This window comes from Chenopodium album, chromosome 7, assembly GCF_948465745.1.
Source record: "Chenopodium album chromosome 7, dcCheAlbu1.1, whole genome shotgun sequence".
In the NCBI taxonomy this organism is placed as follows: domain Eukaryota; kingdom Viridiplantae; phylum Streptophyta; class Magnoliopsida; order Caryophyllales; family Amaranthaceae; genus Chenopodium; species Chenopodium album.
The window spans coordinates 63237693-63309781 of NC_137840.1; the positions used below are offsets into that span (position 1 = coordinate 63237693).

At 35.1% G+C, this 72089-nt stretch overlaps 3 protein-coding genes across 3 annotated transcripts; 2 read left to right on the forward strand and 1 right to left on the reverse strand.

Moving 5' to 3' along the window:
• Positions 1–3490: 3490 nt before the first annotated feature.
• Positions 3491–4216, forward strand: LOC145640456 (uncharacterized). The gene is made up of 2 exons (XM_081691734.1): positions 3491–3547; positions 3662–4216. The coding sequence occupies exons 1-2, from the start codon at positions 3491–3493 to the stop codon at positions 4214–4216; spliced, it is 612 nt and encodes a 203-aa protein (XP_081547860.1).
• A 21718-nt stretch (positions 4217–25934) lies between these two features.
• Positions 25935–27930, forward strand: LOC145640458 (uncharacterized). The gene is made up of 2 exons (XM_081691735.1): positions 25935–27510; positions 27824–27930. Exons 1-2 carry the CDS (start codon positions 25935–25937, stop codon positions 27928–27930), a joined length of 1683 nt encoding a protein of 560 aa, XP_081547861.1.
• A 10583-nt stretch (positions 27931–38513) lies between these two features.
• LOC145638061 (RNA-binding protein 2-like) lies at positions 38514–46370 on the reverse strand. The gene is made up of 6 exons (XM_081689028.1): positions 46035–46370; positions 40853–40989; positions 40461–40734; positions 40304–40365; positions 39542–39623; positions 38514–38972 (listed from the first exon to the last, which is right to left on the reverse strand). Exons 1-6 carry the CDS (start codon positions 46111–46113, stop codon positions 38869–38871), a joined length of 738 nt encoding a protein of 245 aa, XP_081545154.1. The 5' UTR covers positions 46114–46370; the 3' UTR covers positions 38514–38868.
• Positions 46371–72089: the final 25719 nt, after the last annotated feature.

A 72089-nucleotide genomic window follows, 5' to 3' on the forward strand; every position in this document is an offset into this window, starting at 1 on the left:
CCAATTCCAACAACAATTCATGAATTAAATTCCCCAAAAATTTTCTTCTGGTTTAAAGTTCCCAATGTCTCAACACGTTAGAAACCAAGAGCCCAACAACTCTCGGGGGAGATGGAACGAGGGTAGTAACAAAACTCCTCCTCAAAGAAATGCCAATGATGATGAAAATGACAATGATGACGTTTATTGTAAAGATCCGCAAGATAGCAACACCACCTCGTCAAATGCAAAGTGGGGTGCACAAGAAGATGACACACTTGTCTCGGCTTGGATAGAATGTGCGATTGAAGATCCGGAGACAACAACTGGTTAGAGTTTGGCTATGATATGGAAATCCATATATGAGCTGTATAAACAAGCTATGGAAGATAATCCTTCCACTATCCGCCCTAGAACCTTGAGAGCTATGAAAAGTAATTTGGGTAGAATAAACAAAGATGTGAACCTATGGGTAGGGTGCTATGATGCGGCACAACGTAAAGATGCAATTGGTACCAACACTTACAATGTCATGAATGAAGCTAAAGAAATGTATAGTGCATCATGTAACGGAGCCCAGTTTACTTTAATCAGTATATGGGAAGTGTTGAGAAAATATGTTAAATGGAGGCTAACAAACAAGCAAGTGCCAAATACCATTGAAAATGATAGCTCCGAAAGATCAGAATCAGATACTCTAACGGAAGTAGGTAGGTGTGGACGTCCAGATAGGATGAAAAAGGCGAAAAAAAAAAGTAAATCTGTAGCTAGTTCTGGAATTAATAGCTTAGATTCATTTACTCATCAAGCCCTATCATAGATAAATGTGATGAAGGAACAATACAAAAGTGTTGATGAGAAGCGAGCTAATGTAGCGCAACAAATGTTGGATTATCAAAAGGAGCAAGATGTCATCAAGAGACAAAGGAAAGAGGAGGAAGAGAGGTTCAAGTTATTTAGTGTTCTACTTGCAAAACCAAACCTCTCTAAAGATGACCAACAACTGTTTTGGAAATTAAAAGAGGAGCTTAGCCACTTTTTAGGCTAGTTATTTATGTTGTTAGTTTGATATTATTTTAAGTTAGTTTCAGTTTCTTCAATGTTTTCCTTAATTTATGTTGTTGTTCATTTGGTATGCTTTTACAATTATTTTATGAGCATATAAAAAACTTGTTTTAATTAATGTAGTTCAAATATAATTGAAGTCATTGACTTGTCAATGAAAAACACTCTTTAATCTCATCTTCTAGAGATGTGTGCACAAACATTGGTTTACAATTGGATGAAAATCTACAAACCTTATCAGAAATCTCATCTTCAAGAGTTGCGTGCCTATATAATAATTCGTAATTGGATAGAAATCTGGATATATCATTAGAAATCTCATCATCCAGAGTTGTGTTCCAATACATGCATTGTTCTGTAATTGGATGGAAATTTGCAAACCTTACCAAAAATCTCATCTTCTACAGTTTTGTGCCCATACATTATATCACCCATAATTGTTTTTAAATCATTTACAAAATTCTATATAAGGCATTTTCACATTGTAGTTCAACACACAAACAAAAATACCCTTTCTCACAAAACAATCTCACATTAAACACTACTTTTACCATATATACTTGTAGACACCTGATTGTGTCTCCCTAAAAACCAAACCCAGTGATGAATATCTTTCGATTGTCAAACGAGGTGAAATGTGAAAAGTCTTGTGATGCGGTCATTTAATACTTCTTTATGTTTTCGAAAATATTTCTTTTTGTACTCTATTTATGGAAAATGTCCAATCCAATTTAGTTTGGTCCATGATAAGGTTCCAATAATAGTTTAGTCAGATTAGGCTCAAAAAGAGATTTCTAACGATATATTATAAGCCCAATTTCAATGAATAATGAGGAAGTTATGACCAAAATACTAAGTTAGGCCCAAAATGGTTTTATACGCCCAATGATAAAGTGGAGGGCCATTAATTATCATTCCTAAATTCATTAGGAATAACTTTAATTTTCTATAATAATCTAGAAGGTAATCTTGAGTTCTAGTTGAATTAAGATTAATAATTATATCTTTTTGAAAAAATGAAGAATTTTATATAGAATAAAACAAGTGTTTTATTTAGAATAAAACAAGTGTTTTAAAAAGATTATATTTGATTTCAAAAGATAAGTACATACTTTATTTGATCTAATTTAATTAGATTAAGGATTCCGTACTGATTTTAGATAACGCGTTCTCCACCGCAAAACGACAGGACCCATCGCGTCGCAATGGACCCTGTTGTGCCGCGACGGACCCTATCACGCCGCGATGGGAGCAGTTTTACTCTGAATCGTATTCGATCTTTTTATGATCATTTCGTTACTATTTTCTCTATAAATAGGGTCTTTATTCCCCGTTTTCAAAATCATCAACAATCATCTTTCTATTCTCTTCTCTCCCTTGAGCAATAGCTTGTTCTTTCTCCCTCTTTCTTGCCCAGCCTTTTTACAAACACAATACCGCATTCACGAGTTCTAGACAAACCTAGCTAAGTTTGAAGTTGCCTTCTCCCTCGACGTGAAAGGTTGCTAATTTCTGAGGGTCTGGTTCCAAATCCCTATTTCAATTATTAAAATTGATTGTTTGATTTAATATTTTCCTTGAAGTTACTAACGTGTGTATTGTTTTGATAGAAAGAGATACGAGGCAACAAAGTAAATTGTTTTATTGCCACATTTTATAGAAATCATGCTTATATTATTTTAATTCCTAATATCATGTTAGGATATTATTATGATTCCTAGTATCATGTTTAGGTTGTTTCCTATTTTCTTCTATCATAGTATCATGTTAGGGTTAAAGCTTTGATCTTTAATGTTTAGTGACATGCTAGGATTTGTTATTAATCTTGTTAGTATCATGCCTAGGATCTTGTTAATAATATTATTGTGCTTTGATGAGATTGACAATTGTTTTGATGATGATATTGTTATGTTATGTTTCTTGATATATTGTTGTTATTGCTTTATCACGCCCTCTCTTGCAGGTTTAAAGGGAATTTGTACTTGAAATCACGCTTAATAAGATAATTAATAATTTTGTTTAGGCTAATATGATTTTAATTCAAGTGCTCGCCAATAATAAATTTGTTTGTGCATTAATATTCAGCTAACATAGATTAAACAGGTTTTAGGGTTAATCTAATGATTGTATGTTAGTTAGAAAGCGCACATGAATATGAGAAGAACAAAGTAAAAGCCTATTTAGGGGAGGTTCAATCTTTTTATGTTGGATTTGTACCTTCATCCCCTAATATCCAGTCATGGTTTTTAACCACTATGGAGTTAGAGATCTCATGGATCGTGAAGAGGTGTAACCTTCACCATGTGAACGGTTTACAAGTTCCTAAAACTTGTTGGTGACTCTTTTTCTCTAGCTTCCTTTGCTTTGGATGCCACCGTGCTTAAGTGTATGATCACAGTGGGGCTCAAGGGTGGGATGCTTGAAATATTTTCTACAATACCCAAAAATGAATTCTAATTCAAATTCATCTAGTTCATCAAGTTCTGACATTTTCGATTATATGGTAAACGACTATGTTGAGTGGCACGAATCAATTACTCAGAGACGTAAGGAAGAGGAATTAATTGAGGAAGCGATCAATTAAGTTGTTGTCCCCCTTGTCACCTCTACTTTTCAGGTCCTATTCACTCTCGGTCCTGAGAACCAAAGGTGGTACGTACCAAGAGATTGTGAAGATTCTGATACACAGTTATATAAAGACTACTTTAGTCCCAAACCACTTTATAATGACGATATGTTTCGTCGAAGATTTCAAATGTGTAAACACGTTTTCACGCACATTGTTGAGGAGCTAAGCAAAAGTAATGAATACTTTCGACAAAGGCCTGATGCCACTGGAAGATTTGGTGCTTCCGCTTTCCAAAAATGCACTGCGATAATGAGGATGTTGGCTTATGGTACAGCAGCCGATGCAGTTGATGAATACCTCAAAATCGCGGCAAGTACAGCAAGAGATTGTCTCCAATACTTTGTTGAAGAGGCTATCTCTAAATTTGGACAAGAGTACCTGAGGAGGGCAACACCCGCAGATGTAGAGCGACTTCTTCATGAAAGTAATGTTGTGGATTCCCCGGTATGTTGGGGAACATTGACTGCATGCATTAGGAGTGGAAAAATTGTCTACGTGCATGGAAAGGAATGTACCAAGGAAGAAGTAAAACTACGACCATAATTTTAGAACCTTTTGCTTCCAAAGACTTGTGGATATGGCATGCTTTTTTGGCACACCTGGTTCACTGAATGATATAAATGTCCTCCAACGGTCGCCATTGTTCAATGATATTTGTGAAGGTCGAGCCCTAGAGGTGAGTTTTGATGTGAATGGAAATAGATACAAATATGGGATACTACCTTACAAATGATATATATCCAAAATGGGCAGCATTTATCCCAACCATCAAGTTTCCACAAACCGCTAAGCAAAGATTATTTACGAGGAAGCAAGAAAGTTATCGAAAATATGTCGGACGTGCCTTCAGAGTGTTACAAGCTCGATTCGCAATAATACGACAACTGGCTCTCGCATGGTCTACGGAAATCCAATGGAAAATTAGAATGGCAGCATTATCATGCACAATATGATTGTTGAAGATAAGCGAGAAAACTATTTGCATTACGATGCATCCGAATTGATCAACCTCAAAATATGGTCGGATCTTCGAACCAAGATATTGACCAATTATTCACTGTGAGAGAAGGACAACTACGTAATCTCAGTTTAGAGGATTACCTGGAAAACAGAAATAATGTCGGAGACAGGGAGACTCATGTGTCATTGAAAAAAAGACTTGGTTGAGCATGTGTGGAGTCGTTTTGGTAATAAATGACGATATCAAGTAATCGGATAATTATTTTCTTATATAATGTTTTTTTTCATTGTAATGTTTTCCCGTGTTGTGAAACCTCTTTTCTGTTCCATCTATGAATTAAATGTGATATTGTTGTTTTAAGAGTAATAATAGTTAAGTCTTCAAAAAAATATATTTAAATTAATCATGTCATTATTACGAATACTTTGATAATTAGTACAAATAATTATTACATAAACGAAATTAATGACAAATTTAAGAACTTATAGATGACATTAATTTGACTAATTAATTAGAAGAATAATTAAATATAAGCTCCATTGGTAGGAAAGGGAAGACATGGTGGGGTATTGATAAAAGTAGGAGAGAGAATAGTGGGGTTACTCACCATTGTAGAAAAAATAAGGGAGTGACTCAAGATAGTGGAATATGATGTGGAGAGGGAAAAGTAGGGAAGAGAAATTTGTGAGCTACCCCACTATTGTGGGTGCTCTTACACCCAATTTTTTTTTTTAAAAAAAATCCTAAGTTTAGACCACAAAAGCTGGAATGATGAATACTCTTTTGTTTCTATATGTAAATAAACGAAGCTTTTTTCTGAAATGCAGAACTGCTAATGCACCTTGAGACTGTATTATACGTAGTATATATTAATAGTTGCTTAAATCTATATGACTATATACTAGGCTCCATAGAAACGAATACGAGTACAAAAACAAGTACCAATACGGGGATAGGATAAGAAAAAATCAAAATTTCCAAAAACGGGTACGACATGGATACGCCGAAAAAAAACAGCAAACTTTAAATGCATAAAAAGTTTTTTAAAATAATCAAAGAAATTCACAACATAACAACATTAATGATTAAAATCACAAGAGGGAAAAAAAAGTAAAAATCTACTGATAGTAGGAATCGAAATATGAAGAAAAACCCATATAATCACACCTATGATTGAAAAGAAAACAAAGGTAAAAAAAAAAAAAAAATGAATGCAGAGAAAAACAATCGAACAAATCAAAACAAAAGAAACAGAGAGTGAGAGAAAAAAGCAGAGGACTCCGCAGCTAGTGGTCACTTGATAGGAGATGGTGGTCACTTGGTCAGAGATGGTGGTCGGGCAATAGGCCTACAACAAAAGGTCGCTGGTCTACTCCATCATCTGTGTATTTTAAGATTTAGGGTATCCTAGTCGCAAAGGTAAGTAATTAAAGAAGGGTTTTTTTAGGGTTGGGCTTAAATTTTTACTAGAGAACGTCCAAAAAGTACCAAAGCCGTCCCTGAAACGTCCCCAAGTCGCCTGAAAGCCGTACCCAAAAAGGCTCCCCGTACCACTTTTTAAGGGTACGCCATGGGGACGTATCTTAGGTGTACCCGTCCTCGGTTTCGTTCCCGATACTTCCCCGGTAAAGAAACAACATAGAGGAGGCGTACCCGTGCATCCTTGCCAAAAAGTACCAAAGTCATCCCCAAAACGTCCCCAAGTCGCCTGAAATCCGTACCCAAAAAAGGCTCCCCGTACCACTTTTCAAGGGTACGCCATGGGGACATATCCTAAGCGTACCCGTCCCCGATAAGGAAACGGCATAGAAGAGGCGTACTCGTGCATCCTTGACTATATACTTCTTATAAACTTTAGAATAAGATCAAGTTGCTATTGTACTACCTCTGTTTCATAGTTTTTGCAACTTTGGGATATTATTTGTGAGATATAAGATATGTTAAAATTGCAAAAAATATGAAATAGAGGTAGTATATCTTTTCATATAATCTTTATACTCCCTACGTTACATATTACTCGCAACAATTACTAAAAATGGCCGTTACATATTACTCGCAACAAACTTTTTTTCCTCATATAATAAGTTTTTATGTGTGATTTTACAAAATTACCCTTAATTTTTTTCTAAACATCCTAATTAAACTACTAATTTTAACCTATTAACTTAAACCCTAACATTAATTAACTTAATTATTTCCCCCCAAAATCATTCCTCTCCCATCTAAGTTCATTCTCATCTTATTGGAAACCACCACCACCACTACCACCACCACCCATCTCTATTCTATGTTCATCAACCCAGAAATTTCTCTCTTTGTTCATCTCCCCTTTATTCGACCGCAACATTCTATGGAGACACCACTGTCGCCGAAAGTTGCTGCCGATGTCCCTTTTGTTGTGGCCGCCTCTTTTTTCTCTCTCTTCCTCTTCTTGTTATTTTGTCATTGCCATTGAACCATATATTTGAAGGTTTTATGGTTAAATTTAAACATGAAAACTTTAGATCTAGAATTTTGATGGTTAAATTTGACCAATTAAAGCTTTAATTGATGATAGAGAGTTGTGGGTTTTGGTTTTGAGGTTCTGGGTTTGAGTTCGAGTTCGTGGGTTGTGGATTTTAGGGTTATTGGTTTGTGGGTTGTATTGATAATGATTAAATTGATAATAATTTTCAGGTCGATTTGTTAACAACTCGGGTAAAAGAAATAATTTCAGATAAGTTCATATTTGAGCTAATAAGTTTAAACTACATTTATTTTATTTTAGGATAAATAATTTCATATAAGTTCAAATATGAGTTTTGGATAGTCAGGTACCGTGGTACATAGTTGAATTATGACATCATTAATAATAATAAATCAAATGTATGGTGCTGACATTAATTTGGCTATGCCAATTTAATAATACTCTATTCTTTATTATTAGCTTTATGATTCGGATTGCAATCCTTTAGCTTCATTAAGGGAAACATTTTAAAGCATTAATGTGCTAAACTAGGTTACTAGCTACATTAGATAAGAGTAAAGGAGTTAAGATATGTTTATGGTGTGGGAAAGTTGATTTAAGGAATCAATGTGTAAGAAGTGTCAAAGGTAGATTTGTTAATTTGAGTGTTTGGGTCGAGTTAAGCTCAGTTGGGGTCAATTTAAGTTAATTGCGTTACTATTCAGGTCGCTTCACATCAAGCTTAGGTTGGGTTAAAAACAGATGGGGTTGAATTTGAATCAGATTAGTAACAGGTAGGGTTGAACTCAGGTCAAGTTGATTTCGGGTTTCAGCGGGTCAAAAAGGGTTTGGCTCAATCTCAAGTTCAGATTGGGTTCGGTTCAGGTCAATAATTCACGGGTAATGTCTTGGTCGGGTCATCTATTCTCAAGTTGGGTCATGTTCGGATTTGGGAATCCTAAGGTTAACGTGGGTCTCAGGTTGGTTTCAAGTCAAGTCATATCGGGTTTGGGTCACCAATTTCTCGGGTTCAAATAAGTCAGACCATGATCGGGTTTGGGTAAAATTTTCAGATCGGTTCAGCTTTTTACAGCTCTAGCTACAACCTATTACAATTGAACATTTCTTGCAATGCAAGTTCTTGTGCTAAACTTGCTACCCAGTTCCTCATCGGAATTCATGAAGAGCCTAATTGTTTCTCACTCAATTTAATTGTATCCCATATTCAAGTCCCTGAGCTAGTAATGTCCTCGTAGCACTACTCACTTGGCCATGCTTTAAAATCCCACACTTTGCATTCCCTAAATTACAATAACGATCCTCGTGACAAACCCTCACAACATACACCCCAATCAAGAATAGTTGAATACACTCATGTTTTTTTTTCCATTACAAGATCACATTGAATAGCTCTTAATATATATATATGTGTGTGTGTGTACATGAATAAAGAGCTATAACTAATATGCTTAACACTAGCTCGAGATCTAACTAGAACTGAAATCTAACCCTAACGAGAACTTTGACTAGGTTGACAGACTTAGATACGTGATGACGATGAAACTATTAAGCACGAACACTTAACTTCATAAGCCTCTCATTTCGATTAAATACATATGACCATATATATTACATCAAAAATGAATCATAATATTCAAAAGATAAGTTTATTATAAGATATTTTCTAAAATAAGTTTTCCGAAAATATATCTTTTTGTTGACAATAAAATTTATAAATTAATAATGATAAGATATAATTAACAAAAAAAATCTGATTTTATTTATAACTTAATCATCTTTTTAATTGAAATGTTTTTTTATCTTTTAAAATTAACTTATAAATATCTTTATTAAGTAAACCTAAATACCTATAAGATAGACATGTTTTAAGTTAAGATATATATCATGGAAACCGACTTTTATTGAAGGCAGACTTAGGTTCCTTTTAGGTTCGAAACTCAGACATTTTCTAAACTCCTCGCAGGTCAGAAACTCTAATTTTATTGATTGTCTAGTGTTCCAACTTGATTCCATAGATTTATTCCAAATAAGCTTTCTTGACCAACATACTTACATAAATCCTAGAAAAATATACTTCTATATCTTCTATGTTTCCATCTTTAGAGAATATCTTTATGTTGCTTCTCTACAGATCTTGTTCTTAAATCTCTTACAAACCTAATGCATTCTGGAACCGCGGGTTAAGTTCCTATCTAGAACTTGTTATCACTCTTCCTTATTCTTTGCTAGAACTTGTAGACAAAGTTCTCTTTTGGAACTCGTTGTCACATGCACTCTTGTCAGGGAGAATGTAGATGTTAGGAAATACCTTATGAACCTGTTAGGGATCGTGCTCTGGATCTTGTGGGAAATCCTGTAAACATCTCCTTTTGGGGTCGGTCTCGTTAGAGAATACCTTCACATCTCTTAGTTATTTTTGTTCTCATGGAAAATCCTGCTTTAGTTCATTTATTCTCTCTTGTTCCTCTTGTAATCTTCAATGTTCCAATCCTCTTAGCTTACTACGTCAGTTATTACCTTCACATAAACACGCAAGAGAACATTAGATTGAAATTTGTTGTTAAAACTAACTTTAAATCAGAGACTGATAAACCTTAAATCAATGCATTTTGTATTTATAAAATCAACCAAGAAAAACTAAAAATAAATAAACTGAAGCTTTACAACAAAGAGCTTAAAGATCCTTAAAGAAACTTTAACTCAGACACTTTACAACTTTAAAACAAAGAACATTATAACATAGAGACTCCTAAAAGTAAACTAGAATAACTAAACTAAAAGACTCCCAATCATATTTACATGTATTAAACTTTCCTAAACATACACACCTCATGTATGCTAGGATACTTACCTCATGAAGTTAACTTATATAAACACTTATTTACATAGTTACTATAGACACCCATTTGTGTCTCCCCAAAACCAAACCCTGTGATGAGTACCTTTCACATCGAATCATAATCGAATGAAGTGAAAGTGTGGAAAGTTTAGTGTTGCGGATAGTTTTAATTTCTTTTCTCCTCTCTCTATTTTTGAAAACCTATTTTAAGAAAACAGTCAATCCAGTTTGGTTGGTCCATGATATTGGTCCATTAATAGTGTAGTTGGATGGGGCTTGAAAAGAGCTTTCCAACGATATATTATAAACCTAATTCCGATGAATATTGAGGAAGTTATGGCCAAATTACTAAACTTGGCCTGGTTTGAGCCTTATATGCGGCCCAATGATCTAGAGGAGGGCATAATATAGATTTATCATTCCTAATGCAATTAGGAATGGTTTTAGTCTTCTAGAAGGTTCTTTTCATTCCTAATTTAATTAGCATTGATAAATTGACTTTTGTTGACTTTTTAGAGTTTTAATCAGAATAAACGAACGTTTTTGAGGAAAATACGATTTTATCCTCCTGTACGGCAATTTCTATCTGATTTTAAGAAAACGCATCAATTTCTTAGTTAGCGCCAAATGCCAGCTGTAGCGCCTAACGCTACACTTGGCGCCTGGCGCTAAGGTCAGCGTTTGGCGCTAATCTGGTTTTTCGCATCAGAACTCTGTTTTTGATGTTTTATCTTTTTGGCTGATTTTCTCTATAAATAGCTTCCTAAAAACTCCGTTTTCATTCACCAACTCTGATCACGATTTTCTTGATTACTCTCTCTCTCTCTTTTCTAAACTAGTCTTCTCTCAAATATAAAAATTCCGCATTCATTAGATTTAGAAACACCTAGCCATATTCGAAGTTGCCTTCGCCCTAGACGTGAAAGGTTTAATTTTTGAAGGTTTGGTCCCAAATCTCTCTTTCAATTATTTAATTTAATTAATTTGTTTATTATTTTCCTTAAAGTTACTAACGTGTGTATTTTGTTATTAGAAAGAGGTACGAGGCATCCAAGTAAGTGCTTTAATGGTTTTTATTGATATTATATAGAAATCATGCTTAGATTGTTATTTTGATTCCTAGTATCATGTCTAGGATAATTTTAATATCAAGTATGATTAAAAGTATGATGTTTCCTATGTTCTTTCTAATATTTATGATTGTTAGTATCATGTTAGGGCTGAATATATGATTTTTATATGTTTAGTGACATGCTAGGGTTTGTTATTAATCTTGTTAGTATCATGCCTAAGCTAGGATCTTGCTATTAATATTATGCTTTAACATGAATATTATGGTTATAATTGTTATTATTAATTCATGATTATTTTAATTATTATTATTATTATGATGATTATTGTTATGATTATTATTATGTTGCTTGACATTGTAGACACCTAAAAATGTCTCCCCAAAACCAAACCCGATGATGAACAACCTTTCACCGTCACTATTGGTCGGGTTTAGTATTTAATCCCGAGAGTGCTTAAAAAATAGTATTTTATTAAATTCATATTTTTGAACAGTCCATGGATTAGTCTTGATGTTTGGTAAAAGCATAGTTTTAATTTTAGCCCAAACTTATTAATTAATTCTAGCCCAAACCTTTTTTATTTTATTGTTTTATTATTTATTTTTGGCCCAAACCCTTTATTTATTTTTATTTAATTATTTTCTTATTTTAGCTCGAATAATAAAAAGTCAGAAAAGGCCCGAAATTGTCAATCGGCACTTAAAATGCCGAAGGAAATTAGGGTTAAAAATGTATTTAGACGGAAAAACAGGCAGGAATTTCCCGCGCCGCGGCAGGTACCTACCTTGTCACGGGAATCCTTCCGTTTGACGGTGGGATTTCCCGTGCCACGGGAGGTATGTCGTGACACGGGACATTCCGTGTCTTTTTCGCGTAAACCCTTGACGCTTCTATCCCGTTTTCTAAAAATTTTCCGCGTCACGCCAAAAGTGTACCGTGTCACAGGAAAGTGTACTGTCTGACGGTGGGGCTTCCCATGTCACGGTACAATTTGACCGTGTCACGGGATACTTTTTTAGGGTTTTTATCATTTTAGGGTTCCGTGTGCTCCCTCAGCACATTTTCCCTATAAATACCCCCTTCATTTCTGATGAACGGGGCACCGAGTAATTCTCTGATTTAATTTTCTCTCTTCTATGCTTTAGCCTAAACACTAGCCTACCCTTTTCACTTCAAAATTCCTTCTTCAAGTACTCAAAGGAGTCCATACTTTACTCGTGGTTCTATACTTAAGCCAAGGCGTGAAACGTAGAATTGTTTGAGGGTTTGGCCCTAAAATCAGCTTTACTTTATTTAATTTAATTTAATTATTGTTTATTTATTTCCTTGAAGTTATTAACTCGTTTATTATTTGTAGTTGCAAACAAACAGAATCAAAGTAAGGATCATGTTCCTTTTATTATTATTATTTTTCTAACGATTTTATGTTGTTGGAATTGTGATTAAGTTGGTTTTAATATTAATGTTTGTTCTATTCTATTTATTTTGATCACCATATTGCATGTTAAAGGGAATATGTAATTGAAAATCACGACTAATAAGATAATTTGGACAACCGGTTTAGGATCCTTTTAATCTTATTATTAATTGAAGTGATCACCAAATTTTTAGAATTATGTGTGCATTAATCTTGAACCAATTTAGTTAAATAATAGTTTGGAGCGAATTGAATATTTTGTTTGTATGCCTTTGAGATCACAGGAATGCTTTTCAATATAAGAATCGAGTATAGGCCAATACGGGCGAATGTGTCTCCATGACTCACTTCGTACCATCATCCCTGATCCTCCTTTCGTGGTTCCGAACCATATGGAGTTAGTAATCTCATGGATTATGAATGGGGTGTAACCTTCACGGGTCAATCGTTGTTGCCTATCGTTGTCCCTTTATCGTGGTTGCCTTTTATGATCCGTGAACGGTTTACAAGTTCCTTAAAAACTTGTTGGCGGCTCCCTACTTTATTTGTCCCTAATCGTTGTCCCTAATCGTAATGTCAATTCCCACTTCCTATGAGTGCCAAGCATATTCATACCATGCTTTTAACGTAGGCGCACTTCGAGCGACGCCTACAGACATATATTTTGTTATTGCTTGATCACACTTTTTATGCATGTTTAAAGGGAATTTTGTATTTGTAATCACCTTAATAAGATAATTAATAATCTTGTTTAGGGTTAATTTGATTATAATTCAAGTGATCGCCAATAATAGATTTATTAGTGCATTAATATTCAACCAACATAGATAAACAGGTATAGGGTTAATCCTATTGATTGTATGTTAGTCGGAAAGCGCACATGAATACGATCTGAATAAAGTAGAGGCATATTATTAGGGCATGTTCAATCTCTTTTAGGTTGGATTTGTACCTTCATCCCCGAACCCTATTTGGTTCAAGACCTTATGGAGTTGACGATCTCCTAGATCGTTAAGGGGTGTAACCTTCACCTCATGAACGGTTTACAAGTTCCTAAAAAAACTTGTTGGTGACTCTTTTGCTCTATCTTCTTTCCCTTTGGACGCCACCGTACTTTAGTGTATGATCACAGTGGGGTCCAAGTTTTGAGTTAACACTTGAAATATTCCCTACAGTTACCTTCATGTATTCCTTAGCCATCATCAAGCTTATATAACCATAGTTCATCATTGTTCTAGTTTTTTTGTATTGCTTATCATATATTACTTATATTCCTTATATCTTGTCTCAAACACAACTTGTCTTCTTATGCACAACTTTACAAACATATTAGATAGATACTCATCATTAGTTTATAATCATCAAAATCTAATTGCTCAACACACTCTCCACCACCCCTCCTCATTAAATCCTATCTGCTTTTGAAGATCACAATACTTTAATTTAGGAGTTTTAATACACATAAATATTGAGTATTGGAATGAAAATGTTAATTCATATACACTTGGAAAGGAGTACTAGGTAACATATATAGTTTATAATATAGCTACTAAAAATGTAAAATAAACTTTGATGTAGAAATTACATGGGTTTCAGTGCCCTATTTTCACAATATTGTAGTGTAGTATAACACTATCTAATCATATGTGTCACTACCTCTAACATACTTCTTCTACAAGCACGACCAATGTCTAATTCACCCTTGTCTAACAATCTCCGATTTTTTTATGTTAGGTGTCTTGTGTATAAAAAATACTATGAATATGCCAACTATGACCTCCCAAATAATATACAAAAAGAAAATTACTTTGTTTAACTTGCAAACTAATACTACTAGAATGTTCACTCTAATGACCTTTAGTAGAGGTCCTATTGTCATCAAAAGTGTGGATTCTTCGTCCTTTGTCTTTGTCGGAAAAGATACTTCCAACCAACCACTTGGTAGGTTTAGAAATGCATCCATCGCAACATAAAAGCCTCCAATAATGAGCATGAACTAGAGAAAGTCAACATATTTCAATCTATGAGAATGCTTGTATAATTCAATGGCGATTATTACTTGTAAAAAAAGTAGTAGATGATACGTAGTATTAGTTTTTGACAGGTAAGAAAATAAATATTTGTATAAATCTTTATTACAATGACTAGGATTCAGGTCTTTAGTTTAATAATTAGTTATTTAATTCTTTAATTTGTTAAGGTTGTTAGAAATTGCTAAAATTAAGGAAGTTATTACAAGTTATTGTCTTTATTCTATCCTTTGATTTAAGAGCTTGGTAGTATAATAATTATGACTAATTACTTCTTTGATTTATATATGAAAATATTAACAATGAAATAATAATATAACACAAAATTATTTGATATATTTAAATGTGTCCAATATATGTGCAATATAAGTGCAATTCCATGTAATTTGTTATCCTAAAAATAATTTAAATATAATTTTTCAAGTAACATATAATATTACATTCATTAATTACCGGTTTTATATCTAATATAATACTCGTGCATAGCTTAAAATTATTATTTAGTTTTGAAAGTCATTACAAAAGTGTATTTATATATTTTTCTTATTGATTATTTAAATTTTGTGAATAATTTTTTACATTACATTAAGAGTCATTATTAATTGATTTGAACCCACTTATATTAATGTTAGCTTCTCCATTAATTAATAGCTTTATTAGTTTTCTTGGATTAGTCGCAACAATTGGACTCTCGATGAGGAAAAGCGAAAATGTAAGAATGATTTAATGTCACTCTACAATGCAAAAAGATGGCCTATCTCTAAGCTAATTAATGTCTTCATACAAAAAGGTCGGGTTACTAAAATAGATCTTACGGGTCTAAATATAAGTTTGCAAGGTTAAATAATAAAGAATTCGTGTCAGGCAGTCTATGAGACAATGATTGAAAATTAAATTTAAAATGACCTATGGTTCAAATATAACAAAAAAATACATTGTTAAAAATTAAACGAATAAGAATAATTCAACAAATAAACTTTATATGTATGATAAGTAAATTTAAGTTTATAACATTGCCATTATCCAAAAATTCTTAAATATTGTTTAGGATTAAGTTATTAACATTAAATGCAAATATTATATCATCTTAATGCAAGGTAAATCATATGAGTAGTCTAATAACATCTTATATAAATACTTAAAGTTTTAGATTAAAAACTACCTTATTTGCTTTCACAACATTTGCTTTTTCTTTTTAAAAATAATAATTGATTTTGAAACCATTTTTATAATATAAATGATTATGAAAAATTAACAATGAAAACTACAAGATCATTAACTTGCATTGTAGAAAAGTTGTTTTTCTTTTTTGCAAATTCTTTTACCAAGACAATGTTTTTTTTTTTTTTTTTTTTTTTTTTTTTTTTTTTTTTTTTTTTTTTTTTTTTTTTTTTTTTTTAACAGCAGAGAAAAAGAGACATTAATCCCCACATTTGCTTATACTAAGACAGTGAAATAAAGGGATGAGTTTTTGAATATTATTAAGCAGATCCCTAGTATGATACGCCCCTGCTAAGTCTCCCTGCACCCAATTGGCCAGCTTGTAGTCTGGAGCAAAAAGTTTTAAGTGCCACTGCCTCTTACCAGAAGCCATTCTAATTCCTCCAGCATCGATCCATCCATGTTGCTCACTCTATCACTAGCGTGTTGCGAAGTCTCTCCCTGGTACCTAGTGCCATCAGAACAGGTAAGATCCCAGAGCCATAGGTTGTTGGAGTTCCTGCATCTAGCTTTCCTTAAGCCAAAGGTGGCGTTCCCACAATCATTACTCCCTGCAATTAGCTGCACACTATCACAGTGGCCAGGTGTTTAGGATAATGTTGCTTTAGTTTCAAGTTCATTTACGATAGTTGAGTATAAAGCAACATTATCAGCGTTTGTGGCAGACTTCTTGGCCCTTTTTACCTCTTCCCGTTTGCGGGAATAAGGACGCTTGAGCCCGTCTACCCGCAGCATAGCCTGCAAAAAGTCAGGCGGCATAAGTATTGCAGGCGGGATAAAATACTTGAAAAAAATGAAATTGAATCAACAACTCTTACCTCAGCCAGAAGGGATAGAATGCGTTCAAGATTGAACGTCTCTATCCCAGGGATATTGTCCTTATCCCTCTTCCGGACGGCTTCCAGTATGGCCTTGACATGCTTCTGGACGTCTGGCCAGCGGGGAGATTGATATGCACCACATCAATACGTGATGAGTGCGAAACTAAGGCAGCACCTATTTGTTGCTGGTCGTCTGAGGATGACGTCTGTTGGGAGTGGGATTTCACCCGCAAAGGCCACCCCAGCTCAAGCGGGGATTCAAAAGGGTTCTTACCTTCAGAGCCGTCCAAGCGGGTACCGCTTGCAAGCGTGGAGAACCCCCCGGTTGCTGTAACGGGGTTAACGAGGTCGAGGCCCAGGCTGCCGCCTACCTTCTCGTTACGCCCCGCTATCCTCATCTTCTGAGGCCCAGCTAAGGCGCTAGGAGTCGACACAAAGGTGGACTTTTTTATTTTGTTGAGAACGGCTAGGGCCTCCTCCCTAGCCCGTTTGAGGTTTTTCTCAAACGACTTCCCAACTTCTCCCCCCCCCCCCCTGCGAAAAATAACCAATTCAAGTTAGCATCCGGGAAAAATAGCTTCTAAAATCAATTTAAGAAAGGATCAGGTGCTTAATACCTTGGCCTTGAGCTCGACCGCAACTTTCTCCGCAAGATCTTTGCGGATGGTTGCAGAAGACCGCCTGGGAGTTTTCTTCGACTGCAGCATGTTTAGCGCTTCTTCTGCAAAAAGAAAGAAATTGGTCAATATCATAAATCAATTTCGATAGAAAAATACTACAGACGGTATAAACTCAGGCGCATACGTTTGGTGAACATGTGCCCTAGCCCGCAGGCGGCTAGGAATCATTCGTCCCGGAACCAGGAGCTCTTGGGAATCCAATTTTTGGGGACTTTTATTGTTTCCCCGGTTGACAGAGTTGCGTCTGTGAGGCCGAAAAAGTCTGCCTCAATTATCTTGTCAAAATCTTCCTCTGGGATCCGAGGAAGAGCGCAGTTCCTACCCAACAAGTCAGGCTTCTTATTGTACAGACGGAATTCATAATTTTCCTGTCTAGTTGGGGCTGACATCAGGTAGAACCTGAGCTTCAAGCCATCGAACTTTGAGACCTTGTCCAAGGTCATCATATATTGCGGCTACGTGGTTAGAGTGTACCACGCCCTCCAGCCGCCTGGGCTTCTGCTGAGATAGTGCATGCTTGCAAAAGCCTCCCAGCCGGGGTGAAGCCCCTGGAACTCACAGGCAGCAACATACCCCAGAATATTGGTCCAAGAGTTGGGGGTAAGTTGCCAGACCCCAAGGCCGTAGCCTCTCAAAATTTCCTTCACCGCCTGGTGAAGGGGGAAGCGAAGGCCAGCTTTGAACGCCGCCTCATAACAGCCGAAATAGCTGTTGGCGTTCTGTTGATCGTCCCCCCTAGCGATGGTGCCCAGCTCAGGCGGCACCCGGATCCTATACCCGTCTCCCAGTGGGTGCATTTTCTTAAAATTTTCTAAGTTTTCCTCCATTTGGATCCGGTCCTTTGAGGAGACGTGGATGCTGAAGGGATCATCCTTCTCGCTCCACTTTTTCCTTCCTTCCTCCTCGCTATCCGGAAGAGGGGGTAAGTCATCACTGCTCTCAGAGGTAGACGCGGAGCTGTCACTCTCCGTCTCCTCCTCGCTTTGGCCCAAGGGGGCAGAGGCGGCCTCGTCGCCGCCTTGGTCGCACTCTTCCAAAAAAGAGTCCGCAGGGGTTGAAGGGGCACGCGGAGGGGATCTCTCCAGAGCCGTCTGGTCTCCCTGACCAGACGTTTCTCCCTCAGGCGTTTGGCCGCCTGAGCCTTCGCTCCTGTAATTTGGATTAGTGGCCGTCTGCATTTTCCGAGCCATGGTGTCCTGCACGGACACATAACTGGTCGGAATCCATGGCAAAGGGTGGTCCCAACACCCCGAGCCGGCACTCCCAGTCCTAGACTCAGTCGTCCCTAGTGACCGGCTGGACTCTAACCTAGGTTGTGCTGTGTGTGTTGGTGATGCATCCATTTATTGCAAGAAATATGTACAAGCGGTGAAAAAAGAAAAGAGTTTAGAGAGACAAAAACGGTACCTTTTGATTTGATATCTGAAGGAAGACGGGTCTGGCTGGGTCGTTGAAGACGAACTTTCTTACTCGCGTCTGACTCAAACGGATGACTTCTGCTCTCTCAAAGTTTTTTTCTCTAGAAAATTTTTGTAAACGTACAAAATTATGTGGGTAAAACGGCTATATATAGAGGGTAAATATGGAGGCATTTCCGTAATTTACTCGGAAGGTGAACGGTTACTCTCTAACGGTAAAATTACCGCCAACCGGAGCGTGACATGTGTCACAGATGCCACGTGGCGTGCCACGTCACATCTGTGAGGGGCAAATGTTTAGGGTAATTTTACCCTGCCACGTGGTCCAATCAGAGGGTGACACTTGTCAGCCTCAGATTGGTCCAGAGCGGACCAATCCCTGCTTGACACGTGTCACTCCAGAAATAAAGGGAAAAAAGCGGCCTTCAGGCCCAAATCTCGAGAACGCCGCAAAACGGCGCAGCCCACCAATGATTAGGGTTCAGTGACCTAATTAGGGGCACAATTTCCAAAGACCCTATAAATAGGGAGATGTCCCTCATTTTGAAGGCACGTTTTACCATTTATTACACTTGTATTCTCTTACATCAGAAAAACATCTGAGCTTGGAATCCGAGCAGATACCCACCTTAATTCCCGTTCTCTTTATTCCGTTTCAAGTTACTAACTTGACCGTCGGAGGCGGAGCTCCAATCACCCGGAGTCTCCGTTATTTTGCAGGTACAGATCGACCGGATCAGACTTCGTGACATAACTCTCCCGAGGGACAAAAACACCCAAAACACCAGGCAGCTTGTTATTCGCTGCACTATCTTCAAAGCCTGGGGGGTAGTCCTGATTAGAGCAAAGAGGTTCAGCACACACTTCAGAATGGTTAGAGTTCCTATAAGCTTTCACTTTATGTTCCATGCTTTTAATCGTAGACCAAGCATTTTGTTTGTGCTTCTTGAAAATTAGGTTGTTCCTTGCCTCCCAAATGCTTTCCAGACCTGCAACAAAAAGAAAATAACTCTCCCCTAATCCTCTCTTGCTTTCACATAACAATTTTTGCCAGTTATAGACCCAATCAGCTATAGGAATGTTATTTTGATAAATCACATTGAGCCCCAAGGAGCAGCCCTTCCAAACATGGATAGCAAAATTGATGTCTCGAAAAATGTGTTCAAGAGTTTCCAACTTAGACTTCTCACTCTCTTCCTCATTGATACATAACACACAGTGATGATCAGAGCCAAGTCCTCTTCTCTTTCTTTCACTCCCTATAGGGAGGGCTCCTTTTAGGATTTTCCACAGAAAAGTCTTTTGCCAAACTCAAGAAAAGCTTCCAATTTACGTTGCATTCATCATGGTGTTGATCATGAGCTTGATTCCTATTGAACAAGAACATGTATCCACTCCTTACAGAGTAACAGCCTTTCCTATTACCATTCCAAACTATCAAATCTTCGTGACCAGGCTCCATTATGTGGATGGAAGTGATTTTCTCAACTGTGTCTTCATTAAACAGCAGATTACATTAATCCAAGTTCCACTCTCCATTACAGTTAAGAAGAGAATTAATAGTTGCATCAGTTGAAGCAGTATGACCACTCCAACCAAGCACCTTGCCAAAGATCCAGGGGTGGTGAATTTTAGCAGTGCACCCATCCCCCACAGACCATGAGCAGCCTTGTTGCAACATTTGTAAACCCCATTTGATGCCCATCCAACCCCACGAGCCAAAACTCATGTTAATACTTCTATTCTCAAATAGGGTTGTCTTGTCAATCCCATATTTAACACTAAAAACCTTACTTACTAGGGAGTCCCTATCCATAACTATACGCCAACCTTTTTTTCTAAAAGAGCTTGGTTGAAAAACCGAGCATCTAGAATGTCAAGGCCCCCATTCTTCTTAGGGGCTGTGAGATGCTTCCAACTCTTCTAATAAACCCCTTTACAATCCTTATTTCCCATCCACCAGAATTTAGCAATGATGCTATTTATTTTCTTGAGGATCCCCATAGGACATTTGAAGATGGAAAGGACATAAGTCCCTAGACTGGAAAAGACAGATTTAATAAGAGTTAGCCTTCCTACAGGGGACAGAAAAAGAGAGTTGATCCAAGCATTTAAGCGTTCTTTCACTCTGTCAACCATGAAACCGAAGATTTCCTTTTTGGAAGATCCAAAATCAGCCGGGATGCCTAGATAAATTCCAAAATTATTACTTCTCCTGATGCCTAAAATGTTGCTAAAATTGATTATATCCTCCTCCCTTGAATTTGGGCTAGCAAGAAGCACCGATTTTCTTTGGCTAATAACCTGACCATAAGCCTTGCAATAAATATCAAGGACATTTTTTAGATCTCTCACATTGTTTTATTTCCCGTGAAGGAAGAACACCGAGTCATCAGTAAAAAAGAGATGGTTGATGTTAGGAGCTCTTTGGGCCACTCTTAAGACTACAATGTTCCCAAATCGTTCATTACTTCTGATTAGTCCTGACAAAGCTTCCATGCACAAGATAAATAAATAGGGCGATAGGGGGTCACCTTGACAAAGGCCACAATTTGGATTAAAAGGTTTTTGAGTGCAGCCATTAACAATTACAAAGAAGGAGACAGAACTAACACACTTTATGACAGTCTTAACCATCAAATTAGGAACCCCAAAGTTGTACAGCACAGATTCTAAAAAGTCCCACTTAATTCTATCGTAGGCTTTGCTCATGTCTGTTTTAATGGCAATCTTCCCCTTTACTCCTTTCTTAGATTTCCTAATGTTTTTAAGGAGCTCATGAGCAAGAAGTATGTTGTTCGAGATAGCTCTACCCAGAATTAAAGCATTTTGAAAGTGGCTAACCAAGTCATTAATCACCCTCCTAAGTCTATTAGTGATACATTTGGAAATAATCTTGTAAATGACATTTCACAAGCCAATAGGCCACAGCTTATCCATAGACTCTGGGTTTTCACATTTAGGAATGAGAGCGATGTTAGTGAAATTAAACTCTCTTAGAAGGTTACATGTGGATAATGCCGATTGAACGGCATCAATAACATCATTTTGAATCTAACTCCAATTTTTCTGGTAGAAGCCAGCCGGTATCCCATCAAAAGTGCATTCCTAATCTCTCTGCTTGAGTAAGGTCTTGAAAGCAAGTCCTTCTGATCCTCTGAGAGGGAAGTAGTGATTCCCCTTGCAGCTTTTGCAATATCAGCATCTCTGTTTGTGGAATGAGGTTGGATGTTGCTCTCATAAAGTTTTTTGAAATAGTCCACAGTGACTTTCGCAATTTTCCCCTCTTCTGTCAACCATTCCCCATTGTCATCTTTAATAGCTTCTAATTTATTTCTTGCTTTTCTCCCTTTAACAAAGTTTTAAAAATACCTAGAACAGGTATCCCCTGGAAAATTCCAATTTAATTTTGTCCTTTGCCGCCAGTAAAAAGCCATGTTTCTTGCATATTCCTCCATCTTCTTGATAACTCGCATGAAATCCTCTATTTCACCTTCGTTTTCCAGGAGAAGTTGTGCTTGTAGGAGGTCCTTTTCAAAATTGTCCCAATCTCTGTCTCACTCACATCTTTTATCAAGACTCCATTTTTTAATTCCCAATTTTGCCTGTTGAGAACGCCTTGCTAGTTTGTACATTGGTGAACCATTATGCTCTTTGTTCCAATTCACACGCGCTACCTACATGCAACCAGCATAATTTAGACTCCATCTCTCTAGTTTGTATGCACTCTTCTTTTTGGTGGGCAGTTGTCGAGTTTGTAAGACAATCGAGGCATGATCAGAAAGTTAAATTTGCTGATGACTAATGATCGAGTGGGGGAAAAGATTTAGACATCTTGTGCTTGCATATCCTTTATCAAGCCTTTCCAACACCAATTCATCTCCCTGTCTACCATACCCCAAAAGCAAGACATTGATTAATACCTGTAAGAACATGTAACTAAAAACTTATCTTAATAATTGTAGGCGTCGTTCGAAGTGCGCCTACGTAAAAGCATGTTGTGAATATGCTTGGCACTCATAGGAAGTGGAAATTGACATATACGATTAGGGACAAGGAAATTAGGGAGCCCCCAACAAGTTTTTAAGGAACTTGTAAACCGTTCACGGATCATAAAAGGCAACCACGATAAAGGGACAACGATAGGAAACAACGATTGACCCGTGAAGGTTACACCCCATTCATAATCCATGTGATTACTAACTCCATATGGTTCGGAACCACAAAAGGAGGATCGGGGATGATGGTACGAAGTGAGTCATGGAGTCACATTTGCCCGTATTGGCCTCTACTCGATTCTTATAGTGAAGAGTGATTCATGCGATCTCAAAGGCATACAAACAAAATATTCAATTCGCTCCAAACTATTATTATTCTAAATTGGTTTAATATTAATGCAACATATAATTCTAAAATATCGTGATCACTTGATTTAATAACAAGCTTAAAAAGGAACCTAAACCGGTCGTCCAAATTATCTTATTAGGCGTGATTTTCAATTACATATTCCCTTTAAACATGAAATATGGTGATCATAAAAAATATAATAGAATAAACATTAATATTGGAAGAAATTCAACAATAAATTGTTAGTCAAAGCAAATAATAAACCTAATCATGATACTAGCAACAAGAATAAAAATAAGAGTAATTAAGTGATTAATTACTCACTTTTCGCGTTTCCTTGAATTGCTACATCATGAATAAACTGTTAGTAACTTCAATTAAAATATAAATCAAATGGAAATTAAATTAAATAAATGTAGATTTGATTTGGTCCAAACCCTCAGTTATTTATACCTTTCACGCCTTTGGTTTAAGTATAGAACTTTGGGTTAAGTATGAACTCCTTGTAGTGCTTAAGGAAAGTATTTTGGAAGAATAGGGAGGCTAGTGTTTAGGCTAAAGAGGGAGAAGAGAATGATATGATGATCAAGCTTGTTGATGATTGGAAAAATGGGTAGATATGACCTCTATTTATAGAGAAAAAAGAGGGTCGAAGAATCAAGAAAAGATAAGAATTCGAATCGGATAAAACTCTTGCGATAGACAGCAGTTTTTGCGGTTTTTGTTTTTATCATATCTTTTGATCCAGAAATCGAAATAAGATGAATAAGATATCGTTGGAATGATATTGAAGTATAATTTATAACCTAATTAGAATAAGATTAAAATATTTTGTATAACAAATGATATAGCCGAAATAGTGAAACGGTGTCAGTTTTGGATATAGTTTGACATTTTATTCATATCTTTTCCGTTATAGCTCGGAATTGATATTATAATATATCATTGGAAAGATAATTTCAAGGGCTATCCAACCATATAAAATTTGGATAAAAAATATATGGCACGAAAATAATATCTTTCTATCTTTGAACGTCTTTCAATTCGGATAGAAATAGGATTTTCAAAAAGAAAAGTTTTATTCAATTTCAAACTCTTTAATCTTATCTTTTCAAAAAGGATAATTAGGATCTTCTAGAAACTTATAGAAGTTTCTAATTAATCCTAATTGTTTTAGGAATTGGATTAAATCATTTGGACCCTCCACATGATCATTGGGTCGTAGGTAAGGTGGGCTTAGGTTCAATTCGGTTTGGGCTCAGTTTAATATTTTGGCCGTAACTTATTCGTTATAACTCGGATTTGGGCTTATAATATATTTTTGGAAAGCTCTTTTCAATCCCCATCCAACTATTCAATCATTGGACCCAGATTATAGACCAAAATAAACTGAGATAAACGTTTTTTTAAAATGAATGATTTTAAAGGACACAAAATGAATTATTTTGGGTTTAAAGGCACGAAAAGAGGAAAACAAATTATGGTTTGGGGATATGGGCTAGGATTTGGGTTGGTTTATGAAATGAAAATATGGATTTAATCACTCCAAGATTAAATACTCAACCCGACCAATAATGGCGATGAAAGGTTGTTCATCATCGGATTTGGTTTTGGGGAGACATTATTAGGTGTCTACAATAATCAATTGTGGTAAGTCTGGTAACATTATGATAAAACCATTACATAATTCTGTTCCTGCAAGGATCCGACAACCCGGTTACAAAGTCCGAAGCTCGAGTATGCAACCCGTTAAGCTCCTATCGGCCAGAAGAGAACCGACACAAAAAGGAAGGATTAGCTAACCCCAGGGGATCCGAGGATACCCACACTGATGACAAAGTCAGAAAGTGTTTAAGAGAGAGAAATAAGATAGAGAGAGAGAATAAGAGAGAGAGAGAAAGAGAGAGAGAGAGAGAGAGAGAGAGAGAGAGAGTGTGTGTGTGTGTGTGTGTGTAATAAATGTTAACCTTATTAGTGAAGTTTAACCTACTATTTATAATAATCCTCGTGACTGGTAGTTGTATGGCATGCAGACCACCTTGCGACAAGTGTCAAATTACTGATGATACGTTCCATTCGCTGACAAGCCGATATTTATGTCAATTTCATAATTACCGGTATGTCCGAGAGTAGCTAATAATCTGAACCCGGCTAAGAAACCGGCCCATTACTCTTTGTTGGCCTAATATCAGTATCTTCCTATACAAATTCTTATACATCAGATCATGCTAAACAAAAGATCATGTGAATGATTAAAATATATAACTCAGAGAACTTTGATGCATACCTTTGATTCAAGACCTACTTCCAAACTCTGGAGTACAAAACCACATCATACAATAAAGAAGACGGGATTCAAACTATTATGATGGTGCCAGTGAGCATCAACTAATTCAATTTTTTTTTAATCAAGGATTGTGATGTAATATTTCAATTAAGAAGACGGGAGCCAAACTATTATTACATCACAAACAAAGATTAAACTATCAAGGATTGTGATGTAATAATAGTTGTAATTTCTGAACTCTTTAGGCATCAACTAATTGATCAACTTTCTAAATTTTGTTAAACTGTTAAGATTAGTTCTTGGTTTTGGGGTATATTGCTCCATCATCTTCGATTATTATAATATTTGTCGCAGAGTAAGATATATTTGTATATATTTGTGATATAGTTTGTATTCTTATCGTACTAGGTTTCCTAACATGATTAGGACTAGTATTGTAACACTATATATATTATTCAATGGTACACACTCCAACCCAAGGAGTTTTCCCGAAATCTAACATGGTATCATAGTCTAGATTTTTTTAGGGTTCCACATAATTTAATTTTTCTAAAAAACTCCGATCCTTTCTTCCGCAAAACTCTACTTTCACGTGGTAATTCATCACCAATTTTTGCTACTTGTTTTGTCCTTCTTGCCGCAAGATCAACTTGTGTTTGTTTTTCCAGTAGCAGCCTTTTGTTCTTTTCTTTAATTAACAATGGCTAAAGATGATGAACAACCCTCCCCACCTCCTCCTCCTCCACCTTCCAATGACTATCACCCTGCTAATTCTATTAGCAATATCAAGAATGAGGTGCCTGAAATTCTTGATCGTGACAAAGGGAATTATGGTAGTTGGGTTGAAATCTTTGAGATTCATTGTCATTCCTGCAATGTTTTCGACCATATAGATCCAAAATCACCTTGTCCTACGGACCTCACCTCGGCGCAGTGGAACTGCCTTGAGTCAATTGTGAAAAAGTGGATTTATAATATAATTTCTGCAGACTTACGAAGCACGGTGTTGTACAAGAATGCTACGGCACAAGAAACTTGGGATAGGCTCGCTAATATTTTTCAAGATAATGGTGAAATTCGTGCTATATACCTTGAAAATCAATTTAACAATCTTTTTGTTGAGAATTTTCCAGACGTGTCTTCTTATTGTCAGAAATTGAAGGAACTCAAAGACCAACTTGCTAATGTTGGTCAACCCGTATCCGAGAGAACTTTGGTTCTTCGTCTTTGTGCAGGTTTAATTGACTCGGACTATGATGGAGTGGCTCAATCCATCACTCAAATTCGCCCTCTTCCCGGATTTGATGAAGCAAGATCAAGAATTTTGTTAGAGGAGTCAAGAAAATCGGCTAAAGAAAATTCCGGGCAAGCCTTTGTGGCGCAAGTCAACAACACCACCACCACCTCCGCGGCAGCCGCCCAACAACAGCAGCCACCGCAGCAGCAGGGCAGGGGTGGTGGTGGCGGTGGACGTGGTAGCAAAGGGAGGGGAGGCAAGGCTAAGGGGAAAGGCAGAGGGCGTGGCAATTCTCAGCAGCCACAAACGGCCCAAGCCCAGTTCACTCCTTCCAATCAAGCAGGCCCAACTCAGCAGCAATTGTGGGCAAGTTTTCAGCAGTGGGCTCAACAAGCTACTTGGGCCAGGCCACCTGCTCCGTTTCCAGTCCAGCAGCAACAATCCATTCTCGAACAACCCAGACCTCAGCAAGCATACGCGGCCCAATATGAGCAGCCCATGACACCAACGGATTTGGCATCTTCTTTCTCCACGATGACTCTTCCAAATTCCGACAATCAGTGGTACATGGATTCGGCTGCAACTTCTCACATGACGAATAACGCTGGTAATCTCTTACCCTTGTTTAATTTAAGCACTAAAAATCATATTTTAGTTGGTAATGGTCATCGTATTCCAGTAACAAGTTATGGTCATGGCACCCTTCCCCATACTAAAACACCTCTTGTCCTTCGTGATGTCTTCCTAGCACCTGAACTCATAAAGAACCTTATTTCAGTCCGTAAATTTACCTCTGATAATTTTGTGTCTATTGAGTTTGATCCTTTTGGTTTTTCTGTGAAGGATCTTCGTACGGGGAACATCATAACGAGATGTGATAGTTCGGGAGACCTATATCCAGTCCGAACCACCAAGTCCACTCCGTCAACCTGTCTTGCTACTTCCCTCACTGTTGTTTCACCATCTACTTGGCATAGTCGTCTAGGACACCCTGGAGCTCAAATTTTTAGCTATCTTAAGTCTAAAAATCATATTTATTGTAATAAGGAGCATGACTCCACGTTTTGCAATTCATGTCAATTAGGAAAACATACTCGACTACCCTTTGATAATTCTAATAATACTACAGTTTGTGCTTTTGATATTATACATGCCGATTTATGGACATCTTCCATTCGTAGTACTCAAGGTCACAAATATTATCTAGTCTTATTAGATGATCATACTCATTTTGTGTGGACAATTCCTCTAAAATACAAATCTCAAGCTTTTCAATCCTTTATCAACTTCCGAAAATATGTTGAAACCCAATTTGAACGTCAAATTAAATGCTTTCAATGTGATCATGGTAGGGAATTTGAGAATGACCCTTTTAAGCAAAAATGTATTGACCATGGGATGCTTTTCCGCTTCTCTTGTCCTCACACATCTTCCCAAAATGGCAAAGCTGAACGTATGATTCGTACAATTAATAATATTAAGCGTACAATTCTCTTTCATGCGTCTCTCCCCCCCTCGTATTGGTTTTATGCTCTTGAAACGACCACTTATCTTCTAAATATTTTGCCAACCAAAGCTCTTAAAAACAATACTCCGGCTCTTGCCTTGTTTGGAAAAACTCCTTCGTATGATCACATTCGTGTCTTTGGGTGTCTTTGTTTTCCTAACTTGTCAGCCACAGCTCCACATAAATTAGCTCCTCGTTCAACACCATGCGTGTTCTTGGGCTATCTCATTGATCATAGAGGGTATAGGTGTCTTGAAATCACCACCAATAAAATTATAATATCGCGTCATGTCACCTTTGATGAATCTACCTTCCCCTTTCGGAATATAGCACATTTTCGTAGTAATGATTATGATTTTTTGGTGGATGATTCTCCATCACCAGATTTGTTGCATCCCCATTTACTTAGCCCGCAATAAACAGCCCAATCTCCCTCTCCTACCCACAGTCGTGGCTCACAAACCACAGCCCAATACCACGGCCCACCCTCTCCTTCATCTCCAAATTGTGGCTCACAAACCAAACCTCAAAACCGAGGCCCAAATCCAACCTCAGTCAGCCCCCTGCAAACCCCGCACTCCCCTTCTCACCAACCCACATCGCAGCTGGGCTGCGACAGCCCAATTTCTGCCGCGGCAAGCCCGCGATCTCCTCTGTCCAGCTCAGCTGCAACTAGTAGCCCAGCGTCCACTACACCAGCTTATACCCCGCCACCTTTGCGTGGTGTACAGCCCATACAACCCACTCGGCCACCACCTCCCTCTCCCCTAGTCACCCGTAATCAACGGGGTATTTTTAAACCAAACCCGAAATATTGTAACCTCATAGTTCAACCTTCGGGTCCCCATCTTCATAAATCACCACTTCCAAAGTCCTATAAACAAGCTTTAAATGACCATAATTGGAATGCGGCGATGAATGATGAATATAGTGCTTTAATTAAAACAGGGACATGGGAATTGGTGCCTAGGCCTGCGGGGGTGAATGTTGTTAATTGTATGTGGCTATTTAAGCATAAATACAAGTCTAATGGTGACCTTGAAAGGCACAAAGCTCGTCTTGTATGTGATGGCAGGTCGCAGGAAATTGGTGTGGATTGTGATGAGACTTTCAGTCCGGTAGTTAAACCGGCCACTATTCGTACTGTTCTCAGCTTAGCTTTAGCTAAAAAGTGGTCGATACATCAACTAGATGTCAAAAATGCCTTTTTACATGGTGACTTGAAAGAAACTGTTTATATGCATCAACCTCCGGGTTTTCTAGATTAGAGAGCGCCCAATCATGTTTGTCGTCTCCGCAAGGCTCTCTATGGTTTAAAGCAAGCTCCTAGAGCTTGGTACTAACGCTTTGCAAATTTTCTTATTAAGTTAGGCTTTGTCATTTCTAAGAGTGACACTTCTCTCTTCACTTTCCGACAGGGTAATGATATGGCATATTTGCTTCTTTATGTTGATGATATTATATTAGCTACCTCATCTGACAGGTTGCGTGCAGGGATCATATCTCAGTTACAAACTGAGTTTCCTATGACTGACTTGGGTCCTTTGAGTTATTTTTTGGGTATTGCAGTAACCCAAAAACCTTCTTATTTGCTACTTTCACAGGAAAAGTATGCACAGGAGATTTTAGAGCGTGCAGGTATGGCCTCTTGTAAACCTGCAGCCACTCCAGTTGACACTAAGTCCAAACTTAGTGCAGATGCAGGGCCACCTTTTCAAGATCCTACGTTGTATCGCAGTTTAGCAGGTGCTCTTCAGTATCTCACTTTTACTAGGTCAGATATTGCATATGCGGTACAACAGGTATGTCTTTTTATGCATGATCCCCGGGAACCTCACAATGAGGCATTGAAACGCATTCTGCGTTATGTTCAGGGTACCATTGATCACGGCTTACATTTATATCCGACTGTTTCTCATCGACTTATTACTTACACTGACGCTGACTGGGGAGGTTATCCCGATACCCGACGGTCCATATTGGGCTATTGTTGTTTCCTTGGGGACAACCTTGTGTCTTGGTCATCTAAGCGTCAGCATACTCTGTCTAAGTCCAGTTCAGAAGCAGAATATCGAGGCGTTGCGAATGTTATCTCAGAGGCATGTTAGCTTCGTAATATTTTACTTGAGTTACATTGTCCTCTACGGCAGGCTACTATTGTTTATTATGATAATGTCAGTGCAATCTACCTTTCTGGCAACCCAGTACAACACCAACGCACCAAACATGTGGAGATGGATATACATTTTGTTCGAGAAAAGGTTGCTTTGGGTGAAGTTCGGGTTCTGCATGTCCCTTCAAGATATCAGTTTGCAGACATTTTCACTAAAGGCCTACCACGAGATTTATTTCTGGATTTTAGATCCAATCTTAGCGTACGCTTTCCTCCCGCTACGACTGCGGGGGTGTGATAGATATTATAGGATTATTATAATATTTGTCGCAGAGTAGGATATATTTGTATATATTTGTGATATAGTTTGTATTCTTATCGTACTAGGTTTCCTAACATGATTAGGACTAGTATTGTAACACTATATATATTATTCAATGGTACACACTCCAACCCAAGGAGTTTTCCCGAAATCTAACATCTTCCCATACAAATTCTTATACATCAGATCATGCCAAACAAAAGATCATGTGAATGATTAAAATATATAACTCAGAGAACTTTGATGCATACCTTTGATTCAAGACCTACTTCCAAACTCTGGAGTACAAAACCACATCATACAATAAAGAAGACGGGATTCAAACTATTATGATGGTGCCAGTGAGCATCAACTAATTCAATTTTTTTTTAATCAAGGATTGTGATGTAATATTTCAATTAAGAAGATGGGAGCCAAACTATTATTACATCACAAACAAAGATTAAACTATCAAGGATTGTGATGTAATAATAGTTGTAATTTCCGAACTCTTTAGGCATCAACTAATTGATCAACTTTCTAAATTTTGTTAAGCTGTTAAGATTAGTTCTTGGTTTTGGGGTATATTGCTCCATCATCTTCAATAATTATCCATTGGCATAAAACATAATTTCTGAAGTTTAAAGTTGTATGTTGAGCTGAGTTTACTTTGAAAGTTGAATTTTTCCATGGGGGTGTAAGAATTTTTTTGTTGTGTTACCTTGTGTCCCTGATAATATATCACTATTAATTCATGGATTTATAGAATATTTTTCCATGGAGTAATTAAAGTCAAACTAAGAAAAACGTAAGTGGTTAGGGATATTGTTGTAGAGTGATCGATCAGGTGTTTATAAATGAAATAAAATAGTCGTATCCGTGAAAAAAAAAAAAAAAAAAAAAAAAAAAAAAGTAGTTATGATGGCATGAGGAAACACAAAGGTGATCAAAACTTTCCGCTGGCAAGCTTGTCACAGAGCTATCCCTACTAGGTAGCACTGTCAAAACGGTTTGAAAGTTCGGGTTCGGTTCGGTTTGAAATCGGTTTGATATTAAATTGGGTCGGTTTGAAATCGGTTTAAGTGTTTTGCGGGTCGGTTTCAGTTCGGTTTGAATAGTTATCGGTTTGATTCGGTTTCGGTTTAATCTTGAACGGTTTTAATTCGGTTTGGGTAGTAAACGGTTCGGTACAAACGGGTTGCGGTTTGTTAACGGTTCGGTGTAAACAATTTTTATCCCGGTTTAAATAGTTTTGGGTTGGGAACGGTTTCGGGTTAGAAACAATTCGATTCTTTTTCGGTTCAGTTTATAACTAGTTCGGTTCTTTTTCGGTTCAGTTTATAACTGGTTCGGTTCTTTTTCGGTTTAGTTTATAACTAGTTCAGTTCTTTTTCGATTCACTTTATAACTAGTTCGGTTCTTTAATGCTCGATCGGTAGTAAACATGTGTGCATAACTAAATTTCAATTAAAACATCTTTTTACTTGATTTTAATATTCTCTTTATAGTAAGCATTTTGTAGTTGATTCGTTTATAAGCGATCCGGTTCATAAACGATTCGGTTTGCAAGCGGTTCGGTTTATAAACAGATCGGTTTATATACAATTCGGTGCAAACGGGTTGCGGGTTGTTAACGGTTCGGTGTAAACGGTTTTTATCCCGGTTCAAATGGTTTCGGGTTGAAAGCGGTTTCGGGTTAGAAATAGTTCGATTCTTTTTCGGTTCGATTTGATTTCCATTCGGTTTAGAACTGGTTCGGTTCATTAACGGGTTCGGTTCTTATACGGTGTAACGTTATTCGGATCGGTTCGGTTTCGGGTTCGTTCACATATGGTTCAGGTCGGTTTTCGATTTCAAAAAAAACGGTTTTTAATCGGTTCGGTTCTCATTTGGATCGGTTCGTTTCGGACAGTTAAAACGGTTTCGGTTTAAAATTTGACAGCACTACTACTAGGGAAGCTATCCAAAGAAGAGGAATGCCTTCGCCCAAAAAATAAGGGTTCCTTTCTTCACTTACTTATCACGACACCACCACTACATAAAACTTCATATAGTCACACCGTCATTATCTCCTCATGCTCTATATTAACTTTTATTTTGTTTAGTTTGACTTTTACCACCCTAGTAATACATTACTCTCAATCCAAGCGTATCGTTAGCTTAATTACAAAACGGGCAATTCATACGATAAACACTTTGTTACACTATATTACAAAGAGTAATGTACACTAGGTGCACCTGAAATTTTGTATGTATAACTAATTAATTATATATATAGCGAATTTGTATTTTTTTTGAGGGAGGTAGGGAGGAGGGGAGCTAAAGGACATGTAAGTAGATAGATAAATCTAAGTACCTAACCTAATCATGATTTAGGATTTTTCATTAATTAGGCTAAACTCGAACTATCTTGAGCTTAAAATTTTAATCATCTCATTAACATTTTTAGAAGGAATAATGACTCATTTTAACTACAACTAAGATGAATTGAATTTTTGTAAGGGACAACAATATAAATGTTATCGTATATTCATATGACACATAATTGTTGTAATCTTCCATGACTTGTTAGTGAAGTTACGCAATCTAGCTCTTACATATTTATTGATTTTAATTAACATGGAGTGCATATAATTTAATTTTTGGGTCCATAGATTATTTAATGACAATTTATTAGTTGATCCTTGATATACATAGATCGAGTTAGGTGTGCCATGAGTACGTGTTTTAAGTATGTTCATTTTATCAGTTTTGCTCGTTCAAAATTCTCTAAATGATGAGGAAAAAAAATCAAATCTTTAGTTACCTTTAAGTGTACCTAGAAATACAATAGAGGTGCTGAGGTTTGATGAAAAATTTGTTTATCAAAGGAGTATTGTAATAGCAACAAACTTAGCTTGTAAATAGTCGATTGATTTCTTGATTGATATATTTCTTTTCTTATCATTTATTTCCATTTGTAAGAAAGTTAACTAACTAATCAAGCTGGAGGAAAGTTTAGATATAAACGTATGAACGAACAAGTTTGAAGTTTTAAAATTTTGGAACTCAACTCTCAAATTGAAGTTTTAATTGAATGAGTATTTGATTTGATTTCGTAGCAGTAAACGTTACTTCAAAAAGATTATATTCTGAATGCAATCGAAATATTAGTTCAAAGCTAGACAATATTACGTATATTAATACAACATGTCGATAGAGAGTGAGAGATATCTCAAGTGGTTAGAGCTTCCTTCCCGCTTCTAAGAGATCTTGGGATCGATCTCACCCCGCCCTTGTGGCTCTCTAAACAACAACAACAACCAAAAAAAATGTGCATAATGTAACCCGTGAGTTGCAATTAGCTAGCTGAGTTAGTAAAATGTTTGAAAATGTTTATGTAATATCTAAGCTAAAATCTTATTTACATAACTGCTTATAAATATAATTATACACTCGAAAAAAAAATTAAAAAAAAATAAAAACAATTTCAGTGTTACTCTCTCACATTACTTTATTAAGCTAAGGTAACAAGACTAAAAACACATCAATACAATTATACAAAGTTATGATAATTTGTGGTTAAAAAAAAAGTTATGATAATTTGTATTTATAAAATTATAATTGAGAGAGTGAGGGATAACTCAATTAAGTGGTTAAAGATTTTCTTCCGATTTTAAGTGATCATGGAATTGATTCTCATCACTCGTCCTTGTTGCTCTTAAACTACAAAATAAATAAATAAAATTAAAAGAAATGTTATATAATTTTGGTAAATTAAATTGTAAATATCTAAACTTTATATTTAAAAAATTGCCGATCAAATAAGCTATTATACGGGGGCCCACTTATTAAAGGATAGTAGGTAATTTGTATTTATTATATTTTCAGAGTGTTTATTAATTTTATAGATTATCACTTCATATGCATCAATGCATGGTATGAAGAGAGCTTATACAATATTCCTGCGATAACCTAAGTCAACAAAAATCCAGAAAACTGGGCGAATTAATTAAATAAAAATATCATAGAAGAGGAAGGCTACACCAAATAATTGATACCTTTTGCAGAGCTTGCAGCCTCAACCCAAGCAAGTGCTAATTATAGTAATACAGAAAGAATATTATACCCCCAAAGTCTTAACTCAATTAATATGTTTCATACAATATTAATATTAATATAATTAACTTTTTACTGAGGTTAATTTTATGATACAAGTATTATACAAGATTTGTATTTAGTACGTAGAAATTGACAAGGTAAAATTTGTAGCTATATAAAGGATAGTGTGCTTAGGGTTAAAGCATAACCAAATCCTTCACATTTTAGTGAAAAAACATGGGAAAGTTAGGAGGAATAGCCCCTCTCATGGCCACTCTAGTAGTGGCTTTTGTAGCCCTTACCATGCCATTGTTGATCTCGGCTGATTACAAGTACGCCTCACCGCCGCCACCACCCTACCAATATACCTCGCCACCACCGGCTCATCATGAGATGCCTAAGGAACACTACCCACATCCACACCATGATAAGCCTAAAAAACATTATCCACCTTATCATCATTATGATAAGCCCCCACACCATAAAAAGCCTAAGGAACATTATCCGTGGCCAAAACCTTCTCCGGGTTACAAGTCACCACCTTACTATTATTCACCACCCTCTCCCGTGTACAAGTCTCCACCACCAACCCCGGTGTACAAGTCTCCTCCTACATACTATCCCCCTCCAACCCCAGTGTACAAGTCTCCTCCAACGTATTATCCCCCTCCAACCTACAAGTCACCACCAACTCCGGTATACAAATCACCTCCTAAGTACTATCCACCTCCAACACCGGTTTACAAGTCTCCACCAGTTTACAAGTCTCCTCCTACATACTACCCACCAACTCCTGTCTATAAATCCCCTCCAGTATACAAGTCTCCACCAGTGTACAAGTCTCCTCCTACATACTACCCACCAACTCCTGTCTACAAATCCCCTCCAGTATACAAGTCTCCACCAGTTTACAAGTCTCCTCCTACATACTACCCACCAACTCCCGTCTACAAGTCCCCTCCAATATACAAGTCTCCACCAGTTCACAAATACCCACCTCCAACCCCCGTGTATAAGTCTCCTCCAGTATACAAGTCTCCACCAGTTTACACGTATCCACCCCCAAGTCCGGTGTACAAGTCTCCTCCACACTACTACTACCCACCTCACCCTATCTACAAATCTCCCCCATTTCAGAAACACCCACCGCACCACCACCACCACCCAATTTACTCGTCTCCACCAAAGTCGCACCATCACCCGTACCCTCACCCCCATCCCCACCCTAAGCCTGGCTACCATTCACCTTCTCCTCCTTATGCCTACACTTCTCCCCCACCTCCTTACCACTATTAGCTTGAGTTGACTCTTGTTTTAAGTTATTGACAAGGTAACACTACCTAATATTATTAGGATTGGTGTAATATTACTAAACCTTAATATTTGCATTGCAACATGCATGAATGTATCGATCTTATGAAAAAAAAAACACGTTTTTAATTTCATCCCTAGACGATAATATATCCGTATCATAATATATTGCGTATTTACAATTTTACATCATAATACACATTGATAATCTTCATTATTTTGTGTCTTTGATATTTATGTATTTAAGAGATATGAATGAGATAATAACAAGTAATTGAATTATATGATTTAATTTGCAGGTAAATGGCAGCTATTTTATTAATACAAGTTCAGAAAAACGGCACGCAAGTAGTCTAAGGGAAAGAAGGAGAAAAACAAGACTGTATTGTCATAATAAATCAAGTTATTAGGGAGTGAATTAATTTCTTGTATTCCTAGGGTTGTATTCAGTTTCCAACTTATGCAACTCAAGCATCATGTAATAATATGTTTGTTATAAATTATTATAATTGTTTAAGCTACAACATATTCCTCCTATGTCCTGAATTAATAACATTTGAAGTATGTTTATCACCGTTTTGAAAATAATTTAACTTTACGAGTTAAATTAACTTGCGATAGAGAAAACTTTATTACGAAATTTCTTATATTATGGATCTGTTCTGATTTACTAAACTAAGCTGAACAGAAATAATTGGAGTTTAACTGAACTGAAATCATGAAATGAATATTTTATGAGAGAAAAATATTATGAACTGAATTGAACTGATTGGAGCTGAAATGAACTGAAATTAATCTGAAGAGAACATACCTTACATACAAATTAAGCTAAGGGTATGCAATAAGTTCACATGGCACAAAGAATCTAGTTTCCAAGTTCATCATGAACATATTTGATACTAGTTGGAATAAAGTTGATCATTTTTTTGGTATAGTACTAGCTAGTAGATAATGACAATGAATGAAGAGAATTGAAGTAAATGCATCTCAAATTGACTTTTCACATAGAAGGCAATTGTCATCATTAAGTGCTCTTTGAAGAATTTTTTACCATTTGTGTGTTCACTCTTTCAAGCACTTACAAGTTCCTACCAACAATTTAAAAAGGTATGCATGAGGAAATTAACTCTCTTTTATGCTACTTGATGTTAATTTCACGTTCAAAAGTTAAATTAAAGTTTCTTAGAATTCATAGTATGTGTAGTTGAATGATACAATATTCGACTTACAACTAGCACAAAAGCTAGAAACTTTATTTACTTTTATTCTTAACAAAGTCTCCTAAGGGATTTAGATTTTCTTTTGTATTTATAACATGCTACAACCGTTAAATCATAATTTTTTTTGTCTAGCGGAACAGATATATATATTAAACAAATAATATGTTAGTGGTCATTATTAACGGGTAATTACAAATTGATCTCTGAAATACACAAAATTTGTTTATCATATGACAATTTTGTAAATAAATCAACAACTTTTTCAATAAAAGTGGATCCCATAATGATGTTGACTGAATAAAATTGTTGATTTATTTACCAAAATGTCATGTGATAAACTAAAGACAAACTGGAGCTTCCTAATTATTAACTACAAAATTCCAACGTACATTCAGGCTTTTAGATTACATCTTGTGCCACAAATTAGGAAAAGGTATCTTATGGTTAAAAACTTTTCTCAAAAAATATCTCAAGTGAAAGCTTTAAGCCTCAAAATAGCTTTTCTATTCTCGACACCACTTATAAACACTATTTCAGTGTTTCGTATTTACTCAATAAAAAGCTAATTAAAGGTTGATTACCTTCTTAGATTCCTTTTCACCCGCACAAACAATAAGTTGGTAGAACAAAATTAACAGAGGAAATGCCATTGAAAATGAAAGAATAGTGAAACTAATCATTCACTGCAGGAAAATGGAGAGATGAGATATCTTTCATTTCGATAACAAACGAGGAAGGAAATGAATTAGAGGGGAGAGAAATGGAGGGATTAAATTGTAGGAAAATAAGCCCTTCCACAATGGAGAGATTTGGAAGAAAAACTCACAATTCTTCCCTCCCCTCCCATTCCCTCCCCTCCTCTTCTCCTCCCTCCCCTTCTTTTCCTTCCCCTTTTTTTATCCAAACACAGTGTAAGAGTAGAGTACATCAAACAAAATGCAACCAACATTTCTTTTGCCATCATCCCACAAAGTCTCGGGCGCGACAGGGATTGCAAACAACGCGATCAAGGGTAGATGTCTTGACATCTTCCACGTACACAACCCTAGCACACCACGGAGCAGTGTCATGGTGCTTCTCTCCCTCCTCCATATCCATGGTTAACTTAGCCAAGTAGCCAGCAGCATAGTTTGCTTCTCTAGGAATGTAAAGTATGTAACTGAAGCTGAAATTTGGTTCCATTTGAGCGATTCCCCAATATCAGTTTTATTGGAAATTCAAAGTGTTTTTTTTTTTGGCTCGGACTGTTCTAGTTCTCTTCAATACAGCCCAGTTAGTCCATTTTTCCAATGTGTACTGATGGTCACTTCCGTTTTGCAAAACACCGGTCTTGTATTCGATGCTAAAATCAATAATAGATTAATAGGTATGCCAAAATCAGTATATGAATAAAGCAATTTTGGAACTCAAAACTTATGTAAGCAAAGCAGATCATAGCGTATCATCAAATTTTGCATCTTTTGAAAACCATGTTTGGAGCATAAGAATTAGCTATCTCCGACCAAGTAGCTAGCCTTGAAATAGTACCCTTAATAATACGCTCAATTAGGGAATAGCTGAGCTAATGCATTCGTTGGATTTATAGCTATTAATTTACGGTAATATAACTAAGATAAGTAGCACTCAGGTTTAAACAAAAACCTGCCGTAAACTACACATCACACAGCGGATGCCAGAAATTGAAGTAAAGGCTAACAGATCTACGCCACTTCAATCCAGATGCCGATATTTATCTTCTTTTCCTCATCTCTTCCAGCATGCTCTATAACCTTTAAGGCAGGCATAGAACCATGATACAATAGGGCAAAATAAACCACCAAATTGGAGCATGATTAATAAAAAGCACACTTGCCCCATCTCATTCACTAATGCCTCCCACGAGATCCAGCACCGGATCGAGGACCAGGGTGCCGAGAGAACTGTATGCGTAGATAAGCAGAATCTCGATCATCTTCATCCATCTTGTAACCTGTCAGTAGGGACTAGTTATTATAACGAGTCATTATAAATGCAATGCTTGAAGACAAGCCACAAAATAATTTCTTTTGTCCTAATTGTCACATTGTCCCCACTGTTCATAAGCATAATTTTACCAATACACTAATAATTCGCCTATTCAATCTATTCTTCTTACTAACCTCCCCCGCCCCCCCCCCCCCCCCACCCTCTCTCTCTCTCTCTCTCTCTCACTCTCAAATAAAAAGATAACTATGCCCATTTTAAAAATCTAATCATAATTTAGCAATATATATTAGGAAGGGTAGCTCTCTTAGGAAATCTAAAACCAGTAATATGATATTAATCTCCTAACAGGGAAGATTATAACCTTCAGTCTAATTAATGTATCAACTGAAGAAAATGTAACAAAATTTCGCAGAAAATGGAACATTTCAGTCCAATTCAAATATTAATTGAAAAAACTGTAACACTTCTTTGTGCTTCAGCAAGCATTCTCAACCATGGCTAAACTACTTCAACACACGAGAAAAGCTAGTGTAGTGGCCTAGAATGACTAGCAGGGACTAAATAATCAATTACCTTGCAAGGCGCTTAAAGCTGTAGCAGCACAGGCTGCATCAACAAAATCCACAAAACAGAGGATGAGAGGATCTCCTCCACGCTGCATAACAATAAGTATAATTAAATTGTATATTGGCAACAGAAATGCAAATATAATCAGATCTAGCAATAATTACATTACCAGAAATAAATACAAAGAATATATGTAGAGTTTGGGTCATACTTATCAGGTTTAAGGTTGGTTTTTGGCAATAACTTTCAGCAGACTTCCAAGATATTCACTTAAGTAGTTTAATTCAGATAATATCAGCTTGTCAGGTTCTAGGGTTAATTGCACCTTTGTGCTGTTTTTGCAAACTGGGTTGGGTTCAGACAATTCAGCTTAATTTATGTTCTGAAATGCAATTTTTTAAAAACCTTTCATGGGACGTCAAGATTCAAGTCTGTTTTGACGGCTTTGACTCAGATTGGGTTAGGTTTTTCAAACCAGGTCAATTTTGAAATTCCTAAGTGCAGAATACAAACAAGAAGTTATAAAGCTAAGTCAATGAATTAGTCAAATTGCTGAAAGTTTATTTGTAAATATTCCTATTTTTTTATATAAAAATAAAAATAAGAAAAGCAAGGTACAAAAAACAGTACAATTTTTTTTCGTTATAAGTGAAACAACAATCAAGGTAATTGAGGTCAAATAAAAAATTTTAAAAAAAAATAAATTAAAAAAAAAAGTAGCAACCAGTGTATGAAGAAACAAGGAGATGAAATCGATTGCTCACTTACATGCTTGGACTCCTTGGTCACTAATCGTACTTCTTTATACCCCACAAAGGGGCGAAATATATCTAGACTAGTTAAGAAACTTATCAAATAAAATTATTGATTCTGTCATAATGCAGTATAACTATATGTCGTCAAGCACGTGATGAAAAAAGGATACGAGCTACTTCTCTTTTACTGCTATTCGGAGGAAGTCCCTCAACATATAGAGTGTTTGAAGCGTCGGAAGGAAGAGGTACAGTTTCGCGTACAGGTCTGGCCAACGTATCAACTCGCAGCTGACCCCCAAATCCAACATCTCGTCCATTTGATGCTGCATCTGGGGCCATAGATCCAGGGCGGCCCAATAAAGATGGTTCTCCCACTGAAATACTCCTTCCCAATGAAGCTCCTGGAAATGTACTAGCTTCTCCAGCATTGTAGGATGGAACTTCCTTTGGTAGAGAAGAAGGGAAAATGAAAAGAAAAAAAAAAGTAGTGTGCACTTCAGCAATTAGATGGATAGGCCAAACAGAAAACGATAAAGTGTCTCAATAGGATCGAAGAGACTACCGTTCTTTGGAGATAACGGTCATACGCTGACCCTAGTGTTTGTGAGTCCTTTGCAACCCTGGGTCCTCCTCGTTCATCGTCTCGTATTAAATAGTCACGCATATCAAGTGCAGGTGTTATCCGTGAAGGAGGCAGCTCTGTGGGATCATGATTAAAATTTTAGTTCAACAGAATTAAGGAGACTAACTCAATAGCCCTGTGCATGGGTAGCAGAAATGAGTTTCATCCTTGTATATGTCCATTTCATAATTTAACCCTAAAAGGTACAAGCCTATTGGCAGAAAGATGGCCACTTCTTCAAAATAGGAGTAGGGTAAATATGAGTCAACTTTGACCAATATATTGTCAGTAAATTTAAAATATCTTCATCACTAGAGTGTCTTAAATATACACTCATAAGATTAAAATTATTAAGTTCTTACAATAATATACTGATTATAAGCAATTAATCTTGATTAACCCATGACTGTTGAAAGTTCCATTTGGCTATTTGTATTGTGTGTGGAAGCACAGTTTAAAACATATTTTTGGTAAAATCAGATGTTAGATGTCCCTATGCAATGACCCAAATTCTGAATATAAAAAACTTGCAGCCATCCTTAAAAAGCTACTGAAACTAGCATTCCATTTAGGATGTGCTAGCTGAATAGTCGTTTACCATACTAGAGAAGAAAAAATGGGAATTCAAGCCTTGCAATGCAATTAACTCATCATTTTGGAGTTCTTAATTGAATTTGTGATAGTTAGTGGATAGTGGCGCATTTTTAATTAAAGTTAGTGGGGTGGTGGATACTTATAGGCATTATAGAAGTATTGCATCTTGTATGTAATTTGAAAAGACCTAATAAGACTAGAAGTAGGATGAAGGGAGTGCTAGACAGGTATAGCTTAGCTAACAACTTTTTGCAAGTAGTAAACATAGGAGCAAGTCCTATAAACTTGCAATCTAATACCTACAAAAAAAAAAAAAAAAAAAAAACCCATCTAGTGGGCCTCTATGTGACATAGTACTTTACTCTTTTCTGTACACATTTCTCGCTTTTTTCATCAAAGTTGTTATATACTTATATACCCCTCCATTCTTATTGTTCTACTCACTTTCTCTTTTAGGACATTTGTTATAATCTACTCACTTTGCATTACTCTATTTATGGCTTACCCCATTAACTATCTTACCCCTTTAACCCCATAATAATTATACCTTTCCGTAATCTCTCTTAACTTATTCAACTTTTATTACCACAAACCCACATTTTTACATCCTCTCTCTTCCTTTATCTTACACCCACTCACATTCTTCAACGATTTCTTAAATTGCGTATCTATAGTATATGAGTAGAACATAAAAGAAAGGAGGTAGTACATGTCTCCTTACTAAAAACATTTACAGCAAGAAAAAATAAAGCTTTAATACCTTAACAGGTAAATACGAGTTTAGTTGGGGACATTCTGAATACGATATAAGGAAAAAAAAAAAAAAAAAAAATCGGAGAATGTATAAATTAATACAAATGTAAATACTCCCTCCATTTATAAATACTTGCTCCACTTTCTATTTCTGGACGTTTTTAAATACTTGCTTTATTTCCTTATTTGGAAAGCTTTTACAATATTTAATTTATTTCTCTTAACTAGTGGACTCAACATAAATTGTATTTTATTAATTTCATACTCTATCTCCTTCAATTCTCTCAATTACTTTTGCTTTTTACAATTTTTATTCGTCCACCAACCCCACTACCTCCATATTTTATTATTTTCTCTAATTTCTCCTAAAACTCCGCGCATGGAGAAATGGAGAAATGGAGCAAGTATTTAAAGGAGGAAGTAGCTAATTGAAACCACTCATCAATCTCAAAATTTATAGCCTTCTTGAGACAGGAAAACAAAAATAAAGCTATATCAACTCCAAATATCATGCAAACTTAATTCTCACTCAAAAAAAAAAAAAAAAAAAAAAAAAAAAACCTACAATATCATCCAAGTTACCAACAGCTTCATAGACCCCATAGACACCATTGACCAACCCAAAAAACAAAGGCCCAAGGAAGAATTATTCTAATAAATTAAGAGAACTTTATGTAATTCTCTGACATATCAACCATGTAACCATCACCTTCATAGCTTGCATTCAAGTTTTCGTTTTAAATTGGTTTTTAATACTAATGAATGAACTTGTTGAATCAGAAGCTAAATAACACTTTGCAATAAACTATATCTAACAGAGCAAAAATACTCATGCTATGAAACAACACAGTTACCAATCTGCTAAATTCATATAACTCCAGTAGATTTAATCTTACCCTTCAACAGTTTACAGTACCTATAATGCTATAAATATTTATGTAATAAGTTTAAAATTTTAAGTCGCAAACTCCATAAGAGAGTAGGCCTACTTTACTCGTCCTCATTCTTTTTCATATTTATAAGCATTTATATGTATCAATATACGGAGCGGGAGAATCTATAACGCAACACATCAAGCAAAACAACAAGAAAACAGAAATACATAACATATGCTGATTCTATTCACAAGTCTTTAGAATACCATATGTCCATATTTAATATTATAAATAGGACTACAGGAAATAATGTACTAATATAGGTTGTTGGACTTGTTTTTATTCTTAACACAAAACTCTCCAAGTCTCCATAATAAACATATCTATGTTGACATATGACCTTACATATATGTGGTCCCTACATACAACTCTAATTTGTCATGTTTTTATTGGTTAAAATAATAGGCACAAGTTCCATTACATTCAATTTATATTTGGCTCCTAATTTTCTCCCATTTTGTGTTGATGTGTCAAATTTCTAATGGTGTTATATTTATGGACAACATACAATGGTTGTATGTGTATAGATGAGGATACCTTATGAAAAACTTGACATCAAACTCAAGAAACTCATACCAGCACTCATCATCCTTGTGAAAAAAATTTACTCTCCAATCTAAACCCAGAACCAGAGTATAAGTTGGCAACCTCAATATCACTATCTCTGTATCTCAGTTAAGGGTGTAAGAACCAATCACATAATTGTCAGAAGAAACCTCCTGATATCCAAAAGTCCAAAATAATATCAAAGATGGCTTATTATCAAATTTGGCTTAAATTAAACTGTTTCGAGACAGGAGAACATTTACACATGTCAAGCATAAGTTAGTCCTACATTAAACACCAATTATGAGGGGGACGCACAGCTTGCTCCATCCATTAATTGTCCACAACAAACCCACAACCAGTAGAAGTTATGAAAATAAAGACTTTCTAAAGTCTAAACCTCAATCCAATAATCCATTTCTCAGTCTAAAAACAACCATTACAAAAATCAAATAGCCCTTTGATTAGTCTAGCATATAGTAATGTCCTCCTCCAACACAAAAAGTTATGATGATCATAGTCATATCTGAATCATATTGTTCTTTCTCAGAGAATTCTATCAAAATTAAAGTTGCTATTAATCGAAATTTGAAGGACTGACAAAGTTGAACTTGAAAAGTGATTAGTGAAAACGGATATAAAATTTGGGTAGGGGTATAAGAATTCAGTTTATTTCACCAGCAAAAGTGGATAAATTTTCTTTCATATGCCATGAATACTCTAAAGCTTCCATCCATCTTTTTTTTAACAAGTGACAATGAGGTATTCTAGTTGGCCTACCCAATCTTTCATGAGCTTAATAGAAAATCATCCCCTTAACTAAAGATTTTAATTTCCCAAGCTACACGTCAAAGTGCAAAGCTCAAAATTAAATTTTCCAAAAAGTGGATTTAGTGTTATTGACCTCCCACTAGTTTATCACATAACCTTTGTACTAAGCCCCTCATTCAACAAACTGAATTCAACTAGTTGCTATCAATACTTTGAAGAAGCTTTATACTAATCACTCTTTTGCCAACTACAATGCACTAAATGAATCCTGTGGTTTGTTCTTTAACAAGGTAAAACAGAGCTATGTGATCCAAAATCTAGCAATCAACAGCAGCTAACATTGTTCCGTATTGCTTTTTGATTAAAATGACCTTGGGTGCCCACTCAGTTAACCTAACGAGTTCCAGCACAGGATTTTCCCATCAATAACCATACCAGAATAAGCCTCCTTTTTGTTCAGATCCTATGCATGGATATTGAATCAAAATGATGCTTTGGAAAATTTTCCAACAGATCATATCATACACACATTAATCTTTATCCAACTATAAAAATTACTTCAACGTCAATCAATCAATCAAAGCCTTAATCCCATAAGTGGGGTTGGCTATATGAACCAAAAGTGATTATTCCATATAGTCATTCACAAAAATCTTCCTCTTCCATCCCTTATAATCAAATAGCTCAGTCTCATGCAAATCCCTTTGCTTCAAATCCATTTACTTCAACATTAATGCGTAAAGCCATTCCCTAATGCTGACTTGTCAACAAACTTCCAACACAAAGATAAAGATAGTCCGTGGCAGTGTATCATTTCTCATCCCTATTTACAACCCATTTTTTACGTATTTCTCTCTTTTCTTCTCTCCGATCTTTCTAACACACACCCGCCTTCCACCCACTCCCATCCCCACCCCACTAAAATAGCTCCAGAAAGTCGCAATTCACAAAAAGTTATTGTCATCCAGACTCTTGTAGAAAAGACCACACCCATTTTAAAAAATTCAACTTTAATAAAGCGAATTCATTTCAAGTTCAAAAAAATAATAACAACGAAAATCATGTGTGGAATATCAATTTTGTCATACTCCTACAAATCTCCTGCCACTGGAGAAATAAATTTCTCTTCTTTAGCATCAAATGCTTCTTTGTTTAGGAACACGCTTGTAATTTAACATGAAACAAACATCTTAATCAAACACGACGAAGAACCGAAACGCAAGACAACAATTACAGTCAATTTACAACTTTTTACGCAATGAACAAATCACAATTTCACAAAGAGATCATTGTTTAACGATGATAGTGTTTTTTCCCAAATCAAATGTCAATTCCTACCGCGAAAACAGCCTTACAGTGTGATTTGAAATCGCAACAAATCAATCAACCATATTTTGATGAATCAACTAAAATTAGATAAATCAACCAATAATTACAATAAACAGGATAAACCCTAGATTATAAACAATCGCCAAATTCAAATTCATATAGCAAAAGAAAATTTTGAGGAGAGAGGGAGTTACCGTAATCGTTGCGAGGGCGTTTAAGCATGCCAGAAGACGTATACAAGGGTCCCTGTCGACCCCAAACTCCATCCGCCATTGTTGAATTTTCCAAAAGCTTGAAGATTTACAGAGTTTCGAAACTTGATTTGAGTGAATTTGAAGTTTTAGGAAAACCTAAATTGAAATTGGGGAAGAAGATTGAAATCGATCAAGAAGTGGTGTTGTGAATTTCAGGCATCGAATAGTGATTGGCAGCACTACAATAGATCTCAAATACGAGGAGGATATCAACCCCTTAATCACGCTTGTTTGGTTTCACTAAAAAAAAAAAAAAAAATAAGAGTAATAAAAAAATGTACAAGTATGTATGAGGAGGATATCCCTCCGTTTTTAAATACTTGCTCCATTTCTCTTGGACACGCATGTCGATGCTAATCTTTGATAACTAATATCTTTAATTATCAATAGGTATAACTCCTAACAATTGAAAATTAATAATCTATTCATTGAGATGATTTCAACAAGTACCCACACGACTATATATTTTCTTATGTATGAATCACAAACATTAGTCAAAGTAGCATAAATGAGTAATGCAAAAAATAGAAATGTAGCAAGTATTTAAAAACGAGGGAGTAATATACTATAGGTCTATATTCTATTCAAAAAAAAAATACTATAGGTCTATAGCCCTTGCTTAAGCCCGGCTCATTTCACCTTAAAAAATTAATATTAAATTAAAATAATTTTAGTATAGTAAAAACTAGGTTAAACCCCGTGCAAATGCACGGTTGTTGAATAATTACAATAATAATATAATTATATAAAAATTAATGAATCGATTCATCAGGTATTAAAGTGCATGAAATATAATAAAACAATTAAAACATGTGAGAGAAAATATTTATAGTTATAATGTGCAAGTTGTTATTTTAGGAAGTTTATTTTAGAATTTATATAAAAAAAAAAAGTCATAATCTAAATGCAATCTTTATTTTTATATAATAACGATTTTTGTAGAAAGTAATTTTGGCGGGAATTTTTTTTAATAATATGTTGTCAAGTGTTCCTTCAGATTCGCTTTTAGTAGTATATATTTATAATTGAATAATTGATAATTGATAATTGATTGATTGATAAGTTAAGGGGACGTTTGGTTCGCAAAGTGGTATGGGGTTGGAATTAGGAATGAAACCATAGTGGTATGGGTTTGGAACTTGATTCTTAATACCATATGTTTGGTATAATTATAAAATGCAATGGTTTTATTCTTTTATTTAAGCCTAAATGTATGGGAATGAGCCAAACCCACCTCCCCCTCAAGGTTTCTAAACCCCATACCTTGGGGATTTGAGGTATGGGTTTGAAACTCATAAAATCATAAAACAAACATAAGGTATGAATTTAAATCATTCTAAACTCATACCTTATACCTTAATTATGTGAACCAAACACCCTCTAAGTTTGCTTAAATAAAAATAATTTCAAAGAGTGAGGGATAGCTCAAGTGGTTAGAGCTTCCCTCCCGATTTCAGGAGATCCTGGAATCGATTCTCACCCCCGCTCTTGTGGCTCTCTAAACACCAAAAAATATACTTTTGTTTCAATAAAAATAGTTTCAGTTCAGCAAAAATAAGATGAAGTGAACGGGGTCTTAGTGTTCACTTTATTTTCATTTATTTTAGAATTAGCACGGTTCTTTTGAGATAAAGGACTGGGTGAGCTGAGCTGATTTCAGCAAAGTAGATTAGAGCTTCCCAATACATTGCTAAACAGAGCTAAGCAAAACAGCTCAAAAGAACATAAAAAAGTTTAGTTTTAGTTTTAGTTTAGACAAAATAAATTCAGAGAAAATAAGTATGTTATTTAAGTTTAATATACAATTATAATATGGAGCAAGTTTTAATTTGGTTTAACTAGTGTGTGGCTCGGGTGATGGCCCGAATTGCTAGTTTGTAATTAACGTTTGATTATTTTTGCTTAATGTATTGATAATTATCTTCAAAATGTAATATTTTGAATTAAGATTTGTATTAGGAGAACCATATTCAATATTTGTAACAAAATTTAACATAAGTTGTTAAATTATCCAATGATATGTAACAAATAGTACAATTAAGGACTAATCATCTTATCCAAGTTAACTATAATTTTGTTGGATAAATTCACACAATATATGGTTAGCTAAGGTGGTAAGACTTGTATCGCAGTACTTATTGTTCTCAAGTTCAAGTCATGCTATAAGCATTTTTTAAATGTCAAATCTAATTCTTATTGTGGAGGTAACATATCATATTTATAGTGTTTAAATACATGACACGTGGCATATATTGATGACTTGGCACGTTTATAGAGTTTAAAAGGGTGACACCTGACACATATTCTGTTTTTTATTTGGGTCAAACTTTGAAAACTTTTACCATAAATTCTCGTTAATTTATAAAAAATTATATGTTCATGTGGGAACTTGTTAGATTAGTCACGCTTTATATTTTATTAATATCAAGTTTTTATAATTTTTACGCGTATGAATATAGAGATATTGATTTTTTAAAGACACAACTTGGAGACTGGAAAAAGTCAAACGCGGACTATATTTAGGGAGAAAGAGAGTAAGTTATTTTATTTGTTTATGTGCAACTTTTTTCAGCTAAATATCTTTAATTTCGTAATGCAAAGAAAATTGGTCAAGTAAATGAATCAAATCAGATCAAATCCGCCAAAATAAGGTGAAAAAAACAAAGTCTAAAAAGTACAAATAAGATAAGATCATGATTATTAAGATAATGAAAGAAATTTCAAATGCAACCATTTTAATTACTTATTTTGCTAATTGCAACATTTTAAATAAAAAATTACAAATTGCACCCTAAAAGTTTTAATATGTTGTTAATTGATACCCATTTTAATTCTTCAGCCACAATTTCTTGAAAATGACATCATGTATTTTGCCATCCTTCAAGTGTTTTGTTAGGTTGCAAAAAACTTCTTGCAACTGGGAAATTAAAAACCGTAAAGAGTTTTGTTGTTGAAAAACACAAAATATAGGAAAGAGGTGGGAGAGAGATTTGGGTTTTTTCCCTCCCAATTTGTTCCAAAAATGTTGAATTTGTGAATATTGGAGAGATTCAACTCAATACTTCCATCGATAATCTATTCTCCTCTAAACAAAGTTTGATAAAATGAATCAAATAGTGAAACTCCATTAAAATTGTTAGAAAAGGGTTAAAGATGGTAAAAAGGTGACTTGTTCGCCATTTATATATGGTTGTGATAAAAAGTGAGTAGTAAGTAGTCGGTGGTGCAACATAATGAAATAAAGAAGGGAGGGGAAAAAGAAAATAAATGATGTTAATTTTAGGGGATTTTAGTCGGAAAAAAAAAGGAAATTTGCGTCAATTAAGGCCCTGTTCACTTCACCTTATTTTTGCTGAACTGCAATTATTTTCACTGAACTGAAATTATTTTTGCTGAATTAAAATTATTTTTACTGAACTGAAATCATTTTTGCTGAACTTAAATTATTTTTACTGAGTCCCTATTATATTTCTTCTTTACATTTACTGAATTTTACTGAACTGAAATTATTTTTACTGAATTGAAATTATTTTTGCTGAATTGAACTTATTTTTACTGACTGAAATTATTTTATTGAATTGAAATTAATTTTACTGAATATTATTTTTTTAAAAGTCTACAATTAGTAAATTTGGTATTTTAAATGACTGCATTTGGCAAATTTTTCTCGGATAATACTTGGTATAAGGCAAGGTTCATTTCACTTTAGTAAAGAAAATATTTACGTTTTTGTAAATTAGTTAAATCTTATCTCTATTTATGCTTACTTGCCTATTTTTATACATTTTTAATCCCTCAATAAAAAAAAACAAGAAAAAAAAAACATATTTATAATGTACACAATAAAACGAATTTAATGACATCTTAATTTATAGTGTTTTTTTTATTTAATTATTTACAAATCAACATATAAATAAGGTTAAAGATTAATCCATTTTAGAAATCATATCAGATCTTGTCAGAAAAATTCATGACAAATAAGGTGAATTGAAGATAACCTACTTGAATTAGAAAGAATTCTCAATTAAGCAATTTGTAGACACCCAAATTTATCTCCCCAAAACCAAACCCAGTGATGAATACCTTTCACGTCATTTTATCAAACGAGGTGAAAGTGTGGAAATTCTAGTGATGAGGATGTTTTTAATTAAAATATTTCTCTTTCTGTTTTCTAAAAATATTTCTTTTCTCACTCCTATTTATGAAAAATATCCAGTTCAATTTGGTTTGGTCTATAATAAAGGTCCAATAATAGTGTAGTTGGATTAGGCTCGAAAAGAGCTTTCCTATGATATATTATAGGCCCAATTCCGATGACTTATGAGGAGGTTATGGATTAAATTAGATTAGGTCCAATGATTTTCAAAGGTGGCCCGATGATCTCGAGGAGGGCCTGTTATTTTAAAAGAATGTTTTATTTAGAATAAAAATAATTAAATCTGATTTCAAAAACTGCTCGGACGCATAATTACCTGCAACCGGTGTTGAAGGTAATTACGCGTGGAAAAGCGCGTTGACTTTTGGACCAGCGCGAGACGACAGAGTCGTCGCCAGGCGCTAGCCTTCGTCGCCTGGCGACGAGCTCGTCGTTTGGCGCTAGCTCCTGTCGATTGCGACGGGAGGAGTTTTATTCTGAATATGATTTTCTTTGATCCCGTGCTATTTTTCTTATAAATAGGGGTCGTATCTCCCTGTTTTGAAATGATCTACATTCACAATCTACATCTACAATCATCTCTCTCTTTCTCTCTCTAGAAGCTAGAAGCTTTCTATCTCTCTTTTCTTTTTCTAAACTTTCCCTCTCACAAAATCCCTCATACATTAGTTCTAGAAACACCTATCCAAGTTCGAAGTTGCCTTCGCCCTAGACGTGAAAGGTTTGGTCCCAAATCTTTATTTCAATTATTTAATTTAATTGTTTTGTTTATTATTTTCCTTGAAGTTACTAACACGTGTATTTTGTAATTAGAAAGAGGTACGAGGCATCGAAGTAAGTACTTTAATTGCTTTATTGATCTTTTAATATAGAAATCATGCTTAGATTGTTTTATTGATTCCTAGTATCATGTTAGGATGTTTTATTGCTTCCTAGTATCATGTTTAGGGTAATTTCTCATATCAAATATGATTCAAAGAATGTTTCCTATTTCTTTCCTTATATCATGTTAGTATCATGTTAGGGCTAAAGCTTCAATCTTTATTATTTAGTGACATGCTAGGGTTTGTTATTAATATTGTTAGTATCATGCCTAGGATCTTGCTATTAATATTATTTTCATCATGATTATTTTAATTATGATTGTTATTATTATGATTATTATGTTGCTTGATGATTTATTTATTGTTATTGCTTGATCATGCCTTTTATGCATGTTTAAAGGGAATTTGTACTTGTAATCACGCTTAATAAGATAATTAATAATCTTGTTTAGGTTAATTTGATTATAATTCAAGTGATCGACAATAATAGTTTTGTTTGTGCATTAATATTAAACCAACATAGATAAACAAGTTTAGGTTAATCTATTGATTGCATGGTAGTCAGCAAACGCACATGAATACGAGAAGAATAAAGTAGAGGCCTATTTTTAGGGCAGGTTCAATATCTTTTAGGTTGGATTTGTACCTTTATCCCCGAACTTTCTGTCATGGTTCCAGACCTATTGGAGTTAACGACCTCCTAAATCGTTAAGGGGTGTAACCTTCACCCTGTGAATGGTTTACAAGTTCCTAAAACTTGTTGGCGACTCTTTTACTCTAGCTTCCTTCCCTTCGGAGTTTGGACGCAACCATGCTTAAGTGTATGATCATAGTGGGGCACAAGTGTGCGATGACTTGAAATATTCCCTACACAATTGTAATGTGTTTAGTATGAGGGACAGAGATAGATTAGAATTGAGATGAAATATAGGAATTGATGAACTACCACCTTCATTTTTTTCAATGGACACACACTTTTCTTGTAATGTGTTGGTAAAGCCAGCTCACAAGTTGGCATTGCTTATGAAATTCTATGCATGATATTTTCCACATTTATCTCACAATTTAACAAGTATGTCACTACTGGTAATTATGTGCTACAATTGGAGACAATGTTTTTTGGGTTTTTTTTTTTAACAACATGATACTAAAAACTAAAAGTTAGAAAAACAAGTCAGGTTAAACCTGCATCCATTTGCAAGGATATGGGATTTGTTAATCTGATCCCTACTAACTTCCCAGACTACACAAGTATGGAAAAGTTTACCAAGCCCCCTTAATTCTCTAAGAAGCCTGAAAAATTCAATTTCTTCCTTTTAGTCCTATAGTAAATGTATAATAGTCGAGGAGTTTGAATAAATTGTTACTCTGTTAACTAGCATCGTCCTTTGCCCATCGAATACCACCCAAGCAAGCTAAAAGTTCCACATGCAAGGCTGAAGATGCTTTATAGACATCACCTCCATTATAAAAAATAGTAGTACCATCGATATGTAACCCAAGCCATACCCGCATTCCACGAGTGCTTTTGCAAGGAGCCATCTGTTATGATAATAATCTCCTGAATCCTCCCTTGATCGGGGTTGGCATCTTAGAGCATTTTCTCTTCCTATATTCACCCTTAGGAAACTCGGGGGTGGCCCTGAATGCCTGTCCATATATTAAAGTGTGCCAAGTCTTCTAACATCGGATTTCAAAAAGGTAGTCAATTCCTTGTAGTTCTCACTTGCCCTACGAAGGGTAGCTAACCTTTAAAGCTCCCCTCTAAACACCATTTCATTCCTTGTTAACTAATACCCCCATAACACACCAATAAAGGTGCACATCCTTTTTCTTTCTATACCATCCTCGCTATAAAAAAGAGTAGGATATATTTCTAAATCCAATGTCCAAAAGGAGTAGATTCATCAATTTCAGTGCTAATTGCTAGAGAACAACTCCTCAAAGCATACTTAGCTATTGAGCACTATCGAAACAGTGTTTTACTGACTCCACACATGTTCCACAAATACCACATTCCTCCTCCACTAGCACCCCTCAATGATGCGAGTTTGCCTTCACCGCCAAACCATTCATAAAAAGTTTCCACATGAATAGGCCAGGCTACACTTTAGGGGAATGTTTAACCGCCAAATGAGCCTAAAAAGTTCACAGTCCCTGACCTGCAAATGGGTTTGCAAAGCTTTAGAAGAGAATAAAGCACACCCATATTTTACCATATAAATCCTTGATCAATGATGACTCCAAAATAAAAAGTCGTTTAATTTTCTTCAATTTCTCGCAACTCTAAAGTAAGAATTTGTTGCATTGTATCACACTCAAACCTATCCCTAATGATAGGAGCATTCCACTGAGCTAATCTGACTTGAGGATAGGTATTTTTCCTTTTACCCAGCGCATATTGGCGTACTTTACTCTCTCATCATTTCCAAATTTCCAAACAAAACCTGAAATAAAATTATTAGTAACATTATGCAAGTCTCGCCTTCCCTAGAAATCATTACCCCTTAAAAAGGTAATTGGGTGTCCCACAAAAATGGAATAGGAATGCCTTGGAGAGTAGGACCTAGCCACTAACAGCTAAGATCTACAACGCATTTGGGTAACTTGTTTAAATAAAAGAGCATCATGCATTCAAGTTAACCATAGATCTGACCCCCAAACCTTCCATTCCTTTTAGAAGGTGGAGGACATCTTTATTTACCCAATGTATTCCCTTCCCTTCATTGTTGGTCCACCAAAAGCGGGCGATGATAAAGTCTATTTTACTTGTGATGGAACTTGGTAACTTAAAGCATTTCATCACATGTGAAGAAAGACTAATGAGGATTGAATTGAGTTTATAAGGATTAACTTTGTTGACTAGGGGCGAAAGTTCAGTATTCGGTTTGGATTTTACACCAAAATGAATTAATTCGGTTTTGGATTTTTAAAACCGAACCCAAACCGAATTTGGATTCAATCCAATCCAATAAACCGAATTAATTCGGTTTTGGAAATTAAATCCAAACCAAACCGAAATTTAACAAAAATCAAAACCAAACCAGCAAAGGAACTTCAAAATTCACAGCAAACATTAAAAAAATCGTCAAATTTAAAGAGTTCAGATAATTAACATCAAAAATGATAAAACTCAACAATAATTATATTATAATACATATCATACACTTAAATAAATCTTCAAATTAACACTGAATTTGAAAACAATTCAAATCTAAGAGTTCAAATGTGCATATGTGCATATGTCTTCATCAAACCAAGTCTTCAAATCATCAACAAAGAAGGGAGAAAACGAAAACTAAGAGATTGCTTGATAGAGGATCAAAGCCGGAGAATTACCACCACTGGTAAGGGTGGTTGACTTGTCGTGGCTGCGGTGGGGGAATGCCCACACAAGCGGTGGTCCTGACCGATGAGTGATGAAGATCGTGAGGGAGGTGGTGAGGTCGTGAGGGAGTGAGGGAGGTGGTGAGGCAGTGAAGGAGTGAGAGAGGTGGTGAGGCCGTGAGAGATAGTAAGGGAGGTGGTGAGGCGCCGAACAGAAGAATGGAAAGAGTGAAATCTGAAATGGAAAGGTGGGAAAGTGGTTTAGGGTTTAGGTTTATATATTAAGGGAAATGGGATGGGATAATTGCACTCAATATATTTTGGTTTGGAAATTCAGTTTTAGTTTTCTTGAAGCCCTAAACCAAAATCGAACCAAACACATATTTTTTGAAAATCTCAAACCGATCTAAACCGAAAACCGGAAAAAATCGAACCGAATTGTTAATTTGGTTTGGTTCAGGTTGGTTTTCGGCTATAATCCATATTACTTTCACCCCTATTATTGAATATGAAATCCTCAGCAATGACCCCCATGCCTCCACCTTCTTTAAAACAATATCCACTAGCTAGATACTGAAAGCAAGCCTTCTTACTAGAGCTCAAATTGTTTGGTGCCCCAAGGTGCCTATCTATCGTTGTGGCTTGTCCTATCTTCATAATGTTTTTGAAACGATCCACCATCTCTAGTTATACGAGACAACTAAATTTGACACAAGACTTGCTCAAATTTAATTGTTGCCTTGAAATATCACCAAACCTAGAAAAAATATCAACCAAACTAGCACATGATTTCTCTATGACCTGAAAGAAAACCATAGCATCATCAGCAAAAAAAATTAATTGTGAGATGGGGAGGTGGGGACCTCCTTATTGTAACCTTTAAACCCTTAATTAAGGAAAGGTTTTCCGCCATTAGCAGCATTATGGACATGATTGAAGATAAGGAGACAAGGAATTTCCTTGTCGTAAGCCATAATCCAGATTGAAGAGTTCCGACACTTGTCCATTCGTCAGCATTTTGTAGGAGACCGTCGAAATACATTGTGAGATCCACTGAATCCAACGTGTCAAAAAGCGATAAGCCTGGAGTAAGGTCCAATAAACCCTATCATAAGCTTTTGACATGTCAATCTTTACCGTCGCCAGGGGCGGAGTTAGAGGGGGACATGGAGGGACAGCTGTCCCCCCCCCCCCCACTTTTTTTTTTTTTTAAAAAAGAAATGGTTAGTTTAATTTAAAAAATGTTGTGAAGATGTATTTAAATGTACAGCATGGTGTAGCGGTTAAAAACTTGTATGCAAAAGTTGTAGACGCCGGTTCGAACCCCATTAGCTTCATTTAAGCATTTTACTATATTTTTTTAATTTTTAAATCTATTAGATAGTATCCCTTCCCTTTTTTCTTAATAATTACACCATATATTTGCATTTTACTATCATTATTTTTTTAATCTATAGAATAGTATTCATTCCCTAATTGTAATTGTAGATTTGCATTTTATTATGAAAAGTGCATTCAATTATTTAATGTTCAAACTAGTGTTTAACCCGGGCGATGCCCATGTTATAGTTTCATGTATTATAATCTTAAATACTTTTTTTTTTATAGATTTAGTTGAAGAAAATAATTTGTACCCAAAAAAAAAAAAAAAAAAAAACTCATGCCACACATTAACTATATAAAAATAGGCCAAAGAGACCCGTCCAAATAAGCCAAAGAGACTGCCTTAGAGGCGGTCTCTAGCTAAGCGGTCTCTTTGGCAAAGAGACTGCTTTATTAGAAGCGGTCTCTAGAATGAAAAAGTGAGACTGCCTGTTGAAGAAAAGCGGTCTCTAGAATAGGAAAAGTAGGACTGCCTTTTGAAGAAAAACGATCTCTTTTTTGAGAAAACTGAGACCGCCTATTGAAGTTAGGCAATCTCTTTTTTGAGAAAAGAGAGACCGCTTAAAGAACTTAACGGGTCTCTTGGTTTCATTTAAAAATAAAAAAAATAGCTAATTTTAATTTAATATTTAAATTTTAAATTATAATTGCATTTAATTTTTTATATAGTACAAATATATGGTACATAAAAAAATTTACACAACCCAATGTACAAAGTATAAAAAAAATCTTTGAATCCTAATACGCATCAGCTTCAATTCAAATATTCTACCGTGTTGGACAATGTCTTAGCTTCGATTCGAATATGAACTGATCCATATGCTTCATATGCTCATAAGCTGCAATTCACATAAAAGAATTAGTTGAAAAACTCAAAGATCTAACCCAAAAAATTGTAAATAAAAACTACATTCGCCTCAAAAATTCTCAAATCCAGAAATTCAAAAACACAGAAATTTAATTACCAAGAAAAACTAATCATTCCAATTGATCACCTTATAAATATCATTAGTACCAAATAACATACAAAAAATGAAAGAAAAATTATATTTATCAGTAGAATAATCCCAATCAAACAAACGGATCCAAAATAATAAACAATTTAAATATCAGACATTATAGAGAAAACATCGTATCAAACACTTTCCAGATTTAATTCTTACTACTTAACATTCAAATCATAATCAACTTGAATCCTCCAGTTCACTCGATTAGCTAAAAGTGTCAAAACTTCAAGCATTCAAAATATGATCAAATTCAATCATCCTACAATTTTTGTTTAATCGATCCAAATATATGCAACAATAATCATAACCTTAATCAATACGAAATAAAAATTCACCAAAAGAAAAAAAAATTGATATACTTCGATTAATCAAGATCAAAAGTTATAGAACGAGAAATACCAGGATTTCCGGCAGCGGAACTGTTGGGACCATTAACGACGGTGAAGTTTCCGGTGAGAACACTAGGAAGAGGAAGAGAGTGATCGATGCGACTCCTTTGAAGTTCACTGTAAACATTCGAGAATCTTTCGGCAACCGGAGTAGATTTTCCAGCGGAGGTATTACCGTTAGCAACTGCTACTGCCGCCATTGTTAGGGTTTGTTAGGATTGATTTCAGAGAGTTGAGTTGAGGATTTCGAGTTCACTTGATTAACAAGAAAATACTCACTTTTCTGAGTTTTCTCTCATTTAATATAAAGAGAGGGAAAAAAGAGTTGGTGAATATTGAAGAGGGTAGATTGAAAAAAGAGTTCGGAGCAGGGGAATGATGAAACCATTGTAGATGCTGCCGCCGCGCAACAAGCGGTGACGAGGGATGCGTGTGGCGGAGTCGTTGGCAAGGCTGAGATGAGGAGAGAGAATGGGTGAAGGAGTATGAGTAAGAGTGATTGCATGACTTGCATCAAAATAGAGAGAGAAAATTAGGGGAATGATTGGAACTTTGGAAGGATGGAGGCTGCTATAAGCAACTCAAGTAAGCTAGGGTTTTAAATGAAGAGGGAGAGTATAAAGGAGCAGGTTGGGTAAAGACGTAAAGGCCAAAAGGGGATTTAAGGGAAAATGATAAAGTTTTTTCTTAAAAAAAGCAAGAGACCGCCTAACTTAAATGGGTGGTCTAAGGTATTAGGTGCAGAGACCGCCTAACTTAAATAGGTGGTTTGAGGTGTTAGTCTAGAGACTGTTTTTTTAAGAACACGGGTCTCTCCATATTTAAATTACAATTTAAAAAATCAAGAGAGACCAGATATCTTTGATAAAGGGTCTTTATAAAATTTCACTTTTCTAAAATAGTATTAGAGAGACCCGTTATTTGTAATATTGGGTCTCTTGAAAATAAGAGACTTGTTATTTAACCAAACGGTCTCTTATCTTAGGTCTCTTTGGCTATTTTTGTAGTAGTGATATTTAAAAAGAATAAATAATAAGTAAAAGTATTTGATAGCAAAGACGATATGGCTTCTTTTTTATTTTCTAATAAGGGACCCGAGTTCAATTAGATTCCTATTTAATTTCTTCATTTATAACTCACATAATAAAGAAAAGTAGACATCTAATTAAGGGACTGAGGGAATAAAACTTTAGCAATTTAAATATTTGTGTGTTACACCATTTTTGTCGAATTAAGTGATGTCCATTTGTCCCCCCGGTTGAAAATTCCTGGCTCCTCCACTGACCTTTGCCTTATCCATGCTCCACGATATTATCCTCTATATATATCTCCTCGGCACAAAAGCATGTTGATATTTTGTAATCAAATCAAGAAAAAGACCTTATATTCTATTGACCAAACATTTAGCTATGCACTTATAGATGGTATTACATAAGCTAATAGGTATAAACTACAAAGCCAACTCAGGAACATCCACCTTTGGGATCATAACTAAAATAGAGGCATTAACCTCCTTTAAAAGGTAAGTTAAATTGTGCTGTTGAGAAGAAAGTGGTTACTGTCTTTGTTACATCTAGCCCCACTTCATCCCAATGTTGATGGAAGAATTCAGAAATGAACTCATCTAGACCTCAAGAATTTAGATTATAGATCGATAACATAGTTTTTCTAATTTCGTGGTGTGAAAAAGGTCGCACTAGGTCCTAACTTGTCTTCCTCCGTGATGTGGGGAAGGTCTGACTTATGAAGAAAGTCTTGTTAAGATTTTGGACCCTACAGTATGTGAAATAAATTCCTTTGCATTGGTTTAACCAAGAGCATTAGGAAGTTACTTAATTGGGATCTCGAAGACTAGATGAGGAAGAAGTATCATAAATGGTTTCTAAGGTGAGTTGGTGTAACTCTTTTTCTGTAAAAGGAGAGAACGATAGAACTTTGCACTTTTTGCCTTATTTTGTACCATTTTTAGGCATTTTTTGTGTTTATATTAGTATTTGTGTGCTTGTGTAATCTGTAAAATTGGGGTAATTATTAAGAGTGTGACACAAGTGGATTAATAACAATATAAAGTATGAAAATTTATTATAAATATGAAATCTTTTAAGGTCTTCGTGCTAAGTTTAGAGATGATTCTTCCTTTAAGAAGGGTAGACTACAATCCCTTGTGTTTTTTTATGAATTTAGTAGTGTAGTTTAATTATATTAACTTGTTGTTAAAAAAATATATATTTACTTAAAGTGTTTTATAGGAATTTTTACAAGGCTTAAGCATATGCAAACATCAACATATCACATGTGTAAAACTACTCCCCAATAATACAAGTGTAAAGTGGTTAATCAACTGATCATTGATATATTTGATAGGTGACGAACGACAAACAAAGCATGTAATCAATGCGCTAACTACATACAATCTACAAAGACAATAAATAAATTATAATCGAGTATGTCACTACTAGTGGAAAAACAATCGATAACACATATAATACATCAATTATAATTTATTACCAATAAACTCTGTCATTGACCAAATGCTTGATTATCTAATTATTAGTTTGGAGTAAGTAATAGAAAGGGTTATGCATCACACCAAAATTTCAATAAGGAAAAATAATAAATAGGTATACATTGCAAGTAACGAATTGGCGCAACTGCATTCCCACATAAAAAATATAATTGTTCCAGTTTAGCTTGGGAATCGATAAATGGATCGTAGTGGTTTCTTGTCTAACTGGATACCTGCACAACAACGCGAATTAGCTGCCCTTGGGGTTTTGTCCGTTGAAAATATCTATAATGATAAAGTCATTACTAATTTGGTATGATAATGGGATAGAAAGATTGTACCTTAGAAATAAGATATGTGAGGGTATTTACATGATACCCTAGCTAAGTAGGTGTCACATGGGGGTCTTGTCAAGTTCATGACAAGTGCATATGTGACCGAAAACATTTTTCACATAGTGCAGTGTAGGCATTAATTGAAGTGCACCTACTTTATCATGTGTGAATATGCTTGACAATCGTAAGAAGTTGAATTTGACCAATACAATTGGGAGAAAAGATAAAGTAGAGAGCCACCAAATTTTTTTTAATGAACTTGTAAACTGTTCATGGATTTTACTGAAAAGGGACGACAAGACAACCACAAATTTTGATCCATGAAGGTTACACCCAGGGGCGGACCCATGAAGGAACAAGGGGGGACCATTGTCCCCCCACTTTCGGGGAAAAAAAAAATAGAGGAAAAAAAATTTTAGGAAAAAAATAAAACTGGAAAAATAGTTATATAAAATTGAGTGTAAAAATAAACAAGAAATTTGCCTTAGCTAAGTTGGTCGTGGGCTAAAAATAATATGTCAAAGGGCCCAATTTCAGGTTTACCTAGATCAGGGTTCAAATCCCCTTTATAACATCATTCATTTTTTTTATTTTTTTTTGAGTGTTTTATTTTAAGTTATTTTGACTTTTACCACCCGCAAAAAACGAAAAATTTGGTATTACCACCTCCATAAAAAAAGTTTTATTTTACGACCACATACAAAAAATAAAAATAAAAAATTGGCTTTTACCACCAATCACCTCTAACTAACGGATTTCGTCCATAAATCCGTTAGGGGCGTACCATGTCCACGTGTAACCATATTATTGGGTTTTGTTTTTTATTTGTTAATTTATTTATTTTATTACCCAATAATATGGTGACACATGGACATGATAGGCCCCACTAACGAATTTATGGACATAATTCGTTAGTTGGCGGTGATTGGTGATAAAAGTCAATTTTCATTTTTTTTATGTGGTGATAAAATAAAACTTTTTTTTATGGAGGTGGTAAAAGCAATTAAGTTGTTTTTTAGAGGTGGTAAAAATAAAAAATAAAAAAAATTATTTCAACCAAACCACTCGACTACTCCCATATTCCTATTTCCCAACCACAAGGCACGAACCACCACCCACGCGACCACGAGTCACGGACTGCAGCGAGCATCTTCGTCAAATGTTTGCTAAGAAATTAACATCACAAGATAATATGACATTTGAATCCCCCTTGTAACATCACTCCTTTTTTTGGGGGGTTGTTTTATTTCAACCATACCACTCGACTACTCCCTTATTCTTATTTTCCAACCAAACCCAAATTACTTGTATTGTGTACCTGTTTTTTTTAAAAAGGTTGATGTTAGTTGAATTATCAAAATTGTCCCCCCATTGTCAAATTTCTAAGTCCGCCACTGGTTACACCTTATTCAGAATCCATGAGACTACTAACTCCATATGGTCAAGAACCATAGCGGGGGGATCAGGGATGGAGGTACGAAATTGAGACAAGGAGACAATCTTGCCCATATTATTGGCCTCTACTCGATTCTTAGTGTGACAAATATTATTTTGCGATTTAATTAACATACAAACAATATTCAATTTATTCCAAAATAACATTACTGAGTCTATAATATTTATCCGGTTGTCTTAATTATCTTATTAGGCGTGATTTTCAATTACATATTTCCAACTAAACCTGCATAAGGGTGATCAAAATAATAAATTATACGACATATATATTGGGAAAATTTGCCAAGAATAATACGACCTTTCAGTGGTCTTCTATAAATGGAACGACCTTTAATTTATTTCAAAATGGAACGACCTTTGACACAAATTTTCCAAGAATGGAACGTGACTTGTTGGTAACCTGTTTAACTGGTTAACTGTGACACGTGTCACAATGTCGTTAGTCAGCTTGTTTTTAACAATTTTGTTTTTTTGTAAAAACCTTAAATTTAAAACTAAACACTTAAAAAAAACTAAAAAAAACTTTTAAATAAAAATAACCCCAACCAAACCCGCTGGAAAACACCCCTTAACAGGTCCACAACCCACCTAACCACCATCCCCACCGGGAACTACCCCCTTTCCCAGCCCCCATCCCAGAATCCGACCCTTACTCGCTTCACGTCCCCGTTTCCGACCCCTGCTCCCCTTCCCTCCCCTCCACGTCCCTGTTTCCAGCCCCTCCCCTCCCCTTCTCGTACCCGTTTTCGACCCCATCGTGGGTTTGGTTTCGAATTTGGGTTTGGGTGTGGGTTTTAGGAACATGGGGGTGCGGGAATAATGGGTGGAGGAAGGGGGGGTCGTTCGTTCAAGGGGGAAGGGAGGGGGTGGCGGTCACGAGATAGGAATGTGGGAAGGGGTGGTCAGGTTGGTTTGTCGGCGGCGCGAGGAAAGGGTATGGGCCGGCGGACTCGGACACTCGGTTGGGAGGGGGTTGTACCTAGCCACCTAGGCTGGAGTCGCTGGATAGTGGGAGAGGGGGAGGGATGACAGCATCGACATGGGGGCTGGCCGGCTGGGAAAGGGACGGGATTTTTTTTTTTTGGTTTAAGTTTTTTTTAAAACAAAAATCAAGATTTTTAAAGAAAATTATTAAAAAAAAAAAAAATTAGCTAATTACAATATGACACGTGTCCAAGGCAACCTACAAAACAAGTTACCGGTTTTTTGTTCCATTTTTGGAAAATTTGTGTCAAAGATCGTTCTATTTTGAAATAAACTATAGGTCGTTCTATTTTTAGAAGACCACTGAAAGGTCGTATTATTGTTGGCAAATTTTCCTAAATATTGGAATTAACATAATAATAAAATTAGAAATCAAAGCATCTAAATCATCAAAATAATATCAAATAGAATAGAAAAAAAATAATCATTTAAAAAATTAACCGCTGACATTGATGAACCTCTTTTAACTTGCTACTCATGAAACAAAATATTAGTAACTTCAAAATAAAAAATAAAATTAAAATTAAAATAAAGCTTAGATTTGTCAAACCCTCGTCAATTTCTTCATGCGCCTTGGTTTAAGAGTAGTGCTTTGAGACTTTGAGTTCGTATTATATATAATGTCTTTTTGAATTGCTTGAAAATGATTAAGAGTATTAAAAGTTTAGAAATAAAGTGTTTTTGCGTCTGATTTCGTGTTCAGAACCCTAGATAGGAGTTCGGTATTTATAGGCTAGGTGACAGCCCACTAACAGGAGTAAATTTTTTTATTTTTTTTTTTTAAAAAAAAAAGAAAGAAAGAAAAAAAAAGAAAGAAAATTACCGCAATACAACAGAAAATTGTTTCAACACGGCAAAATTCCGATGACATGTTACTCATCATCAGCAGGTTTGAGTTGGGGAGACACGTTTATGTGTCTATACAGATGATTTGGCCAATATGGGTAAATTATATATCAATATGGCTCATTGATCTAAACCAAATCGGTAGCAGATAACATCCCACACAATAACCAAAATAATATAACACAAACTCATTGATACTGTAAGAATTTTATTAAGGCTTTGATTAAGTTTCTTATCTGGGTTTTTTTTTTTTTTTTTTTTTTTCTGAAACCAATTCTTATCTAGTTTATTGAATAAGTATTGATCATTGTAATTATTGTATGTGAAGTGAAATTGTATGGAGAATTAGTTGGAGATTGATCTAGACGGAGATTGAGGTTTATAAATTTCTCGAAGGATATTGATCTGATTCGATCTGTGTTGTAGAATGAGTTTATTGTTGGCTAATATACACATTTTTTCATCTATTTCTAACTAGATTTTAGAGTTTTACATGATTTATGCTTTATGACTTGTGTAATTACAACATTATTACAACAATTACTTCCTTACACAATTACACAACTACTTTCCCCTCACAAAATACTACTTTCCCCTCACAAAATACTTAAGCTTTTATTTGGTTCAATTTGTTTAATCATTACTATTTACACAACTACTTTTTCCTTGGCCACACAAGTTTTAGTTTTCATAATTATCATGGGTCGCATTAATTTTTCGAAATATAATTTCAAAATATGTAACTAACAAATGTAATTTTTACAATAACAAAATTAATAATATTAAGGATCTAGCAAAGTTGTATATTGATAAATATGCCAATACAAAATTAATTGCCAAAAATAAAAAAAAAAAATAAAAAAAAAAACAATAATAAGTTATCTAATATTTTTACACAATCAACTATCACAACTAACTAGCTAAATCAATATATACAATAATCAAAGTTTTCAAACTAAGGCCCTGTTCTCTACACCTTAAAAAAATAATATTAAGTAAAAATAATTTCAGTTCAGCAAAATTAAAGTGAAGAGAACGGGGCCTAAGTACTTCTTATCCTTAAATTGAATTGTATGCAATACTTTGAGTTAATAGTGATTCACATACATACACCACTTTGGCTGATATATACTTTTTATTTCCCCTCTGTTCTTTTTAGTTGACAATCTTGAAATGTTTTGATTTTCGACACTACTCAAAATCATGCGTATTTTAACTAACTTTTGTGATTTTATAGTTATTATAAAGCATAGTCATGTGAAATAATCTTATTAGAATTGTCTCAATGTACATATATTTTCATATTATTGATCTACCTCTTGTAATTTTTACTTATTGATATATAATAAGAGATATCAATCGTTAAGTTTTTTGTGCATTGGCAAATGTAATAAAAAAATTATGTCAACAACTAAAAAATGATTGATAATATTATGGAAAAATACACTTTAATAATTTCAACTTTACTCAATTTACTTCATATAATCCCAACTTTCGAGTATTCTGCAATGATCCCACCATTCACCGGTGTTTTCTTTCTTCAATCTCAAACCGGTCAAAAAAAGTCAATGACCTAATATTCTAGGTCACTTGACACGTGTCAAGTCGTAAGTGGTCGAAACAATAAAATAAAAAATTAAAGAAAAAATCAATAAAAAAAAAACAAAAAAAAAAAAAAAAATCAAAACTAGCCACCACCAGCCCACAACCACTGGCGGTGGCCACTTCCATCCACGGCCAACCCCGAACCACCGCCTCCCTTGCCCCAGCCACCAAAAACTCCTTAGAAACTGCCCATACCCTGCGAAACCGACCCCCTCTACCTCTCCCCACCCCTTAAACCCGCCATAGCCAAAACTTTTGCAAAACCTAAAACTACCATAACCAAAGTGAAGGAATTGTGTCTTCGATAAGTGCAATTACTAGATGTATCAAGGATCACTATTATGGAGATAATAAGTTCATTCTATTGGGGCGTCATCCTCTGTTGCTAGACTATGAGAGATGACCTTTGGGCTAGTCAAATAGTCCAAAGCCCTTTAGAGTGGATCCTATATTGGTCACACACAAGGGTAATGGGTTAAGCAAGTTAGAGGCCCATTAATGGGCCTCATAAGCAATTAATTAGTCATAAGTATGATTGGGCTAAATGTAGTTTGAGTGAGATTAGGAATTGGGCTTGGACTTGGACTTGGACTACTATTTAGAGATATGATCTATAAATAATAGTCATGTCTAGGGTTTATTAATTAAGTCACAATTAACATATAGTGAATTGTGAATCTAAGCAACCAACATCCAAAAAGCCCTCATCCCTCTCTCTCTCACTCGCACGCCTCTTTCTCTCCCCTCTCACCCACGGCCGGCCACCCCTAGTGGCTCACGTGGTGTTGCGCGGTGGTTCTTGGCTAGTTCATTGTTCGTTCATCTCCGTAGAAGGTCGATAGAAGGGTTCTTTCGCGACTAAGTAGCATTAGTGGAGGTCTTAATCTGTGCCCGTGGACCAAGTAGAGGAATCACGCTTGAGGTTCTTTATCTCCCATTGTTCTTGCTCGATCGCACGTGGAATCACGCTTCAAAGGTACGATTATATGTTCTTTATGTGTTATGCATTAGATCTTGGGATTAGGTACTGTATGAATATGATTCATGTTTTTTTCGCTGCGTAGTGCCTATAATTCCCTTCAGTGGTATCAGTTAGCCTATTGCATTTACGCATATTGACTATAATTCTTTGATAGTCCACAATTTTAATTCAATTAAGAGGGAGATTAATTTAATTATGGTTTAATCTTTATATTAAATGGAGATTTAATTTTTGGAATATGATTAAATATGATTTAATTGCTCAATTTTTCTAGCAAAATCTGATAAAAGCCCTAGTTTTTCGAAAATTTTGATTGAAATAAAGCCCTAAAATTTTGATTTTTGTGCTTAATTTTAATTATTTTCGAATATTTATGCTTCATAATTTTAATTAGTTTGATTTGATACATAAAATATGATTTGTTGTATAATCAATAATTTTATCTAAATGTTAGATTAAATTTGAATTAATTTTGTGAAGAACCCTAAAATTGAAATTGAATTGTGAATTTGATTTCAAAATTGAATTAGGCATAAATGTTATGTTTTAATTCAAAAGACCCAATTAATTTAATTTTACAAAAGTTGTGTAATTAAATTAAAACTCTCAAAAAAAAAAAAAAATTAAAATTTGGAAGGGGCAGCCGTGGCTGGGTGGTTGAACCACCGTAAGGTGGCCACGGCGGCTGCCCAGGTGGTCGAAGAGAAGGGCAGAGAGGGCGGCGGCTGGAGGACAGGCGACGGCAGCAAGTCGCAGACAGGCAGCAGCCACGATCTGCAACTGTTGCAGCGTCGACTGCTGGAACTCGCGGTCTGCTCATGGCTGGGCTCCGGCCTAGCATCGACGCGCGGACAACCCTCAGGCCGTAGCGTCGGCCTCCTGCTGGAACAGTTCCAGTCAGGTTGCTGGCTGCGCCGTGGCTGGGCTTTGCTCCTGGCTGCGGTTGCGGGTTGCGGTAAATCCGTGGCTTGGTTATTCCTTGTTGCGGATCCGATGTTGCGGATTCCAGCTGTTGCGTTGGCTGGGCTTCCCCTGGCTGGCGTGGCAGCAGATTCAATTTAAATAAAAAAAAATGTTTTTATTAAATTATTTTGTTTTAAAGATAATTTCAAAAGAAAATATGATTTTATTTTGGATAAAATCAAATTTCAAAAGTTGGTTTTTGATAATTATCCTTAATTAAGGTTTTTAATTTTGGATAGGATTTGTTAGAATATTTTCAGCATATTCCAAAAAGATAAATATTGATTTAAATAATGTGATTATCCTATAATTAATTTTTGGATATAATTGATTTAAAATTTTGTGATTGGCTAGTAATTAGGATAGAATTTCCTAACTTTGTTAGGATAATCTTTGAGGATAAATATGATTTATCTTTTAAGATTTTAATAAGATTTGATTCTATCTCATGACTAATTTAGAATATATGATATTTTATTGATTGTCATGAATAATATATGATATTATCTAATTGCATTAATTAAAATATGAGATATTTTGGTGCCATGTTTCCTTAATTATGATCATTCGATGTTGTAGTTTAGGAAAGCATGATGAGTGATTTATTATGTGGCACTTTATAATATATGATATTATTTACTGCTATATAATGACTAGTATGGCCCAGTAGATTGCTAAATACGATCTGCGCATCGTGATGTATTTTTGTAATCTTAGTACGGTCTACGTACCGGTAAAGTATTTTTGTAATTTTTATTTTATTTTATTTAAGTAGTAGATAGAATAGAATAGTATTACAGGTTGCAGTTAATCCAAGAAACCCGTGAAGTAATGGCCCAAAGGAGCAAGGTGGATAAGATCCATGAAGGTTCAAGTGGGAGCTTTTGCTTTATTAGTTTTCTTAGGATTAGGGGCCATGCTATGTCTTGTTTATGCATTCAGTTTATTATGCATGTTAGATTTTAGTTATGTTGCTTGATGATGCGCTAGAGTTCACTAAATAATCACAACATAATAAATCTAGATCCCAGTAATATTGAGGCAGCTTTTCCAATTAAAAACCCGATGAAACCTTTGACATTTATGATGGGTCATGCCAAAGCTGGGCATCATAATTTTCATTGGAGAGTGGGGGTAGGACAAATTCTACACTTTTAATTGGTTATACTCAACAGGGTTACCTAAAGATAAAGTTTAGAACCCTGAAGCTAAGGGTAATAATTAAACATGTGATGATTAATTATTCAACCAAGAATTACAAGAGTTGTAATCAGTAAAGAGTTTACTCACCTTGAAAATGTAATGGTTGATGGCAGGGCCAAAGTCCGGTCAATTATTGCACAAATAAAGGATCTTGGAATCATTTTATTCAATAGGGATCATTTAAAAATTGAATGAATGTTTTAAAGTTACCAATTTAATTCGCTTATGGTACTTTAAATTTTATTAAACATAATTGAATTTTGCGTTTACTTATAAGTAACATGTCGTTCTAATTTTATTATTATATAATCTCCTCGATTGAAAATAAAGTTGAGAAACGTTCTCAAAAGGTTAAAAGACAATCCATAAACCTATATTCCAATTTTGCTAAGATGGTTCTAAAAGGCAAGTTTTAGAAATCCATGTCACATGTCTAAGGTTGGTTTTATTCAAAATGTTTGAGTAAAATGCCAACACATCTTCATTTTGAAAAGTGTTTCAAGGGATATAATGAGATGGGAGGTACAAACCCTCTAAAAGACAAGTATAAAAGTCCAATAAAATCTCTTATCTTCAATATGATTGAATATAAGAAAGTGATTGGAAATCTCTATGATCAAAAGTTGATCAAATGACGCTATTCTTCATCCACTTTATATAAGAGTTAAATAGTTGATTAAACTCTTATATGAATGATGATTAAATAGACTTAGCGAAATCATGAAATGTGCTTAAAGTAGTTGAGCAAAGCATCATTTTGAACCTAAGAGAAGTGTTCTAAGTGGCTCAAATGGGAAAGGTTTAGGAATATATGAGGATTGCATTAAGAAGTTATGGGCCAAGAAATGCAAACAAGTTGCTACTTCTCAAACCTAGAACTACTTATATGCTAAAAGTTATTATGAACAACAAATGTTTCAAATTAAATGGACCAATTCCAATTGATTAGAAACTACCTCATATAGTTGGAAGGTAAAAGAATGGAAATGTTCCAATTTAAGAAGTATATTATAGAAATTGATTTAGCACATTGCTACTACTTCTTGGACATATGATGTCTTGTTTAGTTCTCTCTCATTGAGAATGAGGTTGAACTAAATGAAGAAGTATGGCTAAGGGAGAAATAAATATACAAGTTTAGAAGCAAATTTTGCTACTTTACTAGTAGAATCTACAAGTCTGGAAGCAAAAGTTGCAACTTTACAAGTAGAACCTATATTTCGCCTTACCTTGTTATTGGCTAGAAATAAATAAATGTTATTCATTCTTGCCATTATCAAAGCACCATTCAATGTTAGTAATGACTAAGCATCGAAGATTCAAAAATGTGGAATAAATGTTATTCTATGCTTCATTGAGTCATAATGTGTTTTGAGATTGCTAAATAGGTTCAAAGTTCTATATGATAGAAATAATTAAACCATTTCTATATATGAATTGTCTATAAAATGTCTTAAATTCGAATGAAAATGAACATTGCATGCGAAAGATCCAAAGGGATGGACTCTCAATATCATTGGATTATGAATCCATTGATATATGTAATTATCATTCAAATTTGAAATTTTGACAAAGTCACCATTTAGAGAAATGATGATGTGAACTCAAGATCGAATACATATCGATGTAAGAAAACCAAAGGTTCAAAGGCTAGAGATGGACAATGAAACTTCATTTGTGATATGATCACATATGCTTAGTTGAAGCATAAGTATGAAAATTTTGAAAATGTTCAAAAGGTTCAGTATGAAGTTCAGTATCGACTTGACAAGATAATGATTGCATTACAATATGATTGTAATTGTGAAAATTTAAGTCAATACATATACTTGGAAACACATTCAAAGTATAGCGATATGATCGTAATAATGAGAATTTAAGCCAAGACATTGATGAACATCCAAGAGTTGTGAAATCGTTTTACGACAAACTCCGAAAGAAAACCTTGTGAAGTGTTTATGAAGGGAGCTATCAATCTATATAAGATATATTTTGATAATGGATGTAAATTACCTATTTTCCAACCATTGTTCAAAGGATATACTTTTAAGATAAGCTACAAAACTAAACAAACTACATACGTCAAATCAAATGTAGCAAAGGTTTCATATGTGATATGGATAAGAAGAGTTCTTATAAAGTCTTTCAACAAAGCAAGGAATAAAACATGTATTAAACCGTTTGATGCACGTTCGATTCCTATATAGAGCACGGGGTACTACTACACAACCATACTTAGCACAAAATGTTTGTTGCTCAAGTAGGTGCCCTTATGGAAATTGTTCCAAAAGGTCAAGTGGGAGTAGTATAAATCTCGAAAGAGTTCGAGAAAAGCAAAAAACAAACATGGCTCAAACCATGATTGGTTCACCCTATGCTAAAAAGTGTCTCCTCAAAAAGGCAAGTGGGAGTATAAGAATCTCGAAAAGTTCAAGAGCCTTGAAAGAGTTCAAGAAAAGCTAATTCGAAATTCTTGAAGAAATTTGAGAAGTAATCGAATCAAAGCAACAATATGAGCATGATTCACCTCATGTTACAAGTGACAACGCATGGTCTCATTAAGTGTAATGGGAATAATAACCATGTGTCAAAGGTAGTACATTCCAAGTGCACATCCTCAATTGTCGTTTCTCAGTGAAAACTAAACAAAGTTGTTGTATGAGTTTCAATTGTTGCATAAAAATCCACAATGATGACTAGCATATGTAAAACTTAGCCAAAGAAATATGATTTCATATTGACTAAGAGTTCTAAAATATTCATTTTGGAACATGATGATTATGCAAGTAACAAAGATGATTTGACAAGTTATAACTCCAAGTGGTTTAAAAACCAGGAAATCTGAAATAGATTCTAAATCTGTAAGCAAGTGTATGACACTTGAATAATTTGCCTAATTGGGTGAGACCCATTATAAGCAAAACAGACAAGAAAGAAAAATGTTTTCTAACTAAAGCAAAGACTTATTAAAGGATTCAACTAATTCATAGTATGACTATGACTACGATGAAAACTTTATATTAGTCATGTTGCAAAGATCTATTAAAGATATTTTAGTGATTACTACCTTATAAGATATGGTAGATGGACTTCAAAACACTTTATTGAAATTGATCATGAAAGAAGATTTGTATATGATACAATCAAAAGTTTGAAGATCCAATAATCCTAGGGATGCATAGCATCATGGAGTTAGTGTTCTTAATTTTGAGTTAATCAAATTGTTTGTTGTTCTCGTAAAATAAAGAAAAGGTCTTGTGTTTACAAGATGTTTAGTGGGAGCTATGAAGTCTTCTTGGTCTAGTATAAAGAGAAAATTATTCATTGCTTGAAGAGTCAAGTGGTGGGTAATGCATTTTGTATGAAAAACCTTGAAGAGAATGATGAGTACATTTGGGATTCAAAATCTATATAGATAGGTTTTGATTGATGTTTGATTTTGGTTAAGAAACTTATATTGATAAGATTCTTATAAGGTTCAACATTATATTGAAAGGAGTTTCAATCCCATGTAACATGGCACAATGCTTATGATTCAATACTTTGAGAAAGGTTGATGAAATTAAGGTCTTGAGTGATGATCCTTATGCAGTTTGCAAAGGATGCATCATGCATGTCATGGGCTATACTCGTCTATTTGATTCACATGTTTTTAAGAACAAGTGATGATAGATTTCAATCAAAATCCAATATAACGTTGGAATACAAATTAGAAATTCCAAAGTTCCTTGCAAAAGGGCGAAGGAAAATTCTTAATGTATGGAGATGAATATGATTATAAAATTTAGAAATTGCAAAATTCGTGTTTATGAGAATGTCTCATGAACTCTACTTACTAAACCCCTTCCATTTCCAAAGCATGAGAAAATGCTAATGAAACTGGATTGAGGCAAATGATGTAATTAGAAGTTATATTTGTTTTTGGAGAAAAACAAGTTACATATGTAATACATTCATTTGCAGAATTATGTTTATCAATTGAAACAAAGTTTCAATCTTATTTAATCGTGGTTTCAAGATTAAATAAAAT

Coding starts and splice junctions, on each gene's coding strand:
- LOC145640458 (XM_081691735.1), top strand. CDS start 25,935: ATGGCTAAAGATGATGAACAACCCTCCCCACCTCCTCCTCCTCCACCT. Junction 27,511..27,823: donor GTCTAAAAATCATATTTATT/GTAATAAGGAGC, acceptor TGATCATGGTAG/GGAATTTGAGAATGACCCTT.
- LOC145638061 (XM_081689028.1), bottom strand. CDS start 46,113: ATGGCGGATGGAGTTTGGGGTCGACAGGGACCCTTGTATACGTCTTCT. Junction 40,366..40,460: donor CAGTAAAAGAGAAGTAGCTC/GTATCCTTTTTT, acceptor TAACTAGTCTAG/ATATATTTCGCCCCTTTGTG. Junction 39,624..40,303: donor TGACCAAGGAGTCCAAGCAT/GTAAGTGAGCAA, acceptor ATTGTTATGCAG/CGTGGAGGAGATCCTCTCAT.
- LOC145640456 (XM_081691734.1), top strand. CDS start 3,491: ATGAATTCTAATTCAAATTCATCTAGTTCATCAAGTTCTGACATTTTC. Junction 3,548..3,661: donor CTGACATTTTCGATTATATG/GTAAACGACTAT, acceptor TCTACTTTTCAG/GTCCTATTCACTCTCGGTCC.